General features: G+C 42.7%; 1 protein-coding gene across 1 annotated transcript; it reads left to right on the top strand.

The window, feature by feature from the left end:
• Positions 1–4,347: 4,347 nt before the first annotated feature.
• On the top strand, positions 4,348–50,571 carry Dnajc5b (DnaJ heat shock protein family (Hsp40) member C5 beta). The gene is made up of 4 exons (XM_041667887.1): positions 4,348–4,466; positions 36,314–36,527; positions 40,149–40,320; positions 50,463–50,571. Exons 1-4 carry the CDS (start codon positions 4,348–4,350, stop codon positions 50,555–50,557), a joined length of 600 nt encoding a protein of 199 aa, XP_041523821.1. The 3' UTR covers positions 50,558–50,571.
• Positions 50,572–60,948: the final 10,377 nt, after the last annotated feature.

Genomic DNA, 60,948 nt, shown 5'->3' on the forward strand with positions numbered 1-60,948 from the left:
TGTATCTTAATCCCATATGAGAAGTGGAGCTGGTAATGCTATTCTTCCATTCTGTAAGCAGTCACTGTGTTCTACTGATTGTCTCTTTTCCTGGAAGAAGATTTTAATTTTATACAATACTGCTTTTTACTTTGGAAAATTATTTCCCCGAGCTGAGCCCTTGCTTATATCTTTTTATCGAAGTGTTTTTTCAGTTTAGAGTTTGGGGTCATATGTTTAGGTCTTTGATCTATTTTAATTGATTTTTTTCTACAGATCAAGAGATACATGGTTGCATTCTTTTAAATGTAATTGGCAATTTCCCAAGCACTATTTGCTGAACACTTTCTTTTCCTTGATACATATTTTGGGCACCTTTGTCAAAAATTGGGTGACTGTAGCTGTGTGGTTGTATTTCAAGGTCCTCTATTCTACTTATTCTATTGGTCCATGTGTCTGTTTTTGCTACTATGGCTCAGTATTATAATGTGAGACCAAGTATAACAATATCTCCAGTGATGTGGGATTCCCCTCTGTATCCTGTGATTATGTTTTATTTCCATTAGTTAATAAAGAAGCTCCTTTGGTCATTGGCTTAGCGGAATAAAAGCAGATGGGAAATCTGATCAGAGATATATACAAAGAGTAGGCAGAGTCAAGGAGATGCCATGTAGCTGCTGAAGGAGAAAGATGCCGAAACGCTAGAACCTTACTTGCAGGCCATAGCCCTAATAAAAATGGGTTAAATTGAGATATAAAAGTTAGCCAGGAATGAACCTAAGCCATTGGCCAAGCAGTATTGTAATTAATATAGTTTCTGTGTGATTACTCGGGTCTGAGCCGCTGGGAATGAACGCGCCTTCCTCGTTGACACTCCAGCATTGTTCTCTGTATAGGATTACTATAGCTGTCATATGGATTTTAGCTTTGATTTGTCTAGTTTTGTGAAGAATGCCACTGGAATTTTTATGGGGATCGTACTGAATCTACAGATACTATTTAATGATAGAGATATTTTTAGAATTTTAATTCTGCCAACCAACAAACATGGAGATTTTCCCATCAACTCTTATGTCTTCAATGCTTTAAAGTTTTCCTTGCAGAAGTCTTTTATTTCCTTGGTTAATTTTATTCCAAGTTGTGTTTTTAAAGCTACTGGCAGTAGTGATTTCCCCACCAGGAAGTTTTTCATTTGTTGACTTCGTATGCTGTTATTTTGCTACAAGTATTTATAGGGCCCTAGAGTTTTCTTCTGGATTTGTTCAGATCTTTAAAATATTGAATCTGCAATAAATAAATTTAAAATAATGCCATCTGCAAATAAGGATAATTTGATTTGTTTGCTATTTGTGCCCCTTTTAATTTTTTCCTCATGACTAAGAATCAAGGACTGAGATTCAAGGACTATTAGAGTGGAGAAAATGGACAACTAGTGTAGTTCCTGACTTAGAGGAAATGCCTTCTGTTTCTCTTACTCAGTATAATGCTACTGTGGGCTGCTGTGCAATGCCTTTACTATCCTGCAGTATATTTCTTATATTTCTAGGTTCTCCAGAGTTTTTGCCTTGAGGGATGGTGAACTGTGTCAAATCAAGTGTAAAAGCTTAAAAAAAGATAAAGCCAAGGTACTACTCAAAATTAGGAAAGGAGTGGGCAAAAAGAAAAAGGAAATGAAAAGGCTTGCACAGTGTGATGGTTATAGTTGATAACCAACTTGAGAGGATCTAGAACATCATGATGGTTATAATTGATAACCAACTTGAGAGGTTCTAGAACATCGTGATGTATAGTTGATAACCAACTTCAGAGGTTCTAGAACATCGTGATGTATAGTTGATAACCAACTTGAGAGGTTCTAGAACAGTGTGATGGTTATTGTTGATGACCAACTTGAGAGGTTCTAGAACAGTGTCATGGTTATTGTTGATGACCAACTTGAGAGGTTCTAGAACAGTGTCATGGTTATTGCGGATGACCAACTTGAGAGGTTCTAGAACAGTGTCATGGTTATTGCTGATGACCAACTTGAGAGGTTCTGGAACAGTGTCATGGTTATTGCTGATGACCAACTTGAGAGGTTCTAGAACAGTGTCATGGTTATTGCTGATGACCAACTTGAGAGGTTCTAGAACAGTGTCATGGTTATTGCGGATGACCAACTTGAGAGGTTCTAGAACAGTGTCATGGTTATTGCTGATGACCAACTTGAGAGGTTCTAGAACATCATGATGGTTATTGCTGATGACCAACTTGAGAGGATCTAGTGGCATTTAGGGAGCAAACCTCTTTTTGTGTATGTAAGGGAGTTTCTAGCTGGATTAATTGGCTCAAGGAGATCCACTGAGTATGGGCAGCAGTATTCTGTGGACTGGATTCCTGGACTAAATAAATGGGAGAAAGTGAACTAAATACTAGCCTTCATAGCTCTCTGCTTTCTGACGGTGGACGCCAAGGACCAGCTGCTTCACACACCTGCTGCCATGGCTTCATTGCTGTGACAGACTGTAGTCTCTGTGAGCTCAAATGGCTCTTTCTTCCTTAAATGACTTTTACCATTAATTTTGTCACACAATAAGTAAAGTAACATGTATCAATAAAATGACAAAAATGTGGAAGTTTCTTTTTTAAAAATAAAGATAAAGTAGAAACACTGCTAAAACTCCAGCAAAAGTAAGAGAGGAGAAAGCAGTAAAGGGGGTGCTGTAGTGGCTTCCTTTGGGGTCCTATAAAGTTCGAGTCTCCTAGGTGGACTCCAAAAAGGGATGATCAGTTGAATTTGTATCACCTTTTCTGTTCTACGGCTTATGCTGGTGCCTAGCCTGCATGTGTGTCAGGTGTCTTCCAGGGCTGTCTTCACATTAGTGTCTTTCCTTCCTTGTATACCAAGAGATTCTGCTAGTCATATTAGCCATGCATTTTTGGCCTGTCTAGGTTCACATCCGAAAGATGCCTCAGTTTGTACACTCTTGTGTGGCTAGTGCTCTAGACAGGATACCCCCAAGTGTACAGGTAGTGGAAAAAGTAAACACAGCATTGAGTTATATACAGGTGGGCCTGTCCCTATCTTTCCTGCTAGAGAGATGGGGCTGTAGATGTCGGGTAGTCCCCTGGAGTTGCAGAGTTCTATTTCTACATAAGTGAACCTCATGACAGATAGGTTGATCTATCCCTGGGTGTTGACCCACTGTTGGCTTCAGACTTGTGTTTATCAGACCTCAAAGTTCTCAAATGAGGAGGTTGGCTCCTCAACACTAAGGAGGGCACTGCATCCCCTTGTGCACGTCACTTCCTGACGCAAGCCTCCTGCCACCTGCGTCTTAGTGTGTGGCCTTCTGCTTTCTGAAGCTGCCTTCTGGATCTGTCTTCATGTTGGGGCTGTATGGTTGACTTCAGGCTCTCTGATGTGATCATCCCTGTTTTCAGACCCTCAGGGTAGCTCAATTTTAAACTTCAAAATTGTGTCTAACCATAGACCTTTGAGCCAAAGGATGGAGCACACAATGAAATCCCCCGCCACTGCTGACTTGACCCAGTAGAGGAAGTCATTCAGTCTCATGGAAAAATAGGAACTGGCTCTGAGTTTTTTGAGAACTGTGGGCTTGACTGTGGGTGGGATTGTCAGCCTCTTCTCATTAGAGCTACTGTACTTGGCCTTAGATGAAATTTCTGCCTCCCCACTCCACGTAGCAGGGCCATTGTACTGGAGCTGTGGAGGTGGGGGTGGGGGGCAGGGTGTTGCTGAGTCACAGCTCCTTTCAGGAAGTCCTGTTCACCACCTTTCTGATCTCTTAGCAATTTGTTTTAGAATATTTTTAACTGATTTATTTACTTACTTTGTGCATGCGTGTGTGTGTGTGTGTGTGTGTGTGTGTGTGTGTGTGTGTGTGTACAAGAACACACATATATGTGCATGTGTGGAGTTTGGAATGGGTTCTCTCACCAAACTCAAGTTACCAGGTTGGCCCTCAGGCATGTTTATCTTACCAACCAGTAGAGACAGAATCACATGGCTTAATCAATTTTTACCCATGACTAGCTAGATTTGGAAAGTGTACAAAAGTAAAAGCTACACAAGTTTTACACAAACAGAAGACAGCACATTTCAACCTATGAGAGTCGATTCTCAACCCTTCCGGAATAGCCGTGGAAAGCCCCTCTCCCATTTGTGTGACTTCCTGCAGTCTTCGACTAGAAAACGCTTTTGGCTCTCAACATTTTCTCCCCTCATATTGTACTTAGCACACAAAGGCACTTCGGACTGTTATTTTACCAAGTGTGAAAAATGCACTTTCTTCCCTTGCAGGGAGCAGGATCCACAAAGCGTAACCTTCATGACTCTGTTCTTTCTTTGGTTTTGCAGCTTGAGAAATGGCGTATAACATACCCGACCAAAGACAGCGGACTATGTCAACAACAGGAAACACTCTGTATGAAGTTCTTGGTCTGCAGAAGGGAGCTTCATGTGAAGAAATTAAGAAAAGCTACAGGTATATGGAAGTTCAATGGGGAAAGGTCCTGTGCTACTGTTGGTAGTTTCTGGTGACTGGCAAGTTGTACCAAATTAAAGACATGAGCTTCTTGCCAAGGCCCAGTGTCTGAATTTCAGACTCATGTTTCCTGTTGTGTAACATCAACAGCTCATTATAGACAGGCAAAGCAGTGATTGTTGAAAGAACACTGTGTGATGGCCAGTCTGAGGAAAGCATAGTTAGACTCTAGCCTGGGGGAGTATGTCATCATGGAAGAAGGAAGGGCATCTAAGGTTAAACCCTGTGACATGACGTCACTACATCTGGTAGAAAGGCTTGTCACAAATGCTATACTGTCACTTACACTGTTGAGGCCTTTAGTGTTGACATTTTCATAGCTGACTTGTCTCTAATAGCTACTGTAGGGAAAAAACTGAAATATCATTTTACTCAAAGTTCTAAAAAATAAAAATACATATGAAGTATAAAATCACTGATTTTAAACTATCAAAAATGAAGATAATGTGCACCTATAATTTTACCTTAAAATAATTTTCATGGAGAGTTTGTTTCCTTCATTCCTTCCTGTCTAGATAAGACAGTAAAAGATGAAATTGAACTTGTCTACAGTTTCCACTCATCTTTCTTCCTCCTAATTCGTGTAATGAAAACGTCTTGGTGTTATTAAATATCCTGTTTTCATGCCTGTTACCTACAGGTATTCCCAACTTCTCTAGTCATTTTGTAAGCTATTATTTAGGAGGAAGTTCTTTTAGTTTCCCTCTATGTTTAACATCTTGTATATAAGTCACAATATTTATTTCCTGTTGTTTTCTAATTGAGGAATAAATTTATTCTCTTATAAGACAAAAATGAAGCAAAATGTGATCATTTTAATTAATGTCTTCTTGGTTTTACCTTGGACTGGTTTTTATGGAATTTAAACAATTTGAAATAGACAAATTATTAGTAATTTGTTATGTCTTTGTCATACTTGTCTTGGCTAAAAAGCCTCTCTTGAATATTTCAAAAATATCAGCTCTCCCACAATTAACATAAAATATCTTTGGGTGACACTAACCAAAGAAGTGAAAGAACCGTACGAAAAGAACTTTAAGTCTCTGAAAAAAAAATTTTTTTTCCAGAAAATGGAAAGATTGCCCATGTTCTTGGATAGGTAGGATCAACATAGTAAAAATGGCAGTCCTACTAAAATCAATCTACAGATTCAACGCAATCCCCATCAAAATCCCACACAATTTTTCACAGACCTTGAAAGAACAATACTTAACTTCATGTCCTGTACAATAAAGGAACTTCCGGAGGCATTACCATCCCTGACATCAAATTCTATTATAGAGCTACAGTAATGAAAACAGCTTGGTATTGACATAAAAACAAACAGGTTGACCAATGGAATTGAATTAAAGACCCTGGTATTGATCCACACACCTATGAACAATGATTTTTGATGAGCTAAAATTATACAATGGGTTAAAAAAAGCATCTAAGCATCTTTAACAAATTGTGCTGGCATAACTGGATGGCAACATGTAAAAAATGCAAATAGATCCATATCTATCCCCAAGCACAAAACTTAAGTCCAAATGGATCAAAGACCTCAACATAAATCCAGTCATGCTGAACCTCACTGAAGAGAAAGTAGGAAGTAGCCTTGAATGCATGGGCACAGGAGACCACTTCCTAAATATAACCCTAGTAGCACAGACACTGAGAGCAACAATTAATAAACGGGGCCTTCTGAAACTGAGAAGCTTCTGTAAGGAAAAGGACACAGTCAATAAGACAAAACGACAGCCTACTGAATGGGAAAGATCTTGAACTGATCTCCAAAATATATAAAGAACTCAAGAAACTAGACATAAATTACCAAATAAGCCAATTAAAAAACGGGGTACAAATCTAAACAGAGACTTCTCAACAGAAGAATTGCAAATGGCCAAGAGACACTTAAGCAAATGCTCAACATCCTTAGCCATCAGGGAAATGCAAATCAAAATGACTCTGAGATACCATCTTACAGCTGTCAGAATGGCTAAGCTCAAGAACACCAATGATCTCTGTGAATCTGAGGTCAGCCTGGTCTACAGAGTGAGTTCCAGGACTGGCTGCATAGCTACTGAGAAATCCCATCTCAAAAAAATCAAACAAAAACAAAAACAAAACAAAACAAAAAAAACTAAAAAACAAAAACCACCATATGGTAACATATGCTGGAGATGATGTAGAGTAAGGGGAACATTTCTCTATTGCTGGTGGGAGTGCAAACTTGAACAGCCTCTTTGGAAATCAGTATGGCGGTTTTTCAGAAAATTGGCAATCAGTCTACCTCAGGACCCAACAATACCAATCTGGGGCATATACCTAAAGGATGTACACTCGTAACACAAGGACATTTGCTCAACTGTGTTCATAGCAGCATTGCTTGTAACAGCCAGAACCTGGAAACAACCTAAATACCCCTCATCTGAAGAATGGATAAAGAAAATGTGGTACATTTACACAATGGAGTACTACTCAGCATTAAAAAACAATGACATCTTAAAATTTGCATGCAAATGAATGGGACTAGAAAAAAAAAAACATCCCGAGTGAGGTAACCCAGACCAAGATCTACAAACATGGTATGTACTCACTCATAAGTAGGTATTAGACACAAAGCAAAGGATAACCAGCCTATAGTTCACAACCCCAGAGAAGTTAGGTAACAAGGAAAACACTAAGAAATTTACATGGATCACCCTGGGAAGGGGAAATATACAAATTTTATGCCCAAATCTGTGAAGTTCCCACAATAGCCTACAAGGAAACTAAGTCCCGTATGTAAAAGCGAAGAGCCTTTATTTTAATCAAGTTTGCAAACTCAGTCTCTCCATGTCCAACATATTGGAATAACTGGAGAGTCCCGAGCTCAATTAGAATTGGGTTTTTATAGTAGTAAAGTTGGGGGTGAGGGGGTCTCTGAAGTTCAGGACCCCTGATTGGCTGACATTTGTCTAGGGGTGTCCTGGTGAGGTGCGCTGGCAGGTGATCCTATCTACAGTGTTTGGAATGTTAGGTATTCCCTTTGAATGGTCTGTTCTTGGGTAGGGGTCGGGTAATCTCAGCTTGTGGTTCTTTCCTGCTACCAGGTATTGCTTCAGGGTAAACTACTGAGACTCAGGCCTCTTATTAAATTTATTGAAAGCCAAGTTCTACTCTGGCAGGTGATAATGGTTGGAAATAAATAACTTCCTGTCCATACTTAGTTTATCATGGCTGGCCCCAACAACAACAACAACGCCTGAGAAAATCAGGAGAGTGGGTAGAAGGGAAGGTAAAAGGGGAAGAGGAAGGGAGGAGGAGAACATGAGAGGGAATAGGGGAAGGACAGTGAGGGGGTGAAAGGAAAGAGATATCCTGATTGAGGGAGTCATTATGGGGCTCTGGAGAAACAGCACTAGGGAAATTCCCAGGAATCCACAAGGATGACCCCAGCTAAGACTCTAAGCAATAGTGCAGAGGGTGCCTAAATGGGCACTAAAATTCTTAATGAAAAATTTAGAAAATTAAAAATATCAGCTCCTTTGTCCCTTTAGCACGTTTACGGCTTTGCTCTGACATTAAATCTTTGATCCTTCAGGCCTTATTTTGGTATGAGGAACGAGACAGCATTCCAGACTTGGTTTTACCAAATCACTAGCCCACCAATATTTATTGACTTCTCCAATTTCACCACTAATGAGGCCTCCTTTGGCCTTGAGCTTCACCACGTGGTGCACTATGGGAGCTTACGTAGTGATGGTCCTTCAGACGGCTATTTGGATCCAGTTTTATGAAGATGGAAGACTAAGACCAATGCAGATCTTCTAAAGCATATTTTTCTTGGTGTGCTAGGGACAGGGACGTCTTTACTGTTTGGTTTGGCACCGGAGCTTCAGACGTGTGCCGTGCAGTGGCACAGCCCACAGCCGATGAATGGCATTATTGGAACGTCACCAGATCTCTGGTTTGTGAGATGCTGGGGTCGGAAATCAGAGCAATTGCATTTTAGGTTTAATAACCACACAAATGAGGAGTTAAGAAGCTACATCAAACTTCCTTTCCATTCTTAAAGCTCAATTTACAAATGTGACTTTTAATTGCCTTTATTAATTTTGGAAGCTGAGATTTCAGGTCCTATTTTCATTAAGGCATTAATTATGCCGAGATGCTTGCAAGCTTAGTAATCACAGCATAAAGCCTTTTCATGTAATCAGTGTCTTGCCATTAATTTGGTTTTAATGTCAAACAAATATTATTTTTCAGCTGATTAGGGTACTAGCATGCTGCCCGGAGCGTCTACTTCTATCTAAATTAGACATTTGTATTCTGCAAGCTATTCAAAATGTAGGAGCAGGCTGCAAATCCACTGAGAGTATTATTCTTATATTCAGAGATGTGGGTTGAAGCGGTGACAACACAGGGAAATTAAAGGCCAGTGAAATGTAATAAAATTACCAACTGTTGATCCATATGCTGCTTGACCTCCAGTATAATCTTTGGTTGCCCTCTTGAGAACAAAATAAGCTAGGGAGTTTCTTCTTTTACCTTTATTCTTATTTTTGAATAGATATTAATATATCCACTGAGTTAAAATAAAAGCATACACATTCCAGGTTATCTCCTCAGGGGAAACAATATTATTAATTCCTTGCACACCTTTCTAAGGAGACATCATGACTATGTGAGCACATAGAGCTTCCAGACTGGGCAAAATGGAGCAGGATTACCTCTTCCTGCCCTTCCTGATACTCTTGGTGGCGATTCTTGAGACTGATACAAGAGACAACTAAAGAGAACCCTGACAGCTAGAAGGGGTGAACTGGCTGCTGACCTCAGGAACAAGGGAATAGCACAGCCACAGAGCATCCTATGACTCTTCCACTCCTTGCCCACCAGAAAATAACCTAGACAGGGTGTTTTCTGAGTTCCCACCTCTTCTTCCAGCAGAATAAACCCAGGTGACCTTAATCTTTCCCCCACCTGAACACTTCACCCAATAACCTGAGCCAAGCCCTTGCTAGATAGAAAGATTGTCGATTAAAAGTCCCTTGACATAAGGCTAGGGAAGCACTTTCAGGTCTGGAGCCTGAGACTCCTTCTTCCACTGAAGACTCCACTTGACAGAGGACAAGTGGAATTAGGAGGAAGCAAGACAAGAGCACTTTTGTCAGAAGAGGTTCCCTTCTCCCACCTAAAAGCATCAGCTTAAAGGAAGCCACTCCTCTCAGCTTCCCACGTACTATAAAGAAGGATGCCAAAAGGCTCATGGGAGGCCGGAGAGATGACTCAGCAGTTACGAGCATTGCCTACTCTTTCAGAAGACCTAGGTTCGGTTTCCAGAGGTCACGTGGGCACTCACAACTGTCTGTAACTCTAGTTCCAGGGGATCCAGCGCTCTCTTCTGGCCTCAGCCCCGTGCCAGGCATACATCTTGTACACAGACATACAGGTACATACATATACATAAACATATATATACACCCATGCACTAAAATAATAAAAATTTAAAAGAAGAAAGGCTTATTAGAGACAAACTAGTAAATCAAAATAGCACCATAAAGGCTCTAAAAATTAGATTCTTGTTGGAATCATCTGCAAAGGTAAACTGAGACCTACATGTTGAATCTAAGCAAGTTATGGAACCCAAATTCTCCTAAAGTTACAGTCACAATATCCAGATATGATTTAAATCACCTATCATAAAAAGAATTAAGAAAGTCATAACTTGAATGAGAAAGGTCTTCTCCTGACTCCCATCCTGACAGGAGACAGATACCTAAAGCCATAAGGCTGTGCAGAAGGACTTAGCCACGAGCTACAGATGAATTCATACAACTGAGAAGTGACAGAAACATTGCTAATGGGTCGAGCTGGGCAACAGTGAGAAAGACTCAGAACAGAAGCCCTGGATTTGAGGATGGAGCAGTAACATTTACCCAGGGGGAACAACCGAGAGAAATGAATTGAAAACAACCAAGTTTTAGGGATCTGTGGCTCAGTAAGAGGAGTCTCGGGTGGAGAGAAGAGAAAGGATGGACTGAAGGAGTGTTTGAGGAATTGAGGGCTGAATCTCAGGCAAAAGACATCTGGACGAACTTGTCACTAGTAGATCTACTCTTAGAGAACTTCATAAACTTGTACACACCCATACACACATGAACACTCACACACAATACATGCCACATACACAAGCACACACACAAAATTTAAAAAGAATTACTTCAAGAAGTTTTTCAAAATACTGGAAATAACAAAAGGAATTGTCATACCATCAAGAAGAAATGGAGAAAGTTGAAATCTGGCTAAAATAAGACTACCATCCCCATGAGATTCCTAAATTATGAACGACTGGGTCAAAAGTTACCCCACCCCGTGACACTCGTTGATCCTGAGTGGCAGTGAGATGTATATGCTTTACCAAAATCAGGAAACACTGAGACCAATCTAGTCACAGGCTGAGACTCCACCCCAGACTGCCGAGAAAACTGTAATAACACTGCAAATGATAAACATGTAATCCTAAAAGATGGTCAGATAGACCACAGAGAGACAAAAAGTAGAAAATGGGAGAAGAAATAGGAAACAGAAACAATACAAAGGAAGAAAAAATACCAGACTTAATCCTTAACATAAGATGCATGTCAGTAGCCAGTTGTACAGATCTCTTTTCATAAACAAATTCAGATATACTATCCATCCCATTTCATTCATTACATTTTAACAAAACAGCTCAGCAATGATCAACTCAAAAAGGCTTAGTCTTTTTTTTTTAAACTGCCATGATGCAGATGTCCTGTGACCTCACCTGTTTTCTGTGACAGTTGTGGTTTTAGTGTGACATGTGCCCCATGTTTCTTGGTGTGAAAAGTTAGTACTTAGCTATTGGCTCTGTCTTGGAAGGTTGTAGAGCTTTTAGGAGGTGGAACTTGGGTGGAGGAAGTGGGTCATTGGAGGTGAGCCTCAAGATTATGTAGTCTGACCCTACTTCCTGTTCACTCATTGCTTCCTGGGTTCAAATACAATGTAACCAGCCACCTCATACTCTGACCACCATGCTTAGCCTGCCTCGGTGGACTGTTTTCTACCACGTTGGGAGCCAAACTAAACTTCCGCTTCCTTCCATTGCTGTCTGTCAGGTAATTGCCCACTACATCAGAAAAAGTCAACTAATTGGGTAGTACCCTTCAAGGCGTGCTGTAAAACAGCATTTGAGCTTCTCATAAAGGGAACCCTATTGCCCCAGAAAGTGAGGGAGGGGTGGAAGAAATAAAAAATCTTCATTTCCATTTTCTTCCTAGTTATTGTGTGTTCTGATCCCAAATCCCCAGAACGAGGATTCAAAGAAGCCAGATAAACCACTTGCTTATTCAGTCCTGGTTGTTTCTGGTTAGGGATCTGAAGTTAAAGCCTCCCCTCTGTCATAAACCAGGCTGCCAATAAACAAGAACACGGGATCTCATTCTGTGGAGAGAAGAAGGAGAAATGTCCCCTAAGAGAGGTGCACAAAATTAGGAAGGGAAAATCTTGACACATTGGTCCATTATTCCTTTAGAGAATTACAAGTAGCTGCTTCGAAGACCTTCATAGTCTCTCCCATACCTGTGGAAAAATCCTTCTCAGGTCTGTAAAACGTCTTTTCCTTTTAATTTCTGAAATTCAGTCCTTCGTTTAGCAGCTGACCTCGTATAGTTCCCTACAACCTCAAAGGCAGGTGAGAAGGTGGCAAGAGGAAGGCTTTTACCGGGTCCCTCTGTCAGTCACTTAAGCTCTTGCCTTGCCGAGATTTTGTGGAAAGAAATGAGACCATTTTCTTCAAAGTAAGCGAAGCCCTTTTGTGTAAACGCACAATGGCAGCACCAGGTCCCATTGTGACTGAGCGAATGTCGCCACCATCCTTCCCAGGCTAAAATTAGCCCGCCATTTGGTGCGGCTGCTCAGAGTCCATTCATCCCGCTAGCACAAGGTGAATGTTCAGTCTGTATCTGAAGTGACATGTCACAGGAAATAAAACCCGTGGTGTCTCTTTTGTCATCCTCGGTAAGGAATAAACTGTCTTTATTTAAAAGCTCTGCGAACTTTTATAATTCCAAAGGTCATTTAATCCAATTCAATCTTTTTACTAAGGGGCAAAATCGTTTCATCCTTACCAGTGTTTGCAGGAGATGAGCACGATCTTATTCCACTGCATAGATGTCCTACCTGCTACTTAATGTATTGTTGGAAGGAGGCTCTATTCAAATGGTGGTACCCCCGGAATGTCAAAGATAATCTATCTTCCCCTCATTTGTTCTAACTTTAGCTTGTTTTGCCTTCTCAACTTAGTTTCCCTGAGTCAAGAGAGTTCTTCGGAAGTTCCTGAATGAAGCTAGTGAAAGTGGAGAGATGTTAGTAAAATGTGGGGTGGCTAGACAGCTGGGTATTTAACAGGGACTTGAAATGAGGAACTCAGGGATTTTGAAGAGACCATCTCAACTAACTCAAGGACCTGAGGTGCAGCTTCTACCACCTAAGTTATTCTTGGTGGTCCCTTCTGAGAAAGTGTACGGAACCAAAGAACCAGGTCATTCCCATCAGTGGTATCCTCCAGCCAAGTTTCCACCCTGCCAGCGACACCACTTTGTCAGTGGTTCCGTGGGTGTGTCTGTGGCCACTGTCACATCTGACCCCGGCTCTGGTCTGCCACCGCAGCTCCACTGTCAGCTGGACACAGCTGCCCCACATCTGTATGCATCACCCATGCACGGCAGGCAGTGGTGTTGCTTCCTGACAGCTCCCGGGGCTTCAGGTCCTCCGTTGACGTCTGGCCCAGAAGTCTAACCTAATATTGAGACCTGAGTCACTAATCCCTGGTGGTGGCCTGTGACACCGGGACGTATGGAGCTGAGTATAGGGACTGACTTCCTCCCCTTCTCTTATGTCCTGTTGAGCTCCCTAAGTGTCCGTGCTCCTTTTCCAGAGGACCTAGATGGGTTCTCAAGGATGAGCCAGAGACTAGGAGCTGGGCTGTTCTGTCCAGAATCCCAGTCCTCTCTGACATATGAACCTGTGCTCCTAGGTCAAAGTCATCATGCCTTGTTCTTTCTTTTAGATGGATTCTTTCCAGACGATTTCAGTCCCAGGCCGTGCTCACTCTGACGGGCGTCTTCAAGGCTGTCCCGCTGATTCTCCATGTACTCATTTGAAGGGAGCCCTGGTGTTGACTTAGATTTCTTTCTCAAAGGCCACTGCCCTGACTTTCCAAACATGACCTGATATGTCAGATTTCCAGCAGTGAGTGACGAAAATATATGCAATGATTCAAAGATGTCATCCACCCATAGTTCTGCAGTAAGACTAACTAAAATAGTTTGAACTGGGTAAACCTGCCAAATTTATCACATTAATGCTGCATTACTGATACTCAAAATGCATTGCTTTTTGAGATGAGAGTCCTTCTTTTCATTGACAACAATTAGCATGTAAGCATCCTAACTCCAAAGCTATTGGACTGTGGTTCTGTACCTCACAAATAGGAGAGCCAACGGAGCACTCAGAAGTCAGGAGTCAGTCTAGAGTCTCTGACAAGAGCAACAGCTGCCCACAAGCAAGTTTTGTTCATTATCCAACGAGCACTCACTGAACACCAACTACATGCTGGACTCTGGTCAAGATACTGAGAAAACAGCAGTAAACCGGATGAATCCAATACTTGCCTCATGCAGCCTGAATTCTGGGACAGCTCAGTAATAAACAAGGGAGACGTGCAGTATAAGAGATGCCAATCACCGTGGAGCAAAGCCAGGCGTGGCAGGAAGCGGGAGTGCTAGGCATAACCTGGCAAATGCCTATGCTCTTCCAAATGTCCTGCACGGATTTTCACACTAAAGTCTTCTAAGTGTAAAGTAGTGGCTAAGAGTACAAAGTATAAAGCTACAGAAGCCAGGACTTAAACTCTTTTTCTCAGCCTCATTTTTTGACTAATTTGGGATGGCTCCTGAGAATCCAATAAGATGCTAAATGCTAAGTGTTTCACCAGGTCTGAGAGAGAGTCAGATATGGACCTATTGAACAGCATCATCAGGCTCTGCCAGGACAGGGTGCAAGGGGACTCTCCTAGGAGCATACATGCTATCGTATTTTCAAATGTTTAGATTCCACTGAGTACATTAAAAGGTTGGGGACTGGTAAGGATGGTTCAGAGGCTGAGAACACTAGCTACTCTTGCAGAGGATCCCAGGTTCAGTTCCCACAGCCACATAGTGGCTTACAATGACCCACAACTCCAGTTCCAGAGTATCTGACACTCTCTTCTGATTTCCATGGATACCGGGCCTGCATGTGGTACAGATACATACATGCAGGCAAAACACTCACACATAATCTTTAAAAGAGTGCTACAGTTGCTAAGGCTATAACTCCATGGTGGAGTACTTACCTAGTAAGCGCAGCATTCCAGTTTGAACCCCCAAACCAAACCAAACAAACAAATAACTATATATTACAGCTATTTTATTTTAGCATGCTAGTGCTTATAGTATTGCGAAAGTCATAGTCTTTGCATGTTTAACTTTCACCTTTTTATACTAAATTAAAAATAATGAGCTTCTTGAATTTATTTTAAGGAATTACCAAGCAAAAAAAAGTTAGAACTCAATGGAAGAAGTTAGAGAAAGAAAGAAAAAACAAAAAGAAGAAGGAAAGAGAGACACAGCAGACTAGACCACTCCTGAATGGCTCTGAGGTGCCCAGCAGGTCTCCTTTCCTGTAAGGCAGAGCTCTTCCTAAACACCCCAACACTTGCTATCTTGTTCCACCAGGCACCTGGTCCACTTTTTCTTTTCTGCATCTCCCACCCCATCAACTTTCTTAAGGACAGACAGTGCTTCTCCCAGTGTGCTCCCAGCCCCATCCCAGTGCTAACATTCGCTAGATGAGAAACTGAAGTGATCAGCAAGTATATTTTGATTGTGTGGCTCTGCCTGCGCTCTCCTTGATTGTGTTTTTATTTTCGGCTCTTCAGAACCGTTTCTCAAATGCTATACTTAATCGTCTTGCTGGATGAGGAGTAATCAACTAACCCAGCACACGTAGATGGGGCAGACAGACAAGGAGAGGCCATGTCTTCTGTTTGGGACACAGTGAGAAGTAAATATGGGATGAAAGAAAGGACACCGAGTCAGTTTAGAGAACTTAAATTTAAGTATCCAGAATCTCAATGTGTTGATACAGTTGCTCACACCTGTACTAGTCCTACTGTTTGGCAGCAGGAGTTAGGAAGGATTTGAATTCAAGGGCAACCTAAATTACATAGTAATTTCCAGACCCTGTCTCAAACAACAGCAACAAAATCTTATATGTTACATAAATGTTAATTTAAAATGTTTCGATAGTTTGTGTGTGTGTGTGTGTGTGTGTGTGTGTGTGTGTGTGTGTATCTGTACTGTGTGCATGCAGGGGATTGTGGCGCTCAGCAAAAGGGCACTGGATCTCTTGAAACTTAAGTTGGTGGTAGTGAACCATCAAATTCATGCTGGGAGCCCAACCTGGTCTCCTCCAAGGGCAGTAAACAGCAGCTCTTCACTGCTGAGACACCTTTCCAGGCATAAATGTTACTTTATATTTACACGGGTGTTTATACTTTCAAGGTTATTCAGAATAAGATTAAGAAATTCAAAACACAACACGCGGTGGTAGCACACGCCTTTAATCCCAGCACTCGGGAGGCAGAGGCAGGTGGATCTCCCTGAGTTTAAGGCCAGCCTGGTCTACAGAGTGAGTTCCAGGACAGGCTCCAACACTACACAGAGAAACTCTGTTTTTGAGGGTGGGGGGTGGAAAAAAAAAGCAAAAGCAAAACACTAGGTGTCTGTGGCATACCTGGTACAAGAGCTATCAAAATTTCACCCACGGATTAAGAGATCACAGGAAGATCTAGTTCTTTCTTAGCTCCTCAGAAGACCGCCAAACGAAAGGAAACTGGTTTCACACATCACTTAAGCCCCTGTACTTTGGGGACCAGTTTAACCTCTTGTTGACAGGGCATCGAGTATCTGTGTTCACAAGCAGCAAGGAATTCAAACAAGGCTTCTGTTTCGTTCTCTGTCGTATGGAAGTTTCTGGAAAAACTATCCCAATTTCGAAGCTGTGAGCCTTCTGGGTGAACCAAAATGAGGCAATTGCCGGTTTGGCAAGGGGCAGGAAGAATACTGCTCTTTCTGGGCACTTCCTGTGGCAAGCCCAACCCGTGGTGCTTCTGCTCATTTTTATTAGCAATTACAGGTGAGCAGAGAGGCAGCCGTGAATAAAGAGTCTGTCAGGGGAATGCACAGCTAATAGAAGAATTGCAAATATTTACAAGGCAGAGCGATGATTCAAGCTCACAAGATTAATTGAAATTAATCTCTATCAGGCACTAATTTGTTTCCTGAGTTCTAAACCCTTCCACTAAGAAATATGTAAGGCTATGCTGGAGACGGTTTCCGGGTGGCTGCGTGGCCTCATGTCTTCGTCTTCCTCATCCTCTTGGCTCTTCTTGGAGCACCAACCTGTCCTTCCTTAGCACTTGGATCGTTACAATCAAGGCTTTTCCACTCCCTCAGTATTTATCCCATGTCTTGCGCTTCCTTATATAATATTGGGGGGCATATTTAATTTTTCATTAATATGAACCTTCTGTCTCGTCGTTCCCTCTCGTAGTGGTCTCACTGATTTTGTTCATTATGGAATGTGTATCTTGCTAAATTTGTTTTTTGCACAGTAAGCTCTTTAAAAGGAGGGTCTACGCATCTACATACTTGACGGCAAACCAAACACGAGAGGCTTTGGCAATCAGTAGAGATGAGCTGAGTTCATATTAACTAAAACCAAATGTTTGCCATCACTTATTCCTACCCCGTACACTTTGCTGTATTAAAATTAAGATTATATTCAGCTGTCTCTAACCTCTAGTGCAGATTTCTATCTCTGTCATACACTCTCTTCAAAACTCCTGACTTAATAGTAAAAATCTACTTATTTTTTCCATTATTTAATTGTAACCATCAGTTATATTTCCTGTGACTTTCTCTCTAGCATCTATCAAAGACCAGTTCATATTGAGGATACTCAAAGGAAAACCAGAAGGGATACACACAGCCATGCTCAATCACTATAGCAAGATTAATCAAAATGACGAGCGTTATGAAAAGCCCATGGTACACCAAGCACTGTGCTTCGTGACCTCCGTCCACAATTTTGTTTTGTCCTTCCTTATGTCTTCTTATCCTACCTGCTGATGTGAACAAACCAAGGTTTAGAAAGGCAGGCTAAGTGGATATCTCAGAGCCATGGGGCAGGTCCTGGCACATGGGTTGTCCCACCTCCTCTCCAGCTCTCTCTCTCCCTCCCCTCTCTCTCCCTCCCTCCCTTCCTTCCTCTGTCTCTCTCTCCTCCCTTCTCCCTCCTCTCTCTCTTGTTTATGTGGAGTACCCTTGCTCATGCAGGTTAGAGGAGTATGCCAGGTGCCCTGATTTGTCACCCATTGTCTTATTTCCAAAGTCTATCAATGAAACGGGAGCTAGGCTGGGGCCGCCATGCCCCAGAGAACCTCTTGTCTCCTACAACCATTCCTAGCTTTTTATGTGGGTGCTGGGGGAACTGCACCCAAGTCCTCAAACTTGAATATCCAGTATACTCACTCGCTGACCCATCTGCCCACTCCCTGCTTTACCTGCTGTGCTCTGGGTTGGAATATTTAGAAGGATTCCAGAGGGTTTTGAAGAGCACCACTGAGAGATGAGCCTCAGAGGAAAGAGCAAAGCTCAGTGCCTGGGAAGGAAAGTTGGGGACGAAGTTAAGGGTCCTTAAACTGCGATTTAAAGGCAACAAGAGGGATCTAGAGTGAGCCAGAGCCTCAGGTTCAGAAGAGGACAGGGAAATGGGTCCACTGTCAGCACACTCAGGCAATAGCTGCATACCTCCTAGGATCTATTTTTGCCCTGGATTCTAAGTAGCTTTTGGTGTTTATGGGGATGAGTTATACATGCAATAGTTACAGCAATAGATCTAGAAGGGAGCCTTTTGCATGATCTATGAATTTATGATCTATAAACGCCAGGGTGAAAATATAAGCAAATAAGTCTATGAAAAAACAATTCTTGTCTTCGTGAGAGCTCATGTAGTGGGCATCCAGCAAAATGTTCCAAAGTTAGATGGAAAGAATCGGTTGGCACCAGCAGCTGAGGGGACGATGGATCTGACCCACTGAAAACTATGCAAGATCCCTAAGTTTGTTTTGTCTGTCAGTTTGTTTTCAATGGTTGCTTTAGAGATAGGATCTTTCTGCAGAGCCCAGCTGTGCTTGAACTCACAATTCCCCAGCCGATGCCTCCCAAAAGATAGCATATCCTACCACACAGGCCCTGTCTGCTGGTATCGCTATTCTTGAAAGGGGGAAATAATAAAACTATACATCCAGTGATCTATTTTCTAGATAATTTACTGCATTTTATTATTAAAACTATCAGTAAATGGGAATGTTCAGGGAAATAGCCTGCTTCCTTATGGAAGTAACTGAAAATATGTCAAGAATTATCAGGATCCGATTTTGTGAACTCTGGAAACTAATGGAGTTCTTGCCAAAACTAAGAGGTTTTGTGTGTGAGGGTAGAGATGCATGTGGAGGCCAGAGGACAACCTTGAGTGTCATTTATCAGGCATGGTCCACTTCTTTTGATGAAACCACTGACCTAGGACACGCCGAGTAAGCTAGTGTGTGAGTTCCGGGGTTTCCCTAGTCCCCCTCTCAGGGCTAGGATTGCTGGTGGGCACCAGACAGACCCAGGTTTTGTTTTTGTTCTTGGTCAGCTCTGGGTGTACGTAGATTCTCCTGATTGCCAGGGAAGCACTTTGGAGACAGAGCCACTAACCACCTCAGCCCTGCAATCCAACCTTAGTGTGCCTTAGTGTCCTGTTTTTGAGCAGAGCTACAGGGCATCACTCCACTTCCCAGTGCTTGGCTGCGTGGGTAAATATTAGAGTGGAAAACAATCTTCATTACATTTCTCCTTGTCCTCATTCTGTACTTGTTCCTTGGGTCAACAATAGCTCTGAAGGAACCGCATGCCATTCCAGTTATCACTATCAATGATAGTGATATGATCAGGGGGGAAAGAATCTTATTTGCAAAGGAGTGGTCTTGGTTGATCTGTCTAGAGGCTTTCTGGAAGGCTTACTAGAATCTACCCAATCCTGCTAAGCAGTACCAGGAGGGGACATGGCTTGTGGAAACGTGTGCAGGCAACTAATTGTCATTGTATCCCTGGCCAATGGGAGGCAACATCTCTAAATATCACGGAAAGATGGTAGAGAATGGGATGAACTAGGGAATAAGGTTTCGGGAAAGCTGTGTCATGTCACGGTCCTCAGTAACCGGAAGCTATTCCCACGCCTGAAGTTGTGCTCACATTTACAGAAGACCCATGAAGGCCTTGAGCTCTCACTGCTGACTGATTTCTAGCTCTGTGCAAACACACTAAGGAGAGATGGAGTTGAAAGTTGTCTAGATGGGTATCAAACGTGTGACTCAGCACACGCAAGACTGCTTGCGAAGATGGCGAAATTTCTGGTGCCAGGTATATAAAGAATTCTGTATCTAATCTTGTTGATTATTAAGCCTGTGCATACAAACTTTATAAATTAGGTCAGAAATGTGCCTTTAACCAACAACTGTAACAACAACAAAAATCATGAGGAAGGAGACAATCTGGTTTGCTGAGTTGCGGCAAATATCCAGTTTGAAGCATTGAGTTTTCAAAATAAATGAGGTATGCACATAAGGAAGTAAGGCTTTGCGTGGGGGAGGCTGGGATCAAGCCAGAGGATCAGGAGGAGAGCTGTGAAATACCATCTTCTAGCTATGGCGTGGCTGCTGCCCACACAGACTTGCTCGAGGTCAAGCCAGTCAACGCGTCAGCATGGATGGGGAAAGGGTTCTTAAGCTCCAGCCCCAGCCAGGAGCTATTGCCAGCTGATGGCTGCTGAGGTAGAAAGAGTCGTTTTCTTTGGAGATGTGGCCACTTGCAGGTTGCCCATGCCCCCCTGCATGTTCCCACACCATGCGCACATGGTCAACACTAGTTGAACTCAGGGACAGTCATCATCATTATCATCATCATAAGAAATAACAACAACAGAGGACATAAAGTGGGAAGAGAGATGGTTGAAGGGAGGGTCCTGGGGGGAGGTCAAGGGAAGTAGTGGGTGTGGATATGTTTGAAATGATTGTATATTATGCATGAAAATTTCTAAGAGTAAATTAATCTTTTTTTAAGTCAAAGAAAGGATACCTCAGGAAGCTTGACCATGAACATAACAACAAAACAAAAACTCTAAATTAGCTAATTCAAATTTATGTTGAAGAAAAATAGTATCTAAAGAATGAAAGGAAAGGGTGAGAATAAGGAATCATCAATTAGAGAATGTCAATAAAGAAACAAAAGTCACAAAAGGACACAAACAGAAATTCTGGGATTGAAAATTCAGTCACTCCAGTGAAAAGGCAGGAGGAAGAGTTGACGGGAGATTGGAGACGCAGAAGAAATGCTCAAGCACCTCAAATGCAGGTTAAGATTACGCAAACAAAGCCGGGCGGTGGTGGCGCACGCCTTTAATCCCAGCACTCGGGAGGCAGAGGCAGGTGGATCTCTGTGAGTTCGAGACCAGCCTGGTTTACAAGAGCTAGTTCCAGGACAGGCTCCAAAACCACAGGGAAACCCTGTCTCGAAAAACCAAAAAAAAAAAAAAAAAAAAGATTACGCAAACAGATGAAGAAAAATTAAGACTCAGAGAGACTGCTGGGCACCAGGCCTCACACCTGCACACAAATGTCGAGTGTGTGAACCTGTTTCCTGTGTCACTCTCCCACGGGGCACACTCTACTTCTCTGTGCAGGCTAGGCTCTCCTGCAGGAGTTCATCCTCTGAGCTGGGCAATGACAAGCAGGGTGGACAGCTGAACAGAAAAACAAACGTGCAAAGATGAAGAGAGAATGCAGGTGTAAGGACAGGGACCCGGCTATGGGGATACACTAGGCAGAAATGGGTCTCGACAGCCACAAGTGTGTCTGCACCACTGCGGTCACATCAGAAGTGTGCAAGCTGCGTGCGGAGGATGTGGAGGGGCAGGAGCAGTCCATGGCCCGATGTGGAAGTTTGAAGTGAGAATGTGGGTGGACCATTGGCTTTCAGATTGAATATGTCATTGCACCATTTATAAGAGTAAACCAGCCGTCAGTTCTCACATCAGGTCAGACTGGTAGCTTTATGCTACAATTATAAATCAGAAAATAAATTTTATCTACAGAAGCACAACAAATTAAATTTCCAATAAGATAATAGCAAAACTACAAAACCAATGGTTCTCTGACTTCGGTGCCTAGCTGAATCGACTGTGTGACTTTACAACCGTGCGAAACTCCAGACCTGCAGAAGCAGAAACCCTAAGGTCAGGGCCAGCATGTGTGTGTCTCCTACACAGTACCGCTTCACACATGACTCCGAGCCATAGATGTTGAAAATTCTTAGGATCAAGGAGAAATGATAGACCCACAAAGGTTGCCAGTCTGTTCTTGGTCCCTTCTGAGAGATAGTCCTCATCTGGTTTAGGGTAATGAGAACAAACTTTTTTGGTTATGTCCTCTCTCAAGTCAAGATTCCTGGAATCTGGGTTATTTGATGGTCCATCTTATTCCTCCTTCACCCACCTGTAGTGCCCTGGCCACTTGGCACGAAACACAATGCTTTTGCCAAACTTGGCTGCAAAAGCCCCTCATACGCCTTGCCCCTACTTTCCCATTCTAGCCTCCTAAACCAAGACCAGGAAAAAATTGAAGAGACATTTAGGAAGCCTAGTGAAGAGAAGAGCAGTCATCAAACATGGCAAAAGGTCAAGTACAAGAGGGATAAAAATAAGCCTGCGAGTTTGCATCCGAAGTGTCATAGAAGCGAGCATGAATATGAGAGAGAGCTGAAAATAGAAATCAGGCTGCGGTGGGCTGGAGGGGGAATGGACAGTGAAGAGCGACCTTTCCATGGAAACGGGGCTTTGTGGAAGTGGTATGGTGAAGGGGAAGAGAACATTTATAAACAAGGGGAAACCCGAGGAAGCAGGGCCTGACAGTGTGGGTCTGTAATCACAAGAGGGCTAAGGCACGATGACCAGGAGTTCGAGGCCAGCCTGGGATGCACAGTGAGTTCAAGGCTAACTTGAGTAACTTACTGAAACCCTATCTCAGAATACAAAGATAAAAGGGGAGCCCCTGGGCTATAGATGGGTAATACACACTTACCTAGACTTTAAGACACAAGCTAGGCAATTCTAGATTAGTGTCTAGACCTTAAAATGTGCACTAGGCAGGTTCTGTTGCTGAGGAGGAGGGACCAGTAGAGATAGTATGGAAAACACCAAAGTTGGGAGCGGAAGCCAGAGATGCTTTAGGACTCACTCAGGTGAGCCGAGAGGACAACACGCTGAGAGGAGGGGAGACACTAGTGTAACCCCTCAGAACTGTGGAGGTGGAAGAGTGTGAATTGTTTCTTCCTGACAATCTTTTCACACTTCCTGAGTCAGAGGTGGGTGTCTGTTGAAAAAGGGTGAGGGAATTGAGGGGAATAGAGGTCTGAACATCTTTTGTGGGGACATGAGGAGGAGTTTAGTGAAGTTGAATATTGACAGGAGAATCTCACGGGAGACTAGCCAAGGGAGAATTGTTGACTTTTATCGCTTGTTGTTCACAGGGTTGTGAAATCTTGTCCAACGTTGCTGCTAAGCCTAGAAATAGAGGCTGTGGCCCCAGTCATCTTCTTGGGGAGATGGCAGAAAATTGTTTGAGGAATTTGGTAGGGCTTGAGAAGAATTCCAGTGTATGTCTATGATGCTCAGAGATCAAATCAACAAGACCTCCAGTATGTAAGAAAAGGTCCTGTTGTGTTTTAAAAGGGCGTTGTGGGATGGGGGGCAGTTTGAAATGAGAGCTTGACCCAGCGTTGCATGAGAGGACAATGGTGTGTGTTTTTGCACCGAAGGGTTTTGAAGAAGAAAGGCTGAGAGGTTTTGTGTGCTGCCAGCTAGGCCAGCTACTGACACTAGGACCCACAGGGAGCCATGCGCTCACTCCCTATCACTGCGGCTCAATCCAGAAGGGAGCAGCACTCTCAGCGTGCTGAGCACTCTCGCTAGTACTGGTGGGAGCTGCAGGTGGAAGCAGAAAACACGGGTGCCAAGCTGAGGAGGAGGTGCACTGATCCCTGTCTCCTCCATCCTAGTGTTCTTGACCCTTGGCAGTCACAGTTCAGCGAAGCTTGTTGGCCTGAGAAAAGAATGTCTTTTCCTTCTAGATAAGGGTGAAGTTAGAGGCCCAGAAATTGTCGGGGGCTTGTTCCATTTACAGAGGTAGATAAACCTATGCAACCATCAGACTCTCAGCAAGCTGAGGCGGGGACAAGGGATTATTATAAACAGCATACCGAGATCTTAGCGGCATCTGAAGTTCAGGGCCCCTTTCTCAGATTAGCAGTTCCACATTCACCGTAGAAAGAAGCTTACAGAATTGGGCACACATTTATCTAATATGCTGGTGTCGATACTCCAGTGTATTATATTTTACCAGGGAAAGTAAGATCTAGGTCTGAGAATGCCATAGAAGAACAACCAGCAAACTGTAGCCCAGTACCCCCAATAGGCATTTGAACTTTTGGAAAGCCTAAGTTAAACTGCTCATGATTTAAAAGATCATGAACATCTCAGACACAACGGCACCGCCATCTCAGCTGCCGCTAGAGGGCAGCCCTTGACTCCTGATACAGTTCTACAGGAAAGAAGAGACCTCTCAGACACAAATGACTTTGGCTCCTTCCTGTCCTTGTCTCCTACCACATTGTCAGACTCTCAAATGTGACTGTGGATCCCGCAAAACTAGGGCACCTGCTTTAACAGTAGTGGAGCGGACCGCTCAGCCATCGCGTCTGCGGGGAAGTCGCAGGGCTGTGTATGTGGCTTCTAGCCTGCCCCGGCGGCTCCTGATGGTCCAAACACTTGAGTTATGCGTCACGGTAGCAGGTGCTCCAGAAACCATCACACAGCAGGGGTGTGTTTGGCATCTGTATCTGCTCAATACTAAGCCAAACAGCGCCCTGGCCTTTCTATTTTGTCCTTATGATGTCCTTATACTGCTCGGGTCCCATGGTGCCTGATTGCCTGAAGCCTTCTCATTCCAGTCTCTTACCAGCAGTCCATGGCAGTAAACCTTCTTGTGTCTAGGGCTGTTGACCAGGCTGCAGCGCATAATGTGCTTGGATGGGGTTCTGGGAGTTTGAGAACCAAACAAGGGAAGATATGGCCATGATAGGTAGCCAAAGCCGTTGACTGCTTGGTACTTGGACAAGACTGTGCCTGAAACAGTCCTTCCCGTGCGAGTTTCACAAGCTAACAGCTAGGGGAGCACCATGCTGAAAGACAAGGGCTAGGGAACCCCAAGGGCAGAGAGGGTCAGAAAGAACAATTTCACTCAGCCCACAGCAGAGTCACTGGTCAGAGAACTCCACCAGGCCTTGGGGCTGAGACTCAAAGCCCGGTGGTGTCAATGGCCAACAGATGCCCGGGAGTTCTTGCAGGAAGTGCAAAATAGGAAGGCTCTAAGTGGCTAAAAGGCCGCTTGTTTGGGCTATTTTTAAGATAATTGGATGTATAAAAATTTGCCTTTGGCTTTGGCAGGCTTTGAGCTAATGGGTCTCAGCTGCAGTGAAGGAAGAGCCAGGGGCCAACAGGCAGGCAAGGAAGTTCTGCAATTAACAAAGAGTTGGAAGAAGATAATCCAGAAGTTCCTGGCCATCCCTGGCTAAGTAATCCCTACCGGTTCTTCTCCCTGCCAGTGAGAGAAACAGGAAGAACTGAGAGGAAATAAGTGTCTTGGAAGCACTTGAGAGGGAAGAGCTCCTGACCACACCATGATCTGAGGGGAGAGAGGCTGTGTGGCTGAGAAGGCGTCAAAAGAGAAAAAACTGCCTAAAGGTCCCAAAGATGGGAACTCTGAAATTGTATTGAGACTCTAGAGTACACAACCCAGGAAGAAACCATCTGTGGTTGGAACACCATTGTTAGACCTTAGTAAAGTTGACCCCGCGGTGACTTCTTGAATCAGGGCTAGGGCTCTGAGTCCTTTTCACCAATGTGTCAGAAGTGATGGTGTGGTACTGGTTATCCCAGAATGTGAGAGGCAGAGGCAGGAGGATCAGGAGTTCAAGGCCATTCTTGACTACCTACTGAGTTTAAGGTCAGCCTGGGCTATGAGTGAGTTTACCTAAAAACAGAAAAACCATGTACAAAGTTTCAAATCTTGAGATGGCCTGCCTGCTTCTATTTTGCAATCTGGTTTACACGAACACTTTAGGAAATCTGACTTCTCTAATAGAGTCCTCTTCAGTCTGTGGGAAACCACATGGAGGGGTACTCAGCTGAACTGCCCAGGAATGGCAAGGAGAGCTGAGAACGACTGTTCCCAGATAGTCCTGTCTGACTATAAGATTGTAAGTAGATAAAGTACTAGTGTTCTAAGGGCATTAAACTTTAACCCCTTTTGTAGGCTGCTAGAAGTGGGTCATCGAAGCAGCACTATGGGCTACCCCTAAACTTTTTGATACCTCTGTCATGAAGACAATCTTGATTTGTTATGTTGGGTAAAGGTGGTCCCCCAGATGTCTAGAAGTAGGCTGTGAAACGCTCTGTGGTGTAAGAGTACAAATTGCTTCTGACGATATTAATTTTAATTAAATTATTTCATATTATCACACAGAAATTATAAAAGGCAAGACAGCAGAGTTAGAAGTGAGGTAAGGGGACCATGGGAGCTTCAGATGTTCGAATTAGCAGATGTGGATTTCAAAACAACTATGATTAAAAGGATGAACGACAAGAATGAGAGTTTGCACTGAAAGTCTCCACAAGTTATGAATTTTATCACATTTATGCTGAAATACAGAAGACCCAGATTGCCCAGAGAACTTTGTTACCTGTGCTGGATGCTGAGCCAGGAACTCACTTTCCCGCCATATACTCTGCCCACCTGGAGCAGAACTGCTCTCTAAGGTGCCGAGAGATGACTAAGTCAGTCAACGGGATATCACGGATTCCAGAAATCTAGAGATGCCGGGCAGTGGTGGCGCACGCCTTTAATCCCAGCACTCGGGAGGCAGAGGTAGGCGGATCTCTGTGAGTTCGAGGACAGCCTGGTCTACAAGAACTAGTTCCGGGACAGGCTTCAAAGCTATAGAGAAACCCTGTTTTGGAAAAAAAAAAGAAATAAAGAAAGAAATCCAGAGGAAGAATCATTAAACAATAGTATTCCCCTAAAGATACCATCATTAACAATGCAATAAAGGAGTAAATGTGTCAGTATAAATAACCGGCAAGCTTCATATGCTGTACAAAGAGAGTATTTTCTTAGATACTATAAATATTTTAAAAGCCAAACTAAGGATTTAAAAAACAGAAATATACCATTTCCAAAAGTCTCTTTCTATATGTAGTTATATATAATATATGATCAGTTTTATCGTAAATCGTATTATACATATATGAATATATGAATGCATATAAAACATATAGATAGAGATATAGTTTATATACGCGTAGACAGACTCAAAATGACAAACATTAAAATGCTCATTCATCCCAGATGCCAGGGAAAGAGTTTTCTGTATCTTCACTTGGGCCTCCCTGTAGTTGGAGGCTACTTGTTCATCTCAGCTGCCCAGAACCAAAATAACCACACAGAAACTATATTATTTTAAACACTGCTTGGCCCAATAAGAAGTTAGAGCTATTAACTTCTTATTGGCTAACTCTTACATCTCAGTTTAACCCATTTTTAATAATCTGTGTATTGCCATGAGACTATGGCTTACTGGGTAAAGGTCCCGTCATCTGTCTCCCGCAGGCTACATGGCTTTTCTCTGGCTCTGCCCTCTTTCTCCCAGCATTCTGTTTAGTTTTCCTGCCTACCTCTATCCTTTTGCCCTATTAGGCCAAGCCAGTTTCCTTTATTAATTAACCAATCCTATTCACAGAATACAAAGGAGAATCCCACATCACCTCCCCAGAATCCAAGACAGCACAGGGGTCTTGATTCTTTGCTATCACATACAGCTTCACAAACTATTCCATGGTCACATGATTTGTAGGTTTCTAATTCTGCAAACTGCTTATGGTAGCTCACCTTTGTAGATCTCAATCTCACCATAGGTAACCTTCTCTAGAAAACGGATCTTTCTCTAACATAGTCTCAGGTTTTACTCTTTATTATAGCCTGGTCTATATTTTTCTTTTTCTTTCTTTCTCTGCTCCCCCCCTTTTTGGGTTTTTCTGTGTGTAGCACTGGCCATCCTGGAACTCACTTTATAGACCAGGCTAATCATGAACTCATAGAGACCTGACTGCCTCTGCCTTCTAAGTGCTGGGATTAACAGTGTGCTCCATCACCACCCGGTGGTACTATATTTTTCTAATTAAGTTTTCTAATACACAATAGTTTTATCAGTTTTTCTGCTCTCCCAATCCTCCCTGCCTAATTTCATGTTTGTGTACTACCCCTACCATGCAACACATTCTCTCTCTCTCAAAAAAAAAAAAAACCAAACTCCCCGCACAAAAAGAATCAAAACAAAAACGAAGTCCAACACAGTTTTAAAAAAAAAGATGTCTAAACAAAACAAAATAAAACAAGAAGCTCAGGTGGCGCTAGCTGTCACCCAGTTGGCTCTACCATGGGGGTAGTTTTAACAGTTCTAGAATACAGGAAGAAATCAGTGGCTCCATCTCCTTTACAGCAGTGTGCAGGTAGATTTATGCAAGATCAGAAAGGGCACAAGTTTTGTGGTCCAAAAGAAAATAACGTATCTTTGAAATGATAAGCAGCAGAAAGAAACTGAGGAAAGAGAGACATGCATCAAGCATGAAAAAGGCAGCTGGAGACACAGCGTGCCACAGTGGAATGTGGCTTCAGACTCCCCAAAAGTTCTCCTCTGACATTCCAACCTATGGAGGGAGAGTGGGGGTAATCAGCCAGGGTCTGCCCAGGAGACCCAAGGCCGGTGAGAGCAGGAAGTAGGTCTCATCTGAGAGTGTTAGCTGTAGCCTATGTATCTCCCTTCTGGGGCACTTTTAGAAAGCAAGAGAGAGTTGGCAATGAAGGCTCACATTCTAGTTGAATACCATGCCATTTTTACATGTAAAATTAGTAATGGCAAGAAATACCTTTAACACAAACAGGTGATTACTCCATTTAAACGTAGTCCAAGCTTTCCTCAACCCTTGAGTCCACTACATGTTTGCTTGCTCTGTAGATAATTCCCAAGAAGGTGGGACACTCAGTGACTTCATGACTTCACCTGCTTGAGCAGTTGTGTAATTTTGGCAGCTGTCCCTGCTTTGCCATCTGTGCCAAGGAATCGCAGAGCCAAGAGTGTCTGCCAAGAGGAGTCAAAACACCGCTGACAACCAGGGCTTGGACTTGCTACAAATGGAGGCAGTCCAGCTCTCCAAATCAGCCAATGCCATTGTTAAAGGAGCATGATAAATGGATTGCATCTGCACTTGTGAGCTGACAACGGTCCAACAGGGTGAAAAATGACAGGAAGCCAGGCTTCTGGCATAGTCTGCGGAGGGTGTGCAGTGTTCCACTGAAGCCTGGCAATGAGGCAAGGCATAGCAGAACCATTTTCCAAGGAATATTTCCCTTCTGGGCAGAGGCCATAGCCCTTCCATTTGGTTGGATAACATGTGGTATCTTGGGAACTAACCTGGAGAAACTGCACACAGTGAGAAGTGCAGAAATACTATGCCTTAAAGACACAAGTGCCTGAAGCATCCACTTAAGAGACATAGACAATGAGCACTGTACTTATTCTGAGGACGTTTCTTCCATTTTCTCCAATGCCCTCTGGCTCAGTAACAGGTCATTTAAGGCAACAAAACCTGAATTTCCAGATGTTCCAAAAGAACAAAGAGCTTCAAGATGTTTCAGTAGAAACATATAAGTAATCTATAAATATATTTTTTCCTCCAATTCTTTATTTTTTATCTTTATATTATTATTAAAAATTTCCACCTCCTCCCCACCTCCCATTTCCCTCCCCTATCTCCCTACTTCCCCTCCCCCTCCCTCTCCAGTCCAAAGAGCAGTCAGGGTTCCCTGCCCTGTGTGAAGTCCTCTCCCCTCCATCCAGGTCTAGGAAGGTGAGCATCCAAACAGACTAGGCTCCCACAAAGCCAGTACATGCTGTAGGATAAAAACCCAGTGCCATTGTTTTGGCTCCTCAGTCAGCCCTCGTTGTCTGCCACATTCAGAGAGTTTGGTTTGACCACATGCTCCATCAGTCGCAGTTCAGCTGGCCTTGGTGAACTCCCATTAGATCAGCCCTAACGTCTCAGTGGATGGGTGCACCATATAGATATATTTTTAATAAGCAAGTATCTGCCTGTAATTCTGTGTACAGCCATAAGCACTGTGAATTTTGGTTGTTACCTTCCATTTTCCCATTTTCTACTCTTTTTTACCTTTACTTTCCCTCTTTTAGAACCCCCCCTCTCTCTCATGTGTGCACTCGTGTGCACGTGTGTGTGTGTGTGTGTGTGTGTGTGTGTGTGTGTATGGTCAAGGGGATATCAGGTCATTAAATCAAGTGGTCAGTTCTGAGCCTCGGTTTTCACAACCTCCCAGCATCAGCAGCGTCAAGGATTACTCCTCCCTGAAATACCTTCTTCCCTTGGATCCTAAGACCTAAGACTGTGCACTGTCCAGATTTTTCCTGTTTCAATGATCCTTGTTTTTTATTGTCTGTTTTAAAATGTTTTTGGTTTTTGAGACAGATTGACTTTGAACTCAAGACTTTCCTATCTTGGCCTCTTGGGTGTTGGGATTGTAAACTCTTCATAAACTGCAGCTTATTGGGCTGCATATGTCAGAGGCCACCTTTTGGGGAGTGACTTTTGTCATGACCCTAGCAATGGTGGGTTTATATGTTTCAGGGTAGGAGTGTGAGGATTAGAAAACATTAAGTAGGAGGAACAGAGACAAGAAAAAATTACAGAGACATAGGCTAGTATCAGGAGGGCCACTCAGTCCCCTGCATACTGAGTTCTGAGTCCTGAGTTTGCCCGCCCGTGTTTAATTTTCCCTACACTTTTACACTCCAATACAAAAGGGGAGAGAAAACAAAAGAAGGCTTTAACATGTTACAAAGGTCAACCAGAACAGTTACTTTCCCCAATACTAGAGATATTAAGACATTAATTCTTGAGAAAAGCATTCTGTTGTTTAGGCAGTGAATCCTAGACCAAGTATCCTGAGGGCAGCCCCTCCCTAGGTCAAACCTCTTAATTCAAAAGAAGGAGCAGAATTCAAGTAAGCTTGAATTCTCTGACCTTTGGTCAGGGTGGAGAGAATACACCTCTATGGGCCATCTTAATGTCCAAAACACCAAGTAACCACACCCTATGTCAGGTTGTGTAGCTACGACTGTTGTCAACAACCTTGAGAGAGCTCAAACTCTTTGATCTTCAGACAAGGTGGAATGGAATAGGCTCACATTTTTGGGCCTCCATAAAGTAAGCCTACCCTACAAGGATGTTTTTTCTTCAATCCTATCCCAAGGCTGTCTTTGAACTTTTTGGATCACTTTCTTTAGACTCCCTTGTGTTGGGGGAGGCTTCTGTCCTACCTTGTTATTCTATAAATGCACAGAAACTATATTATTTGCAATACTGTTTGGCCAATAGCTTAAGCATATTGCTAGCTAGCTCTTATATTCTAAACTAATCCATCTCCATTAGCCTATGCATCACCATGAGGTCATGGCCTACTGGTAAAGTTTTGGTGGGCTCGAGTGGAGGCATCTGTCCCTGGTGGTGGCTACAGGGCTTCTCATTGACTCCGCCTTCTTTCTGCCAGCATTCAGTTTAGTTTTCCCACCTAGCTCTATTCTTCTAAGCCACTGGCCAAAACAGCTTTATTCATTAACCAATAAAAGTACAAGATATACAGAAGGTCTTCCCACACCATTTTTCCTTTTCTGTATAAACTAAAAGGAAGGTTTTTAACTTTAACACAGTAAAATAACATGCAACAAAACAGTTGTCCACCAAGAATTAAAGTTGAAATATTTATATCTACTTTATATTTTATCATAACTAAGGAAAATTATAACTATCTATTCTTCAACTCCATCAAAGATTCCAGAAGAATATAATATTACCTAAGTAAACAAGAAGTGCATTGTAAGCAACTTCCAAAACTCTGGAATTGGCAGAGACATCTTGCTGTTTAGACAGTCACCCAAAGTTCTTCTGTACCATGGGGAATTCATCTTCAGCCTACAGGCCCATAGTATCCAGTAGACATTCCCATGAAGCAGGGAATTTGAAGATCTCTTATGCCTTGTATTAGCAAGGTTCATCAGTTGCTTTTTTCTGTGTCCTGAAAAATGGCTGGCAGACTCTTTCATGAAGCAGGAACTTCAAAGGACTGTCTCACCTTCTTTAGGCAACTTCAGCAGTCATTTTTCTGTGGGTCCTGCATGTCCAGTCAAACAGTTCATGCAAGAGCACTTTCTGCCCAAATGGCTAACAAACTTTATAAGGAGCTCTTCAATGCCCATATTCCTCTTGAAGTAATTAGTGTTGCCAGGAGTAATGTGTCTCATTGTCATGAAAAGTCCCAAGTTATTAAAACATTTTAAATTACATATTCTGAAGGTCTCTGAAAGATTTGAAGAATGTCTATCTAACTAAAATGTATCTCTATATATCTGGTAAACCTAGCCAACATGTCTAGAAGTTTGACTTTTATAGATAATTATTTATTAACCTATATTTCTTAATTATAATTACATTTTTAAGTGAGCTGTACAAATACCTTAATCAAGAACAGAAATATACATGTAACAAAATTGAACTTAAATTTGTGTCAATAGACCAAGATCCATACCAATGCACAGTATTCATATCTATAGCATATCCCCTGTTAAATGTAAACAAATATAAACAATCATTTAGTGAATTTGTGTGTAGTTGTCTCCAAACTGTTCCCTGCTTTTTGTTTGGCAAAGTAATTTTTGGGGGTGTTCACAGCGACCTTTTGGGGGGTCTTGGTCCATCAAACCACATTATTCTGAAAGAAATCCACAGATTCTCATCCTCTGTGGGAACAAAAGAAGAACCTATTTTTTAAAGCATCATGTCCTTAGACTCAAATTTTGGAGTCAAGACACCTTTAAAGTATATATGTTGGTTTAGCTCAGCAGCTGTCACAATGAAACATCTCTCTGTACTTAGCTCCTTCACAGTCAAAAAAATTAAGGAAAATATAATAATATACATAATCCATACTCTCTGTGTATTTTCCATCCTTATGTGGCGTGGTTTTCTTTACCCCTTTAATCTATGACTGAACTGTGTCTCTTTAAAGACTTTGTTTTTTATAATCATTTACTTCCTTTTATAACTGTTTGTATTATTTTTCTTCTCTCTCCCAAGCGTACATACATTTATCCAACACTGTGACCCATTTAGAGTTTTTTTTTATCTGAATCTGTCTTTATTGCATATCTATAATCCTTTTCTGATGAAGACTGCTTCATAAAATACAATGTAGTGTGGTTAGGCTGCTTTGCCTTTTGGCTCTTCCCAGTCCTTATGGTAGAGGTCCATTCACTGCCTCTGAGACTGTTGGGTGAGAGCCATGCTCACCACCTCAACTCTGGTAACCAAATGGCTCATGTTACCACTGAATAACTTGCAGCATGCTGCCCACAAACACCATTCAAGTGCTTGGCCTCCTGAAAGAGTTCATGCTGGCAGCATGGACCAGAAAGCCACTGTTTCAAAACTGCATGGATTTTTCTTTCTGATACTGCTAAATCAGGAAGACCTCTCTTAAAGGAACCATGCCTCTGCTTGCTTCTAGAGCCCACTCAAGAAAATGCTGCGACCAAAAAGTCATTCTTTTTTTAAAAAATATTTATTTATTTATTGATTTATGCAATATTCTTTCTGTGTGTATGCCTGAAGGCCAGAAGAGGGCACCATTACAGATGGTTGTGAGCCACCATGTGGTTGCTGGGAATTGAACTCAGGACCTTTGGAAGAGCAGGCAATGCTCTTAACCGCTGAGCCATCTCTCCAGCCCCCAAAAAGTCATTCTTAACTCTGTTCTTTTGTGTCTAGGATTCCTTTCCAAGCTTTCTCAGGTTTTACGTGATTTAGTCAGCCCCACATTGGGGCACCAATTGTTCAGAGAGGCTTCTATCCTGCCTGGTCTTGCAATAAACACACAGAAACTATATTATTTGCAATACTGTTTGGCCAATAGCTTAAGCGTATTGCTATCTAGCTCTTATATCCTAAACTAACCCATCGCCATTAGTCTGTGCATCACCATGAGGTTGTGGCCTACTGGCAATTATCAACAGTCTCTAGTGGCAGCTGTGGCTACATGGCTTCTCATTGACTCCTCCTTCCTCCCAGCATTCAGTTTACTTTTCCCACCTAGCTCTATTCTGATAAGCCACTGGTCAAAACAGCTTTATTCATTAACCAATAAAAGCAACACATATACAGAACAACTTCCCATACCACCCTTGCAATTTCATGAACATAATTATCACCTGCCTACTTCCCAATATGTGTCTCTTACAGTATCTTCCTCCTGAACTCTGGACTCACAACTCTCTAGATCCCCTTAGAATTTTGACAGGTATCTCAAGTGTCCAAAATAGGACTTTTAGACCCCATCAAAACTTTCTCACTACAAAAAGTCCCTTGCTAGCTCATTCAACAGCTGTTTGCTCAGGCTGAATTTGCTGTCTTCCTCATCTGTCTTTCATCCTCACATCCACATCATCACCCACTACCATGGAACAACTGCTTGAACCACCACAAAGGCCCAAGAAGCCATTGCCCACTTTTGTCTTACCCGTCTTTCAGACTACATAAGCCTCCTTGAGATAAAGTTGGGTATACAGATGATCTCATAATATTCTGGTAGTCTCTCATGTCACATAGACTAAAGCCAAAAAAATTTTAAATTTTAATTATAAGATCCCAATACAGCAGAATGCAAATAAGAGCACACGGACTAAGAATCAAATTGTCCCTGTTTTGAGCCTAGATATGACTTTTAACTGTGTGATGCTGGGCAAGATACTTAACTTTTCAGCATCTGTGTATTCCCATGTATGAAATGGGATCATTGTAATTCCTTTCTCGTGCTTGTTGTGAGAATATTTATACCAAGCTCACAGTAGTGGCATACAGTAAGCATTGAAAAAGTTCAAAAACGACAAGGCAAGCATGTTGGGCTAGGAATCAAGACTTTCTTATCAGTTCTGCATTTAAAAACCACAACACCAGTAGTTGCAGCTGTAAGAACTTAACGGTACTCCAAACATCTCCGAAAGCAAAAAAACTAAACAAAACGAGCAAACCAAAAAGCATGTTGGTCAACCAAACTTAAACTAATAAACTCTGATTATTCTCTTTATTTATTCTGAGTTGAGGGTTAGAATGGATTATATACCCTGACTTACATTTTCAAGTATTTTGGTGCTTCTTAAGCATCCTTGATCTTTCCGGGTGGTGGCACATGCCTTTAGTCCCAGCACTTGGGAGGCAGAGACAGGCGAATCTCTGTGTGTTCGAGGCCAGCCTGATCTACAAGAGCCCATTTCAGGACAGGTTCCAAAGCTACAGAAAAATCCTGTCTTGAAAATAAAACAAACAAAGTAAAGCATCCTTGATCCTTAGCTTGTGTGGATATCCATCCACTTCTCAATCCGCAAATTTTAATGTCTAAAATAGGTGTGGATTTTCAGTTCACAGGTTGGTTTTAATTTGTGACTCTTCTGTTCTACATTTGGACTTTATTATAGCATTAAAATGGGCCATTGTGTCTGAATCAATTCAGTAGACTGCAGTGCTTGGCACTTGTGCGCACCCAGATTGGGCAGAGGAGGGGGAAGAGACGTGGTATTTTAACTAATAGTCACATGATTGACTGTTTAGTGGAGAAAAGAAGTGAAGACTCGATTTTGAACATGGCTTTGATCATTTGAATCATGTGAATTGGTTTTTGAGGGAAGAGACAGATGGCTATAGGATAGGAGGCCACAAGGCTGGCTTGTTAAACCCATTTTACAGGTTGCTTATCATATCTCAGTATTCTTGAGAACAATCAAAGACATCTCCCAACACAGAACACGGGCCATGTCCTCAGGATCATCATTATAATCGCCATGGGAGGGAGGAAGAGTCTTATACCCACAATTATATATGCCCAGACTGTTAGAAGTGGGAAGAACTCAGTGGAAAGAAGTCAGCTGTGTTCTTGGAAGCAAAAGAAATCATGAGTTTGTTTAGAAAGATAAAAGGTGATAAAGGCACATAGGGACTTAAGAAGGGACCCTAATATTTGTTCATGGTAATATGATTTAGGAGACCTCTATGCATTGCGGCAGTCTGTAGCCACCTTCCTTTGCCAGTAGTAAACTGTTTCAGGCACAGCTTTTATTCCCCTAGCGACAATTCCTTTGAGGATGTGGAGGGAGAAACAATCTGATTGTTTCTGCACACCAGGAACAAATGACATCCTTCAAAAAGAACTTATATTTTAGGCAAGTTGCCAAGAGTATGAAACTTAGCACCCCCCGATATGTGTATGAATAAAAGATGAACAAATGAACCTGTCTTTTATAAAATGATATTGTAATTTTTGATAAACAGCTAATGCTTTCTCTCCTTACTTTTAATTTTGAAAGAAAATTAGCCCTGCGATACCATCCAGACAAGAACCCAGATGACGCGTCTGCTGCTGAGAAGTTTAAAGAAATCAACAACGCCCATGCAGTCCTCACCGACCCATCCAAAAGAAACATATATGACAAGTATGGATCGCTGGGGCTCTATGTGGCTGAGCAATTTGGAGACGAAAACGTTAACACATACTTCATGCTGTCAAGTTGGTGGGCAAAGGTAAATCGCTTTTTTTTTTCTTCAGAAACAATTTCCTGGAAGATCACAGTATTCTTCATCCTTTTAAGAACCTATCTCAAAGGAAGATCATCCTTCCTTCTATTAAACTCTTGTAAATAAAATGAGACATCACTTCCACTGAAAGCTGTTATTTGGGGACCATTTTTCTTCAGCCCATCAATTAATTATGAAATCCAACATGACTTAACAGACTTCTAGACGTTAATTATATTTGAGTTTGGAGCTCCAGGTTAATTCTGACTGCTCCCCTCTTCTCCTGCGGTGACTAATTAAGAACTGACTCATTGCTCAAAACCCAAAATAATTTATTAGTGTGACAACTATTTAATAAATTATTATAAGACAAATTTAGCCCGTGTACTTTACTATCTATAGCTTAGGCTATATCAGCAAAGACAATACCTAGGGGAATGAGTGGTAATTATCTCACAGGCTCAGCTGGAGTCGCCTTGAGGTAGCAGAGACGACAATGTGGGGAAAGATGAGAATTAAGTAGTAGAGTACTGGGAATTGATGAGGGAGAGAGAAACTGATAGATACCTGGTTAAGAAAAAAAAAACAATATAAAGACTTAAGAAATCAGAATTGTAGTGATCTTCTTTTCCCAGGAACTCCAATGTATGTATATTTGGTGGTGGTATGTTTATATTTTTATGAATTTTAATATTTCTGATAAAAAACTATTTTATATATAGAACATACATATGGTCTATTAATGTATTTTGTGGGCAGTTGACCTTCATGTAAGTTGTGGTAAATAATAATTTTTTAAGAACCCCAATCTTCAGAACAGGCAGGATTCGTGTTGAATAGAATTTTGATTGCCATTTTCTCCTACTCACCTTCCTATATTGAAGAATTTGGTAATCGAGAGAGGATGTTTTGGAGGTAAGCTGGAAGAGACAGTCTGTGCCACAAAGCCCCACTTGCAGCCTTCTAGCTTTCCTAGATCCCCACTGACCTTTCTCTGTGGGGGTCCTGTGATAAAGAGATGGTACTGTGTGGATTTGGAGCACAGGATGAGAAGGGACATTCTGACCAAGTCATCGGTGAGAGCAGACTAGCGCTCATATAACCAAGCAGGCTTTTGTGGGGTTGCCTGGGACCCTTTCTTCCAGGCATGACACTGTTCCCATGGGAAGGAGAATCTGCAGGCCCACTAACCACACACATTTACCAGACTCAATATTATATCTTGTCTGCCTAAAGAAGAGAATGGATTGTCATGTCCAGGAAGCTGAAGAAACTGATTAAAATCCCTACAGACAAGCCTCATCCACTCTGTAGCAAAGACATGTGACGCAAAGCAATTACAGGCATGACTCTCTAAAAAAGAGGTATACTTTTTTTTTTCTTCTGTACCAAAGTTCAGTTGTACCATGCTCGTCAAAGCGGCATTAAATATACTCCATATGAATGAGTCAGTGTACCATCAAGATGTGCATTTAAAAAAAAATGCCAGGTACCTGCTAGTATCTAATAGGGGAGTAAATGTGGTAAGGGATGAAGGAAGGCTGTTTCCCACACAAGGCAATTTCCCTGGAGAAGGAAGCAGAGTTGGGATGAAAAGGAGATTTTCAGAGAACAGTATGGAAGTAGCAGAGCAAAAGAAAGTGTAGGTGAAGGGCAGAGGTCCTCAGGGCCATGCCTGGGGAATGCTCACGGGGGTCTTGGAGGCAAGCAGGTGTAGTAGGGAGACCACGTGTTTGTTTCCTGGCTGCCCAGACTCCCGAAATAATCACACAGAAACCATATTATTTAAATCACTGCTTGGCCTATTAGCTCTAACTTCTTATTAGCCAAGTCTTACATTTTAATTTAACCCATTTCTGGTAATCTGTGTATCGCCACATGGCTGTGGCTTACCCGGTAAAGTTCAGGCATCTGTCTCCGAAGGGGCTACATGGCTTCTCACTGACTCCGCCTTCTTTCTCCCAGCATTCAGTTTAGTTTTCTGCACCTAGCTAAGTTCTACCTTGCTATAGGCCAAGCCAGTTTCTTTATTCATTAACCAATAAAAGGAACACATAGACAGAAGGATCTCCCACACCAAGTGGGGGTTTTAAACTTGCTTAAGGTGGTGAAATCATACAGCATACATAGCAAAGAGACAGCCAGTGTGTGTGACTGAGGTCCCCCTCCGCAAGCCATCGTCAGACTCCTCCCCATTTCTGGAGCCATGGTGAGAAGATGGGGAAGTGAGGGAGGGGAAGGAAGGTGGGGGTGTTAGCACTGGATTCTTAGCTATCTGAAAAAGTGTGTGTGTACACACGTCATCTTTATCCATGCCCCACCCCCACTCACTGATTATATAAAATCTGCATTAAGATGGAAGATGTACAAGCTTCTTTACGTATTATAACAAATTTGATTTTGTTTGATTTTAGTTGACAAAAAAAAAAAAAACGGTTTTCTTGGAATTTCAGATTGGGGAAGTCAAGAGTGTGTATCGTGTTTAATGAGCAAGGCATTTGAGCTTGTAGGGAAATCTTGGTGCTGTTCCCTGGGAGCAACCAATGTCTGTTTGCCTATTGTTTTGTATACTCGTTAATTAGGGAGGAACTGGGTGTCTGCAACATGTCAGGTTCTAATCCACCAGACACATGGGGTTGCAGGATGACTGTTGGTGGGAGCCTGTAAGGCACGCAGCCTGATATAATGAGACAGGGCTGTCAGCCAGTCTGTTCAACTGTCAGCAAGAATGGAGTAGCAGTCTAAGTCGGTATGGCACACAGCGGGCCTGCGATGGATAGATGGTCGCTGTTTTGGAGCGGAATCAGGGAAGACACAATAAAGGGGAATTTTGAGGTGCTCTTAGACAACAGGTGGATATTAACTGAAGAAAGGGCGGGGATGTCTAAGCAAGAGAATCCACGTGCAGAGTCGAGCTGTATGGCAGGAACAGGGTTGTGCTGGTGCCTAGAGAGTTGGCAGGAACCCCCTGCAGGAGCTACGGAGAGCAAGGGTTTTTCTCTTATAGCTCACTCCAGCAACCTCACAGGGTGGAGTGAAATGAAACAAGGGTGGACGGGGAGCTGCCAAGAGGAGGTTCTTGAAGTGACACCAGAGACACTGAGCAGAACCCACAAAGTCCTCTGACCCAAACAGGGAAGGGAGTGAGGAGGGAGGGGTCTGGAAAGGCTATGCAGGACCAGGTTACTAACAGTGTGGGGCAGCAGGGGAGGAAGTGTAGGGAGCATCACCCTGCAGCGCTTCCGTGGTGGTAACTGACTTCCATTGAAGAAGACAGCAGGACTAGTTCACGTGGCCAGTGGGTATTCTGTCCAGCAGTTGGTTTGGGTTCTGTTTTCCTTTCCTCACTCTTAGCACCCACAACAGCCTAAGAAAAAGGAAGAAAGTGCTGGACTTCATGGCTCTGACTGAAAGTAATTTCCTCCAGGTTTTATTTGTGTAAACTTTCGTGAGAATGGCACGTAAAAGATGGTTCCCACAGGGATGAGGCTAAGGGCGAGTGTGTGGCATGCACGGTATGCTGAGATGTCTTTCAGTCTCTCGGGTACACAGCTACAGACTTTGTTTCTGGGGTTGCCCTCCTCTCCGTGCCCGTCCCTCAGAGTTTGGCCTCTCTGTTTACCCTAGACCCTGTTCATCATCATCGGCCTCCTGACAGGCTGCTATTTTTGCTGCTGCCTTTGCTGCTGCTGCAACTGTTGTTGTGGACACTGTCGGCCAAAGTCATCGGCACCAGAAGAGGACTTCTACGTGTCACCAGAGGACCTTGAGGAACAAATCAGGACTGACATGAAAGAAGGTAATTGAGCGTAGAGGGCGCGGGCGCCATGGTACAGATTGGAGTGGGTGCTAGGTCTTACTAAAGTAACAGGCGCAGTGGCCATACAGGATCACTCCGCCAAGACTATCAGCTCGGTGGATATCTGGGAGAAGATGAGGGGCATTGACCTTGACTGACCTTAGAGAAAGGTTAAATTTAACATTATTAGAGAGAAATTATTAAACACCCATGATGTCGTAAGGCAAGTATAGTTCACCATCTCTTTACAAGAGAAACGAGTTCTGGGTGAGAGTCTTCAGGGCCCCACCACCCAGTTCCCAAATAAATACATGGAGAGTTATTTTACTTATTAATGCTGGAATGTAGCTTGGCTTGTTTCTAGCCAGCTGTTCTTAACTTAAATTATCCAGTCTACCTTTGGCCTCTGACTTTTACCTTTCTCTGTTCTGTATGTCTTTCTTTACTTCTTACCCTGTGGCTAACTGTGTGGCTAGGTCGCTGGCTCCTGGCACCTCCTCTCCTCCTTTTCTCTCTCCTCCCTCTTCTATTTGTTTTCTCTGCCTGGCAGCCCTGACTCTTTCTCTCTCCTGCCTAGCTATTGGTAGCTATTTATTAGACCAATCAGGTGCTTTAGACAGGAAAAGTAACACAGCTTCATAGAGTTCAACAAAGGCAACATGAAAGAATGCAACACATCTTTGAACAAACATTCCATAACACATGTAGCACATCTTAGACTAATATTCCACAACAAGCTAAGGTAGAACTTGCTCCCCAGAGATATACTTCGGTTTAGGATACCCATTGAAATACACAGGACTGAGAAGCCACAGCCTTGACTGTTCTTTGTATTGTTGCGTGATGATCTGGGAGTGGAACAGGAGTGAGACTCCTCCTTTTCTTTGCTCACATGCACACTCAAAGATCGCCTCAAAGCATTATGAAGAATGAACTCAGCTTGCTCAAACATTTCTGTCTGTCCATCTGTGTGCACACATCTCCTCTCTGCCCAGCCACCTCTGCCTGTCTGTCTGTGTGCACACATCTCCTCTCTGCTCACCCACCTCTGTCTGTCCGTCTGTGTGCACACATCTCCTCTCTGCCCAGCCACCTCTGTCTATCCATCTATGTGCACACATCTCTGCACTGTATTACTTCATTCTTCAAGTTCATACTAGCCAGAAAAAAATAGAAAAATACTGTAAAGAAAGATCTCACCGAATTCAAAACACCAGAGATGTTTTGTAGTCTTTGGACGATGTCTTTGTTTAAGCCATCTAGGATCAAGCCAGTCATTATATTGTCTTGAAGCCATTCTCACCGTCTTTTGTTCCTGTGGAATATGTTATCATCTTGGGGTGCAGAATTTATCACTAAATCCTACTCCCACATCCCCCAAACAATGAAAGGGATTACTTGATAATTGAAAGAAGCCACTGTTTTCAGCAATTCTGGGAACCAGAATGGTCTCTCCTGTGGTTCTCTGGACACACTGAAACAGCACCAGAGACTACTTAAAGGCTTCTGTATGCCTGTGCGTCCCGTCAGATGTGATGCTAAGTAACATCTGGGGTGCGTGAACCATCCAGACTCCAGCGAAAGGGTGTCTTTAATCATGTGACTAGTACTGAATCTCAGACTCAGAATTGGGAGCTCAGAGAGGGCAGAGAGCTTTTTGTTCATTTGTTTAGGTTTGGTTTTTGTTGTCATTTTTTGTTTTGTTTTCCTACTAACTGTAACATCTTGCTATGGGCACAGTCATCCAGCAACTAGAAGTAGTCTGGTCATTTCATGTCACTTATATTGGAACCAAACTGTGGCCTGCCGGTGAAATACACTGATTGTACTTTTCCTGTGTTATTTGGTAGAGACAGCGACAAATGTTCAACCTTTAAATGAGTGTGTACAGAAGGGACAGGCATGCAGGATGCTAGCAAATGAATTAAGCAGTGCTAATTGCATGGAAAGGCCTTCTCATTGTGAGGAGGTGGGGTCTGCGTCACAGCGTGCTCACAAGTGACGCTTACAGGGCAGGAGTCACACAGGCTCTTGTGAAGGAGGTAGCCACACATCATTTCTGTGGCTACAACTCCTTTTCTCTGGGTGTAACTTCCCAGGAAAACCAATAAACTGACTTTTAATAAAACTGAAATGGCAGTTTCTACAAGGGAAGAGAATGGGGTACACGGGTGGTCTCTGGGGTATGGTGTGATGTCTCTGGGGGTGCAGCATTACAATACCGTGTCAGGGATTACTGGCTCCATTTACCTATGATCTATCTCTCCATTACCCCAATCTGTCAGCCCAATACTCGGCCACTAACAAAACAGGGAGAGGAGAAAGTCAGCTTCTGCACTGATGTTGTCTTAACGTTTTCATCTTCCTTCTTTTTATTCTGGGCTGAATTGATTTTTACAGTGTTTAAAGTCAGAATGCAAAGCAAAGAGTTTTTCACTGTGGTGTCTTGAGACAGGCCATTGCACTTGTAATTCCTAGCTTTTCGTTTGTAGTGGGAAAACCTAACACAGGTGAATTGAACCCAGACCTGCTGAGTCCAGTGTCCACACGTACCCAAAAAGCCTCACTGCCCTTCCTCTGCTGGAGAAGACTCCAGCAGGTCATTGCAGTAGACCTTGGTAGAAAATCTCTTCTCTGGAACGGAAACTTAGACGAGGTGCCAGGTCCTCCCCAGGGTTCCTCCCTGCTGGGTGATTGGTGATGGGTCTGTGCTTGTCTCGCTGTTCTGATGCTCCAAAGCTGCAGACTCCATCACAGAGGTCAGATCCATCATCCTATCCCACAGTGTTAAAGGATCCTTAACACAAAGGAACAGCCTGCTCTTATTTATAAGTATTTGAAAGATCTTATGTGACCCAGGTTTTATGGTCCTGGAGTTTATATAGTCTGGGTAGGCCTCTTAAACACACAAAGTTCTGAACGTGAGTATTTGCTTAAAATGAAAGAAATCACAACAAATTAATGTGCTTAAAAATGGACAAATACCATGCATGTCACAAAATCGGGAAAAAACACAATTATGAGATACCCAGCTCAACCATATGGTATTTTCCTATAGCTGTATATTGTTTGATTACTTATTCATATAGCATAAATGTGCTATATCATTTTCTGTAGAAAATATAAAAATAATTCTGCCTTTACTGTATTTGACCAAAATTTACTTTTTTTTATTATTGGTGAATTAGAAAAGTTTCTTCTAACTTTACAACTCAAGTTAACAGTTTTTTATAAGATTAGAGATAATTGTAAAATTTGGGAAACCTGTCTAGTTTACTTGATTTACGTAAGATGTACAATTTAGAAGCTGTTTCCACAGACAGCTTCTTCATTCTGTATATTTTGAAGCTTGTTGGCATCACGACACCTAGTGCCCCTGGGGTCAGAGTTTAGAGGACACTCACATATGATGTGTCACAGGCTCTGGTGTGGGTTTTAACATTCTCCCGGGACATGGGTTGGTGTAGTGAGCTGTAGCAGCTCTTTAAGCCATTCCTACAGCAATGAGCTATAACCAGACTTGCTCCAAACCACAAAATCAAGTCCCACTGAACTTAAGCAAAACTCATCTTCAATTCAGTCTTCCTTTGACCAAATCTCTTACTGGGTCTGTTGTCAGAAAGAGATGCCATGAAAAAAGCCAGTGTGGAAAGAGACAGGGCTTTTACTGATTTTGATTTTTTAAAATGTCTTTTGATCCCAGTCTGTAGAAATAGACCCTTAGAAGGTTCTGCATTGGAAAGGGTCTCTGAGGCTTCTGAAGTCGCATCAGCTGTGCACTGAATTCACCATTGTTCCCTAGTGCAAGCACCTGGTGGCGGATCTGTGCTTCCTGTGTGGTACTTGGAATAGTGGGGTTCAGAGTTACACCTCACTAATTCAGAGATGTGTGTAGCCTACTGGCGTTTTTTTTTTTTTTTTTGGTTTTTCGAGACAGGGTTTCTCTGTGGTTTTGGAGCCTGTCCTGGAACTAGCTCTTGTAGACCAGGCTGGTCTCGAACTCACAGAGATCCACCTGCCTCTGCCTCCCGAGTGCTGGGATTAAAATTTTAACGCAAATTAAGAACGGTAAGGTAGAAAACCAGACCCTATCTGAGAACTGTTTTCTGGTCCAAATGGTGATGATACTGAATGCATTTCCCTGGGAAGAAGCAGGAAGCGGAAGCTAATTGAGATAAGACAGAATAGTGTGTGGACTGATAGGGTTCATCTGTTGTACATCCAGTTATCCTATGCTTAGAGGTTTGGCCCATAAATGAAGGAGAAAGCTGGAAATTTACTTTTTTGTGGGCATGAATACTGTTTTTTTTTTTTTAAAAAGACAGCATTTCTTGCTCCTGTTATTTCTTCATCCAGAAATGTTGAAGTATAATAAAACTTATATGAGGCTATAAAAGTTAACTTTTATAGCTGGACTTTTCTCTTACACTTTACTATACCAACCAAAAAGAGACCAGGAGTTAGCAAGAGCTGGGACTTCATGATCCACCCCATCCTCCGTGAATGGCTTAATCTTGTACAAGTCTTGTAAAGGCAGCCATACCCTCTGTGAGTTCATATAAGCAACGGTCCTGTCAAGCCCAGAAAATATTGTTTTCCTGCAAAAAGTCCTCCCTTCTGGCTCTTAGAATCTTTCCAACCTCTCTTCAGCAATGACCTGTGAGCCTTGGAGAGATGGTGTCAGGCTCAAGAGCAGTGGTTCCCAAACTTCCCGATGCTGCCGCCCTTTAACACAGTTCCTCGTCTTGTGGGGACCCCAACCATAACATTATTTTTTGCTGCTGTTTCATAAATGTAATTTTACAACTGTTGTGGATCATAATGTAAACATGTGTGTTTTTTTGACAGTCTTAGGCAACTGCTGTGAAAGGGTCATTTGACCCCAAAGAGGTCACAACAGGGAGGTTGAGAACTGCTCTAGCAGATGGACCTGCATCCACGTACACGAATGGGGTCACTAAGTGTGATCCATGGGTTGACAGAGAGAAGAGCTGGGAGGGGTTGGAGGGGAGTGGTGGATTTGATCAAAACATTCTATATGCATGTATGAAACCTCAAATAGTTGAAAGAAAGAAAGAGAAAGAAATTACCACAAGAAGGGGGAGGGGAAAGATTAGGAAGTAACTAGAAAAGTACATTTCTGGTTGAATTACGTGATTAACCCCTTCAAATTTCACCTTTAAAATGCATTATAAAATGTTATATTTCTTAATTTGTAAAAAAAAAATCTAAATTTGAAATATCAAATTCTTTCTACTCATTGACTCATCTTTAAAAGCGTTAGAAATGTTGACGCCTATAAGAAGATGGCATAAGAAGTCTGATGGCTTTGAGATGGCGTAACAAGTCTGATGGCTTTGAGATGGCTTAACAAGTCTGATGGCTTTGAGATGACGTAACAAGTCTGATGGCTTTGAGATGACGTAACAAGTCTGATTCTGCACACGCAGCTTTGTCTTTGCACACTTTCGTCATGTGTGTAGTTCATCCACACCCGCTGTTTGCTGCCGCTGCCGAACTGTTAGGGTCTTTGCAGTTGTAAACACGGTACAAGTCTCTACTAAGATGTGGCTGGGTGGGACTTGCTGGCAGATGGGAGAGAGTTGTTTGGGTTGTTCTGTTTCTTTAGATGATATTGAAGAATATTACCCAGCTGCTCTGGTTAAAAAATGAAGGGTAGACAGTTCTAAGAGCGCGGCCCTTTAGTATTTGCAGCCAACTGGAGCGTTCGCCAATGGGTTCTCCTGTTTTTCTCAAAATACCCTCCCAGTTTGAACCTAGGAGGACTGTAAGGCTCTCAGAAGTCAGTCAATATCAAAAGAGCTTGTCGTCTTGGGTGGCTTTTAGTCTTTGAAGGGCTAAGACAGTGAAGCGTTATGCCCCTTACTCTCACATGCTCACATTTAGATGCTCCAATTTGTGGACTTTTGAGAGGCATAGCTAAATAGGCCTTTCAGATCCTGCACTCCTTTGATATCTGAAGGCCACAGAGGAATCTGAATTCCATCAGCTATGGTAGAATCGTATTCTGTGATGTTATTTCTTCCCTCAGCTCTGTATGTTTAACAAGGAATCAAAGAAACAAAAACCTAAATTGCAGCTAGTCATTAAAAATATAAGGACTAAATTCAGTTGGTTTTTTTTTTTCCTCTTCTATGTCAAAGTCAATAGAACTAAACCCAACCGAAAGTGTTCAGGTAAACACTAACAGTTTCTTGTGGATTGATGACTTCCTTTCTATGGAAAGAGGTGGAGTCGAGTGTGTAAAGGAGAGGAGAATTTTGAGTAGTGACCTTGGATCTAAAAGAGTATGATTCAGAGCACAGAAAAATGTTGATTGCTTAGTTGTTATTGCCACTCACCTGGATAGAACTCAAATAAATCCACAACCACTGAGTCGAAGAAGCCATATGGCTCTTGTTCTCCGCCAAGACAAAGAGACACACATCACACACGGAAGGCTGATGGCTTCATCTCATCTGCCTGTCCAGGGAAAGGGCACCGGGGGACATGGAAATTCATCCTCCCTCTTTCTGTACCCCTTACTTAGTCTCCTTTTCCCTGCAACGAGGAACCAGTGTCTAAGAACAGTGCAAAGACATCATGGAGCATTCAGGCACCAGGCCAGGGCAGTAGGATGGGTGAGCCAGCCCAGAACTATCCCCAACAAGGCAGCTCAGAGTTCACCTTTGCTGTTTGGGTGCCAAGAGCCACTAAGAAGTGTGTGTGTGCGTGCGTGTGTGCATGTGTGTGTGTGTTGATTGAGATCATCTTTCCATAGCGAATATTTATTGAGTACTTCATATCTCTCTGACAGTACATTAGCAGTCCTGGTTCCTGGAGTCTTGAGGATTATAATCTAGCAAATAAGATTTAGAGGCAAATACTAAACATGAAAACACAGAGAGAGAGCCAATTTGCAGGCAAAATTAAACTACCAGACGAGAAACACGGGGCCTGTCAAAGTGTTTGACAGTAAAGGGCTTGACCTGGATTCTGGCTCGCACAGCTTCCCCAGCGAAGTGAAATTCAAGGCACAAACATAGAAGATCAAGATGTGGGGGATTGTGGAGATGGCAAGCCTTTGATATATGTCTTGATATAAGAAATATTTGGTACAGTCCCTCCCTAAGTCCAGAGGATAAGATAGTGAATATTATTATATATGTCAGGCAAGGCAGATGGAGTCATATTAGGGGGCTCCACCAAATGGTTTTATCATTGAATTGGTGTAATGGCTCGGTGAAGACAGTATTTGCCAAGAGCTCTGAACTAAGATGTGTTTATACAAGGAAAGGCTCAACCCATCAAAATCAGCAGGGGTGGTTGGATGCTCAGTCTGCCTGAGAAGAGCAAAAGTGCCAGGAACAGCTAGAAGAGAGGAAAGGGGGTCAAGAGAGAAGCGCGGAGACTCAGAGGGAAGCGCCGGTACGCAGGCTTAGGGATGTGACGTAAGTGAAAGAAGCTAGGTACAAAAGACAAATATGCTGGGATTCCAGTCTGGTGAAAATACTCAGGACTGTCGACTTCGTGGAGGAGGAAATAGATTGGTGGTCACCAGGACCTAGGGGAATGGGACAGCAAAGAGCAGCGCCACTGGCATCCATTTTGGTCCTGGGAGACATTTGACCACCATATGGAGATGGTGAATTGTGCATCTGTCATCTGGAACACTCCCCAGTGACAAGAAGCAAGGAGTGGGGGCAGGAGTGGGTGATAGGTCTAAGCAAAGCAAAATATGAAGTGTGGGACGTGGGAGTTATTCCAGCCTTTTGTTGGCTAATTGAAAGCCACACACTGCTAGCTGATGAGACAGGGGGGCGTGCCGGCCCCAAGTCTGTGAAATGTGGTTGAGGTTTTTTAATTTAATTCACTTCTTAGATCTTTTAATTGTTATTGCTTTTATTAAACAACTACAAGCAAATATTGTGACCTAACTTTTCATACCAGAGAAAATAAAGTCGCCTGCATCTGTAGCATTCATTCCCTGTTCACGTTACTCTCCTTAGAAGCAACTGCCTTGAACTGTTGATCATCATTTCCTCCTATTAATTTTGGTATCACAATCATATTAATATTCCTAAGCAGCATAATGCTTTATTTTGTACATCTTTCAATTTTAAATGAATGACCTCTTTGTATAAACACATTTTTCTGTAGCTTTCTAGACTCAACATTATACTGCAAAGATTCACTTTGCTGGTGTGCTTGACTTTCTCCCGGAACACCTTTCTATTTTCAATTAGTCTGGCTTTGCCTCACATTCGGCTCACCTTGAAACTCACGGTCTAAATCACAGGTCCTATTTGTCTGAATTTCACTGATTCCTTCTCACTGTTCAAATGTCTGAGAAGGCATCCCTAGTTTAGCGTTCGTTCTACTGGTGATGAACACTGAGTAGACTCCACTTTATTTGCCTTTACAAACAGCTGGTAGGAATGTTCTTGTTCTTATCTCTTGGTGTATGAGGGCTAAGGGGTGTTTGCATTTACACACAGGAGTGGAATTCCTTAGGCACAGAGTGTGCACACCAATAGTGTATTAAATAGCACCAAAGAGTTCTGCAAACTGAGGGGTTGATTTACATCCGCACTAAGAGCTAACGTGAGTTTCTGTGACTTCCCATCTTTGCCAACACTTGACAGTGCAGCCTGGAAATATGTGTCAATCTAGTGTGAGCGGTTGGCACAGTGCCTAGGATATGGCATAGAGCCATGGCTCCAATGTTTATCTCTTCATTTACCAGGAAGGTTGGAGAAATAGGTGTATGTGTGGTATGTGTATGCGTGGTGAAGGTTCAGTACATGTGTGTGTGCACGTGTGTGGAGGCCAAAGGCTGACCGTGGTGAATGCCCCTGAGGAATAATGCCTATGGCTGTCTTCTGGCCTCCACGTACACTTGTCCACACACAGATGGACACCCATATAAACAGACACATGCACACACAAACACACACCACCACCAAGAGAGAGAAGCAAGCAGAGAGAGAGAGAGAGAGAGAGAGAGAGAGAGAGAGAGAGAGAGAACCTTTTAAGATAATCCAGTTGGATCTTGGACATGTGAATTCAAATATTAACATCCTACTTTTGTGATTTCACCCTGAAAGGCATATTACTGGATGTAGGCTAAGTCTTCACACTGTCCTTCACAGTTTTAATCTTTTATCAGGTTTTCTTTTGTGTCTGGGATATATTCTGAATAATCTCTTCAGAAAGGTCCTCTACTTCATGAATTCCCTTTTTAGCTTTTGAAAGCTCTTTAGTTTCTTAAAATGCAGTTTCAGGTACTTTAATCACTAGCTTTTTTTTTATTGATTTCAAAGTCTGATAGTTTTAAATATATAATTCTTTTATATTGTGTTTGATAAATGCAAAGACGAAAGTCTCTCTGGGTCTTAGTTTGTCTTGAGTTGTTACTATTGGCTTTCAGTCCCTGCACATTGTTTCTATGTTTCTTTCTTTTTCTGCGAGTGTGAGCGTGTGTGTGTATGACTGTGTATGAGTTGCGTGTGAGTGCGCATGTGTATTTACTATAAGTTCAAGTTTCTTTAATTTTGTAGTGTTAAGTGGAATGTGAAGTCACTGATTTCTGCTAGGTAGATTCCTGAGAGTTCACCTTGCATTGAACAGCTTCACAGTGAGCGGTTTTCTGGATGTCTTCTAGAAGACGAGGGTACTGAAAAGGCACAGGCTGCCAACTTGTCTGCTGATTGGTTTGTCTCCAAACATTTTTAAGGAAGCTTCTTGGTCTCAGCATCAGAGCAAAACTTCACGAAGGCTTAGGAGCAAGTGTGACTACTTTGGACACTAGCTTTATGTGTTAAGCTTCTTGGATTCCCCACCAAAGCTAGTCCTGGGCTTTAATTTCTATCCCAACTAGAGCCATGCGTGCAGTTATGGACTACAAAACTCCAGGGCTCATCCTCCATATAAGTGACATTTTTCATACATGTGTAGCTTTCATGGGCAACGCCCAACCTGGAATTGTTATAATCCTGTAAATAGCAGAATTTGAAGAACTCAGACAACGCCTTGTGAGTTGATTTGCTTGTTGCTTCAACACCACCCACCCTCTGCCCCATTATCAAAGGAACTTGGTAAAAGCAGGTCTGATCATTGCGTCCTTGTGTTTTTCTCCCCAGATATGGACTTTCCAGTTGTTCTCCAGCCTACAAATGCAAACGAGAAGACACAGCTAATCAGAGAAGGATCTCGAAGTTACTGCACAGACTCTTGATGTTGGGCCCACGGAGGATTCGCAGCTCCTCCTCTTGGTCCAGCCCTGTCTCTGGGGGGTTGTGGGGGAGTGGGAACATAAAATGCTGTGAACGTACGTGTTCACATTTGTATTTTATTTTTAGGTTAAGGGGAAGATGTTTGCTACATAATTTTCTCAGACTTTCTCTTTGTGTAGAATTCCTAATGAAAAGCATTTAGTTTGATGGATAAAGGCCTGAAGAGTTGTTTTCTGCTGCTCGCCTACGGTAAGACTGTGGCAGCGGACAGTTTCCGTGAGTCTTATCTTAAGGTGAGCCAGACGTTATTTCTCACTGACTAAAGTTGTAGAAGAAAAGACACTTTCCACCTACTTAACTAAACACAATAGTCACACTTGCCATACATGTCGTAAGCGAAACATTCAGAAGAGTTGAGGAGCTTGGGTTTGTGGAGCTCCTTGTTGATATTTTAAAAGATCACAGAAATATGACCTAAGAGAGAAATGGCATTTACTTAAAACCGAGTAAAAACAGGGAACAGATGAGGGCTAGGGCATTCTTTTAGACTGGCTTTAAAAATAACAAAAATATTCAGCCTGGTTAAATCTTAGAACTGAGCCAGAGAATCAGCATGAGCCTGACCCAGCCCCAAGCAGTACGTTGACCACTTTCTTAGGAAAATGATCCACGTATAACCTGCCAGTATGAGGCCGATAAGAAAGAGAGACACACGCGAAGTAGGGGATGTGGATCTAATATCTACAAAGTTACGTTGCAAAGCATCACTCCCGTTTTCGTAAAATCCATTATATTGATCAACTCCACATGCTAGCCATCTTAGGCTTCAAAGTCACCTCGGTAGATGTTTGTTTGATCCCTTTAATCTCACTATGTCCAAGGAACCATGTGCTGTTTCTAAAACAGTACAGCAGCAAGGCGACGTGCGGCGTTTTCCTGAGCCTTTCTTAGTTCTTTATGTAACGTTCCTTTTCAAGTTCTTGTTATATTTTTTGCATAACGTTGCATAAAGTGCCATCTCCTTTGCCTTTTGTTTCTTCTCCCCACCCTACCAAATTATAGTCAATTGCTGCTAAATATACATCGTCAGTGGAAACCAGTGTTACATCTCTGACAGTTCTAGAGTCCCCGAAACTCTGCTCAAACTGTGCAGGGGCTGGAGCTTCTTCCCCTGCGCACCGAAGCAGAGAGAGATTTGTTTTGAAGACTCAGAAAACAAGTTCTGACCTGTGTGATGACTGGTCCTCGTACGGCCGGCACTAGGGATACAGATGCACACCACACTGGCAGCTTCCTGGAGAGCTCTCTTCAGAGGTCTTTGACCAGACGAAAAGGACCTGTGGCTTAGGCAGTAGTTTGTAGGGGCAGCCACAGGTGAATAAAAATCAGACTGATTGAAAATAGGAAGGTGTTCCGAGAGAGAGTCAGGCACACCCACTAGGACATGTCAGGTGTCTCTAATGGACAGCTGCAATTAGGTTTCTTTACAACCATTATATATGGGATTTCAGTGGCTCTCCAGTTACATCTATAAAGCTAAGAAATCACTCCCTCTCTAACATTGCCCAAAGACTTTAATTTGTAACGGGGTTAAAAGTGGAAGCTTTTTTTTTTTTTTTCGGAGGTCAGTGTCTTAGGATTTCTCTTGCTGTGAAGAGGTAGCATGACCATTCCCACTTTTATAAAGGAAACCATTTAACTGGGGATGACTTACAGGTACAGAGGTTTAGTCCACTATCATCACAGAGGGAAGCAAGGTGCCACACAAGCAGACACGGTGGCAAAGAAGGAACTGAGAGTTCTACATCAGGACAAGCAGGCAGCAGGAAGAGAGATATACTGGGCCTAGTTTAAACGTCTAAAACCTAGAAGCACACCTCCAGTGACACACTTCCTCCAACAAGACCGCTGCTACTCCAACAAGGCCACAGCGCCTAATAATGTCACTCCCTGCGAGTCTACGGGGGCCAGGCTCATCCAAACTGCTTCATTCCACTCCCTGGCCACCACAGGCTTGTAGCCATATCATAATGCAGAAATGCATTGAATCCAACTTCAAAAGTCTCCATAGTCTATCACAGTCTCAACACTGTTTGAAAGTCCAGAGTCTCTTCAGAGACCACGGCAATCTCTTAGCTGTAACCCCATGCAAAATCAAGACACAGATCACATACATCTAACCTTCTGCCCAAGGTTGTGCACAAGTCCCTGTGGAGGTCAATGAGGAGGGCACAGAGGCTGCGGCTGCTACATACCTCAACGTGACGAAGAGGTCCCTCAGTGCCACCTTCCCGCTTCTGTGCCGGCCACCCCTTCCTTTCTTCATTCAACATGTTAAGACAAATGGGATTCTAACATCATGGCACAGAATATGTATTATCGTTCCAAGAGGGAGGAAAAGGAGCATAGTGAGGAAATACTGGACCAAAGCAAGACCAAAAATCAGCTGGGCAAACTCCAAATCCTGCATCTCCATGTCTGATGTCAGAGCGCCCTTCAGATCTCCAACTCCTTTCAGATTCGTTGACTGTAACGCACTTCTCTTTTTTGGACTGGTTCAACTCCCTGCTAGAAGTTTTCCTTGGCAGGTAGACCAGGACCCTGGGGTCTTTAACATCTTGGTTCCTCCGAGGCAATCCAGGCTTCTTCACAGCTTCATAAAATGGCCTCTCTAGGTCTCCATGCAGGGACACCCCGACATACACCTGGCCTCAGTGACTTTCTTTAGCCATGGAGGGAGATTCCATAACGCCTTTCTTGTATTCTTGACTCGAGAGCCAGAACAAGGCCAAAGCTGCAAAGTTCTGCTGATTGCTGGGGCTGGAGCAGGGCCCCCTTGTTCAATTACATCTTCACCAGCTTTCTGTTTTCAGTGGTTTCCTTCACTGCCTAAGCTTGGCTGACCTAGAACTCACTCTGTAGACTAGACTGGCTTCAAACATAGAGGTCCACCAACTTCTGCCCTTTGAGTGCTGGGATTAAAGATGTGTACCACCACACTTGGCCCCAAGCTTTTCTTTAATTCCCCTTCACATGCTGGAAACTTAGTGGGGTGGGGTCTTGCTCTGAGGTGACGACTCCCTTTATTCACGTAGTGTCAGGCTTTTCTTTTACCTATTTACACTTCCTGGTTCCCCTTTTCTCCTCAAACTGTATGTTTTAGATTTTTTTTTCTTGCTCTGCGTGCTCCTTTCATTGTAGAGATGCAGAAGCCTGGCCACTAATAGCCACGCAACAGTCAATACTAGGCTGTCTGGAAAGCCCTCTGCCAAAGCCATTGATCTATAACTCTTCAATTTTAGTCTCAGGCCAGATTTTTTGGACAAGGGCAGAAAGCAGTCACATTCTTCAACAAGGTGTCATACGAATGAACTCTAGGCCACATATTAATATTCTTCTCCTCTGAAATGTTTTGAGCCAGGCCCCCAGAGTTCAAATCATCTTCATCATCACTGTCTTTCTTGCTCCTACTGGTATGGCCCATTAACCCGCCACTTAAAGCATTTGGTCTCTTTCTTAATCCAAAGTCCCAAAGTGTAGACTACAATTTCTACGTATCTAAAGAATCTAATTATTCTGTCTATAAGTATGACAAACATGAATGACTATTTACCTATAATACCTAATACCTATATAACGTAAAGACGAAGACTATATATCAGAATATTAAACAATCTTTAAACAATTGTGAAGTTAATGAAGGCAATGACCTCAAAATGTAAACAATGTATAAGTATCTTGATCAGAGGTAGAAATATATAATGCAATATGATAAAAAGATCCTAAAATTGAATCAGTATACAAAATGTCTTAAACAGAGGTAGAAATATACATGCATACAATCTGACAAAATAACTTTGCCTACATGTACAAATATTGTAAACAGAAATAGGAGCATATTCAATAAAACAAATATAATTTGAACTTGTATCAATACACAAAAATCTATAGCCAATGTAAATTATCCATAAATAATAGCTCACAAGTATTCACTCTATTATTCATTATTATTATGATTATTATTGTGAGTAATTTCATACTAATTTGCCTATTATCTCATTCAATTTTCATTGCTGCACTAATTTGTTGGGGGAGGATGCTTGTTCATTTTCTGGAAGCCCAGACTCTGACAAAGTTTTGGCAGGCCCCGGCAGAGGAGTCATTCTCCTACGGGCAGTTCCATGGCTTCTCATTGACTCTGTTTACTCTCTCTCTCTCTCTCTCTCTCTCTCTATATATATATATATATATATATATATATATATATATATTCTATATTCTGTTAAGTCTTTAGCCAAAAGCAGTTTTTTATTTTATTAACCAATGTTATACAGAGGAAAATCCCACATCACCAAAGTCCACATTCCTCCAAAGGGAATCATGGTCAGACCTACCACAGTAATACCCAAGTCCTTCATACCAACTTCTGTCTTAGATAGGGTTTCTATTGCTATGAAGAGACACCATGACTATGGCAACTCTTATAAAGGAAAACATTTAAATAGGGCTGGCTTACAGTTAAGAGGTTTAGTCCATTATCATCATGGTGGGCACAAGCAGACATAATGCTAGAAAAGGAGCTAACAATTCTACATCTGGACCAGCTGGCAGCAGGAAGAGAGAAAAAATACATTGGGCCTAGCCTGAGCATGTGAAACCTCAAAACCCACCCCCAGGGACACACTTCCTCCTACAAGACCACGCCCACTTCAACGAGGCCACTCCTCTAATAGTGGCACCGCATGTGAGCCTATGGGGTCCATCTTCATTCAAACCATCACAATCAGTAAATAAAGTTGTCCATCTATGATGGGGATTATCTGGGTCCGAGAGAGGAGAGAGCTGGGAGCACACATATGTGATGGCTATTCTTGGTTGTCAACTTGACTATATCTGGAATTAACCAAAACTCCAAAATAGGGGCATGATTGTGAGGAATCACTGTTAAATGTGAAGTAGGAAATACCCACTTCTGGTCTGGATCTTTGATGTAGGGAAGACATGCCTTTAGTCCAGATCTTTTGATCTGGGAAAACCCACCTCTAATCTGGCCCACACCTTCTGCTGGAAACCTATATACAGACGTGGAAGAAGGAAGTTTTTCTCTTTGTCTGCTTGTTCTCACCTTGCTGGCAGGTCTTTTCCTTCACTGGCCTATTTAGACCCTACTTCTTTGAGATTCCAGTGTCTAGTGAAGACAAGCTGAGACATTCAGACTTGTGGAGCGAGCAACTATTGGATTCTCGGCTTTTCACAGCCTGTTAAGTCATTCTAGTAAATGAAAAAAAAAAGCCTATAAGTCTAGTGAATTCTATAAGTTCTGTTACTCCAGAGAACCCTGACTAATACAACAGTACACATCATTTTTGCCCAATATAGCACAGCCTAATCGCTGTCCATATCCTTGATTGATTAGGAGGTCTTTGGGAACATGTTGCCTGGCTCTAAATGGGTAAACTTTATTTATTACCTTTGTTCTATGGTATTTTTTGGGAAACATGTATGTGTTGGTGGACCATTTGATACCCCAATCAGCGGCCTCTGAAGCCTCAAGTCTCCTGCCTTTCTGAGCATCAAAAGCAGATAGGGTCTCAGAACCACAGCCTCTTCCCTTTCCTAGTCTTTTCTCCCATGGCACCACAGTTCGCTGTCTTTCCACCCTGCCTCATCTGTGACCAAGAGAGATGAGAATAGGATGATTCATCTCTTTCTGACTTCATGTTCTCTCTGACCTCCAAGTTGCTGGGGACCAGATGCAGCTCCTGCCTTGAAGCAGCTTCTGGAACGTTAAGCGTTTAGCTGGTTTTCCACAAATTTTGACACGCCAAAGCAGACAAACGTAATGCGACTTCTTATGCATATCAACTCTCTCACCCAACAAGACCCGTGGAGACACCCAGTATTAATAGCCCCGATAACTAGCAAGTGCCTGGAACTCTATGACCAACACATAAATACTACTTTGCATTTGGAGGAAACAAAAGGCTAAATTGCCCAATCTGTGGGTAATTTGGGCTTAACACTTCCTTCCTGTGTTCTGACTATAGGGAGACCAGGCTTATTCTGGATAGCAAGTTAGAATCTCAAAGCTCACCTCTTTCTCTCTCCAACCTCCTTTTTTTTTCTCACATGGAATTTTTAACTTCCATTTCCAGCTTGCTCAGGCATTTGGTCCAAAGGTGTCAAAGGTAAGAGCCAGGCATGGAATCAGAATCAAATTCTCAGAGCACATCGGGCCAATATTCTCCTCCCAGCTTGTTTCTGACTCATGATAAGACACAAATGCCTCTGAATGAGGGCATGAGTTCTTGAGAACATGCCTCAGCAACAGAGGAGCAAAGGTTCATCATGTGAGAGGGAGATGTTCAAGGAAAGGGAGATGCTAGCCATCAGCTTTGGCAATGGTCATTCAGAGTCCAGTGGCCTTCCTGAGTGGCTTCTGTCTAACCCTGATACCATGCTACCAGAGTGGGAGATTTCATGGTCATCTCCTTATTTCTTACCATTTTATGCCAGAATATAATCTTTTAAAAATGTTCATTATTTGAGAATCTCATACAACACATTTTGATCACATTCTTTTCCTTCCTTTCAACTTCTCCTGATCCTCACCTGTCCTTTCTCATCCAACTTCAGGTTCTTTCTTCCTCTTAAAAAATACAAAACAAAAAAAGTTTAAATCACAACAAAACTAATAGATTCTGATTTGTGTTGGTCAACGACTCCTGAGCATGGGGCTTGATACTTCTCCATGATCACTGCTGCCAGAAACTGGACACAACATAGATGCCCATTAACTGATGAGTAGATAGTGAAATGTGGTACACTTACACAGTGGAATATTATTCCACTAAGAAGCATGAAACTTGCGGGTAAATGGATGGAGCTCGAAACAACCATCCAGAGTTGGGTATCCCAGACCCAGAAAGACAAATATTGTTCATGGATGTTAGCTTTTGATTGGATAAAACATATATTTATATGTACATTTATGTTTACATATATATATATATCATTATTGGGATTACTTGATGTGCTATTTCTATATTATAAATGGTATGTAGGCTAAAACCCATTTGGGAAGACTAGCCTGGAAATCCGTATACCTAAAAGGGCTCTGCTTGGTCCCTGACTCACAAAGAGGATTCCCATTAAAGGCACATGATCTCTGTGATAGGCACATGCAACCCGCCTCCTGCATATCCTGATTTGCATATCACAAATGTTAGAGCATTTGTGACCATGGCACATTTGTAGCAAAAGCTCCAGGCAGATGTGATCCTATGAAATGTGAGATAAGGTTACCGTATATTGTCCAGACAGATCCGGTAAAATCACAGACATCCTTGAACTGTAGAAGAATCTCTGAGAGATGCAATGGGATCTCAGCATGATCGAAGGCATGCCTTGAAGACAGAGGGAAGAAGCCATGAGCCAAAAAATACAGTTCTAGAATTGGGAAAACTCAAGAAAAACAGGCATTCCCTTGGAGATCCCAGAGAGAAACACTGTTAGGTCAAAGCCATAGACTGTAGGCTGCACACACCCCAACAACAAGCAGGCCCCTCATGTTACACTCTAGAGCAGTGGGTCCCAACCCCTAATGCTGTGACCCTTTAACACAGTTCCTCATGTTGTGGTTACCCCAACCATAAAATTGTTCTCATTGCTACTTTCTAACTGTCATTTTGCTACTGTTATGAATCAACCCCCGTGAAAAGGTCATTGGACTCCCCGCCAAGAGGGCCAAGACCCGCGGTTTGAGAACCCCTGTTCTAGGCCTTTTCTCAGATGTCCTCACTGTGAGCCCCCCTCAGCCAGACATCATGGGGCACCCCTGCCCCCGCTTCTTTTCTCCTTAAACCCCTCCACTAATGTGCTATCTCTGCACTTTGAGGATTTGTATCTGTCTTTTTGTCTGACACACAGTAGCTAGTCGGGGAATATTTGTGAAGCCAGGATTGAACCAGTGCTTTAGCATGGAGAACTGTCCGTCTAATAGAAATAAAAAGGCTGCTGCAGCCGTTGTTCTTAAGGAAGCTTAGCTTTTTTTTTTTTTGCAATATTAATGTTTTGTGATATATTCCTGAAGTGAAGCAAGATAGAAGTGGCCACTGTCTCCTGACTCCTGGCCACCTGGTTATAGAGTGGTGGCTCTCAAACACTTGAGCAGTGTGCCTTCCCTAAGTCCCCATATGATCTAAGAGCCATGTCCATTTCAAGAACACCATTCTTCTCCAAGCAGAGAAATCCCTTGAGAAAACCAAATCCTCCTGTCCAAAACCCGGTCCAGGCTGCACTGAGATCCGAGCACCACTGCCGAGTAGCATCTGACTCAGGCGCCTGTGACTTCTAGCACCGTCCCTCAGATCAGAGTTTATAGCAGTGTTTCCACAGCGCCAATAGCGGTGTAAGAACCTAACGCCTCCTGCCTGTCGGTCATCTCCCAGCACCTGGCATGTGTGAGAGGCGCCTTTCTCTCTCTGTAAGAACAGGATGGTGTCGAGGAAAAGGGTAAGCATGCTATGACTTCCTGGAGTTGTCATGCTGGTCCAGCACTGTACCCAAGATGCCAAATCACACTCCAAGAATGAAATCAGCGGTTCTCAGGCAGCTGTTAACACAGGTTGTTGAGTGTCGTTTTCTCAGTGTTTGTTAAATTATCACATTTTGGGTTTGGCAAAGAGTAATTGTTTTTTCCTTACACAATTTTCACTCCTGGGATGAAATTGCAACTTTTTTTTAGATTAAAAAGTGATCTGCTTGGATATGAATATACTAATGTGTGTGTGTGTGTGTACACACACGCTTTCATGATTAATCTTCAGCTTAACTTCACATTAAAAGGCAGAAGATCTGAGGGGCCAACAAGATGATTCAGTGGATAAAGACGCCTGCCATGCAGGCCTGACAATCCAAGTGAACCCATGTGGTTGTGAGAAACAACTCCTGAGTGCCCTTTGACCTCTCCATGTGTGCTGTGGCCTGCACATGTATCCCCGACTCCTTATTTTCTGAGTCTTGTTAAGAGGTGAGCTGAAGACTTCCTGTTTTCTCCCCCCTCACCCACTCCTTGCAGCACCTCCTTTCTAGGGACGTTTTTGTGGCCCCTTTGTCATAGTCTCAGATCCACCAATAGCTGTGACAATCTTGTAGTGAGCTGTTTTATTTGTTCATTTCAAAGGCAACATTGGGGTCTGGCATGGTGGTGCATGCCTTCAGTCCCAGCACTCAAGAGGCAGAAGCAGGCAGATGTCTGAGTTTAAAGCCAGCCTAGTCTACACAGCTCCAGGTCAACTAAGACTACTAAGTGAGACCTTGTCTCAGAAGAGAAGACTTTGTCGTGGCTGGTTATATAGAAATAGGGTGCTGGGGGTGTGTTCAGTGCGTGTCTAGTATACACAATATACTGTACCTGTCCCCAGCACCCCCAAAACTGTTATTTTTAAAATTCTAATATATCAATCAGGTTCCACCCATAATTCCCCAGAATGGTTAGAGGAGATTAAGAAACCCTGTTGTCTAGCATCAAACACACTCACCTTTTGCTAGTTGTTACTCTAAGGGCCTTGTGTAAGTTGACTCCTGCGGTCCTTTTGACAACTCTCTGAGTTCAGTACTGTAGCTAGTTATCATTCCTCAGGTGAAAAATCGGAGATCAGCAGCCATGAATACTAATACAGGAAAGCCAGCATTTGGGCTAAGGTAATTGGGCTTTAAGGTCTGTCTGCTAACTATGTATGTTATTCCCCGATAGTGCATTCTGTAAAGTCAGACACAACCTAATGTGAGAATAGTAATTGCATCCAACACATTCTGATTTATCCCTCCCCAACTTGAAGTGATTACCATGGGTCTCTAAATCCAACTTAATGTATTCTGTTCCATTATTCTGAGTCCATAAAATTGGGATGAGAACATTGCTGACGTCTAAAAGTAAGGTATTTCAATACCACTCATACAATAAAATGCAAAATCTTTTCATGACTTTAAATGTTATCTATTCACAATAAAACTGAAATTATACCCAATTTCTCCATTGTACAAAGTAAGGTACAAATTGTGAACTTTTCCATTAGTAAAAATATATCATCCTCCTGTCAAACTTCCAAATTAGTATTCTCTTATTAGTTTTTCATAATACAAAGGGAACAGAGCTTGGGAAACTTTTACTTTTTAAACTTTAATGCTTGCCGCCCCTTGGAAGAAGGGATGGATGTGAGTCTGCGTGTGCACTGATGTGCACACACTGTGCAGCAGCTGACTTTGCCCCGGTCATCTGTGTTTACATGCCATGGTGATAGGAGCATTCTGCGCCACACTCCAGGTCTCCTGTGCCCCAGCTCCCTTTGTGGCGCTCAGCTCTGGTGAGCGACTCTGTGTGCTGTTGTCT

The sequence above is a fragment of the Microtus oregoni genome, unplaced genomic scaffold (genome assembly GCF_018167655.1).
Source record: "Microtus oregoni isolate MIOR12 unplaced genomic scaffold, Mior012 000017F_ref0000208, whole genome shotgun sequence".
Taxonomy (NCBI): domain Eukaryota; kingdom Metazoa; phylum Chordata; class Mammalia; order Rodentia; family Cricetidae; genus Microtus; species Microtus oregoni.

What these genes read in the sequence shown, in the direction of transcription:
- Dnajc5b (XM_041667887.1), top strand. Translation starts at nt 4,348, where the DNA reads ATGGCGTATAACATACCCGACCAAAGACAGCGGACTATGTCAACAACA. An exon ending in GAAATTAAGAAAAGCTACAG is followed by an intron (nt 4,467 to 36,313) that starts GTATATGGAAGT and finishes TAATTTTGAAAG; the next exon opens with AAAATTAGCCCTGCGATACC. An exon ending in CAGGACTGACATGAAAGAAG is followed by an intron (nt 40,321 to 50,462) that starts GTAATTGAGCGT and finishes TTTTCTCCCCAG; the next exon opens with ATATGGACTTTCCAGTTGTT.